General features: G+C 33.6%; 5 protein-coding genes, 1 long non-coding RNA gene and 1 pseudogene across 7 annotated transcripts in view; 5 read left to right on the top strand and 2 right to left on the bottom strand.

Annotated features, from left to right (window-relative positions):
- LOC132946817 (uncharacterized) overlaps nucleotides 1-8,381 on the top strand; it is a 9,044-nt gene extending 663 nt beyond the window's left edge. The window contains exons 1-11 of the long non-coding RNA XR_009664779.1: nucleotides 1-272; nucleotides 1,618-1,791; nucleotides 1,894-2,019; nucleotides 2,081-2,226; nucleotides 2,323-2,506; nucleotides 2,590-2,800; nucleotides 4,095-4,234; nucleotides 4,306-4,662; nucleotides 4,739-4,887; nucleotides 5,824-6,179; nucleotides 6,549-8,381. The exon at nucleotides 1-272 is cut by the window's left edge and continues 663 nt beyond it. This is a non-coding gene — a long non-coding RNA (uncharacterized LOC132946817). The remainder of the gene's footprint in view (nucleotides 273-1,617; nucleotides 1,792-1,893; nucleotides 2,020-2,080; nucleotides 2,227-2,322; nucleotides 2,507-2,589; nucleotides 2,801-4,094; nucleotides 4,235-4,305; nucleotides 4,663-4,738; nucleotides 4,888-5,823; nucleotides 6,180-6,548) is intronic.
- LOC132946587 (uncharacterized) lies at nucleotides 799-1,528 on the top strand (annotated as a pseudogene).
- A 7,071-nt stretch (nucleotides 8,382-15,452) lies between the features above and the next one.
- On the bottom strand, nucleotides 15,453-16,489 carry LOC132947721 (uncharacterized). The gene is made up of 3 exons (XM_061017977.1): nucleotides 16,385-16,489; nucleotides 15,749-16,253; nucleotides 15,453-15,667 (listed from the first exon to the last, which is right to left on the bottom strand). The coding sequence occupies exons 1-3, from the start codon at nucleotides 16,439-16,441 to the stop codon at nucleotides 15,453-15,455; spliced, it is 777 nt and encodes a 258-aa protein (XP_060873960.1). The 5' UTR covers nucleotides 16,442-16,489.
- A 10,349-nt stretch (nucleotides 16,490-26,838) lies between these two features.
- LOC132947719 (uncharacterized) lies at nucleotides 26,839-35,518 on the top strand. The gene is made up of 6 exons (XM_061017976.1): nucleotides 26,839-27,441; nucleotides 27,573-28,077; nucleotides 28,159-29,806; nucleotides 32,949-33,179; nucleotides 33,249-33,410; nucleotides 34,813-35,518. Exons 1-6 carry the CDS (start codon nucleotides 26,962-26,964, stop codon nucleotides 35,516-35,518), a joined length of 3,732 nt encoding a protein of 1,243 aa, XP_060873959.1. The 5' UTR covers nucleotides 26,839-26,961.
- Nucleotides 35,519-35,662: 144 nt separating this feature from the next.
- On the bottom strand, nucleotides 35,663-38,851 carry LOC132947127 (uncharacterized). Its single transcript, XM_061017324.1, has 5 exons — nucleotides 38,324-38,851; nucleotides 37,977-38,178; nucleotides 37,645-37,730; nucleotides 37,521-37,580; nucleotides 35,663-37,457 (listed from the first exon to the last, which is right to left on the bottom strand). The coding sequence occupies exons 1-5, from the start codon at nucleotides 38,519-38,521 to the stop codon at nucleotides 37,023-37,025; spliced, it is 981 nt and encodes a 326-aa protein (XP_060873307.1). The 5' UTR covers nucleotides 38,522-38,851; the 3' UTR covers nucleotides 35,663-37,022.
- Nucleotides 38,852-40,493: 1,642 nt separating this feature from the next.
- Nucleotides 40,494-61,747, top strand: LOC132946827 (zinc finger protein OZF-like). Of its 2 annotated transcripts, none has more exons than XM_061016909.1 (5): nucleotides 40,494-40,677; nucleotides 41,021-41,132; nucleotides 42,682-42,759; nucleotides 42,937-43,074; nucleotides 57,652-61,747. In XM_061016909.1, the coding sequence occupies exons 3-5, from the start codon at nucleotides 42,713-42,715 to the stop codon at nucleotides 58,829-58,831; spliced, it is 1,365 nt and encodes a 454-aa protein (XP_060872892.1). In that variant the 5' UTR covers nucleotides 40,494-40,677; nucleotides 41,021-41,132; nucleotides 42,682-42,712; the 3' UTR covers nucleotides 58,832-61,747. The 2 variants fall into 2 exon arrangements, with proteins under 2 accessions (XP_060872892.1, XP_060872893.1); XM_061016910.1 differs by having other exon boundaries at nucleotides 40,494-40,848.
- Nucleotides 61,748-66,922: 5,175 nt separating this feature from the next.
- Nucleotides 66,923-69,204, top strand: LOC132946788 (uncharacterized). The gene has a single exon (XM_061016865.1). The coding sequence runs from the start codon at nucleotides 66,935-66,937 to the stop codon at nucleotides 68,717-68,719; it is 1,785 nt and encodes a 594-aa protein (XP_060872848.1). The 5' UTR covers nucleotides 66,923-66,934; the 3' UTR covers nucleotides 68,720-69,204.
- Nucleotides 69,205-72,089: the final 2,885 nt, after the last annotated feature.

The raw sequence follows: 72,089 nt of genomic DNA, 5'->3' as shown, positions 1-72,089 counted from the left end.
AACGGGGTTGGTTCTGTTCGACGGCGGCATACGGTTCTACGACCGGCCGGCCAGACGGTATGCGTTGAACCCGGAAAAGAGGTATGACTTTGTCGCCATACTGCTGTGCGTCGACCACTACACTGGATCGGTTATACTCAAACGGCCGTTGGAATGCGATGGTTTCAAGTATTCAGACGTGTTTACATTCTATGTGGATTCTACTTCGAACCACACACTGAAATATATGTCCGTACCGTTGAGAATGGTTATCAAGGGATGCGAAAAAAACAGTAAGTCCTATTGTGTTCTAGATACTTGCATAACTATTTAGTATGTTGCATCTCATGAATATAGTAGTTTCTATTTGAGGGGCCAAGCAATGTGAAAACAGTACGGCTCCCATGTAGCCCTTACAGTTATATGTGGTGATCATTTTGTTGGAAATAAACTATTAAGACATCCCAATAGTCCAGCATATGTTCCTACTATATTTCCAACAACATATAAAAATAAAAAAAATAATGAACTTCAACAATTCTCAAGACACAAGCGTTTTTGCCACCGAAGTAGTAACGTAGGGCAATCTACTGTTATTGTTATTGAAGCTAATTCAAATCGCATTGATAGTGGATTTAAATAATTCAATATTAACAAGTCATTAACTAATTGTGATATAGGAACACAAGTCTTTTTCGATGTTAGAGACGTAAAACATTTTTCATTTGAATGTTGCTTTTTGAATAACAACTGCATTAGTACCTACTTCTATAACAACTCCAACCAATTTTATAATTAAACAACAACAATTAACTTCTTCTTTTTTTAATGAAAATACAACTTGGTGTTAGTTTTTCAGCTATTGGGGTTATGTTTAAGATTCATCTTACCACTGTCAGCAGGATCTTTTTTGATATACTTTCTATTTTATCCAAAAAAACTAAACAGTTTATTTTTTGGCCTAGTAAAGATACTATTTCAGCAACTCTTCCTTATGCTTTTAAAAAAATTATCCAAACTGTCGTTGTATTATAGACTGTACGGAAATTAAAGTCGAGCAGACTACTATAGAGCAAAGAGTATGTATGTACTCAAGATATAAGAGTTCATATACCATTAAATGTCTTGTTGCTATAACACCTAATGGTGCCATAAGTTTCCTTTCAAAATGCTATGGAGGTCAAGTGATACATTTATTACTAACGATAGTGAATTCCTTTCTAAGCTAGAGGTTGGTGATCATGTTTTAGCTGACAAAGGCTTCCCTGATATTAAAACAAATTGTGAAGAAGGCAATTCTATATTAATTATGCCCCCAATCTTACACAATGGTCTATTCAGCGAAGAAAAAGTTATTGAAACTTATTCTGTAGCAAGTGTACGTATACACATCGAAAGATTTTTTGCTGGATTAAAAACTTATCACATCTTAAATAAAATTCAAATAGAGTTACTTCCTCACACAGATAACATAATGCATATATGTTGTACTTTAACTAATTTACAATTACCAATATAAAGAGAATATTGGATTCAAAGAGTGTATTAAAGTAAATAAGAAAACATTTTTTTTTTTTAGTAATATTTTTATTTTTATTATATTTATTAGTAAAATAATTGTTGTATTGTAAAATTTAGGATGTTCGAATTGGTCACAGTGGAGGAATTATTGTAAATACCTGAACTTATGATATGCGTTAGTGAAAATTGTGAACAAGATAACCCCTGCAATGGAAATAAATGCTTCCTATGGTCCAAAGCATAGCAAGTGTATACCTTTGTGGCAAAACTATACATGCAAATGTCATACAGGTATTTATTGTGAAAATAGTTGATACTTAATAGTTAATACCTAACGATACAAAATTGGCTATATAAACATATCACTTCATTTCATTTCATATTTATTTTTAGGATTTGTGGGAATAGCTTATGAAAGTGTGTGTCATACTAACCCTTGCGAAAACAATGCTCTGTGCATTGAAGATCGGAAGAGCCTTTGTGTTTATCGTTTTTAATGTAATTAGACTTCGTTTACTGGTATGTGATCATTACATAAGTGTTTTCACTATTTTTAGAAATTTATTTATGACATTCTTAGGTGATTACTGTGAGCATGAACTCAAAGAGTCATGTCCTGTTAGCTGGTGGGATTATCATCATGGAGTTTGTGGTCTATATAACTGTATGGTGGAAAATGGTTATAACCCCCACTCTAATAAAACCACTGCACAATGTTATTGCAAAGTAAAGCGTATTTTCTTTTAATTTATACTTTTGTATTTAGTGTGATGTCTAATTAGATATGTTTTTTTAATTATATATTATGACATATTCTTTTAGGACAATCATTACATTCCTCATGGTTCTGATAAATGTCTTGAGTGTGGTTGCTACAATGTTGGTTTTTTTGATCGTTCTTGTGATCAAACTACTGGACAATATAAGTGTCGTTCTGGTGTTATAGGTTTCAGGTGTGACCAATTTCCAAATTCCTGTGAGGAAGTCACATTAAATGGATGTGAAGGTAATTAATATAAATTTAAAATTTGATTCTTAATACATAATATAATAATAAACTAAAACATTCTTATAATCTATTTTTTCTAGTTATCTATTAGTTTTCTATGACTGCTGTCCAAAGAGTATAGCAGGTAATATTTGGTGGCCTAGAGCGAAATGGGGTGAACATGTAACTGAAGAGTGCCCAATCAGTTCTCAAGGCAAAGACACACGCTTATGTCAAAATACTTTAGTTGGATGGCAATACCCTGACATATTCAATTGCACTTCCAACTCATTTGTTGATATTTAGAGACTCGTGAGTATTAAGTCAATGGAAATGTTTTAGATTCAATTTTATAAACTTGAGATTTTGTCAATGTGTTCACGATGTATTTAAAACTATGAAATAATAACCTAGATGCACACATCGTGATACGCATCCTCTTCACCCGCCGACCATCACTCTTGCAAAAAATGGCGCTGGTCTTTCGCCGTTTTTAAATTTCTCATTACTATAATATTATCTAAACCAATAAAAAGTGGCAAAAGACCGTCGCCATCTTTGCGCAACATAATACGAAAATTGATTCATTGCCATCATACCTAGTTTATTATATCATGTTTAAAAACAAATGTCTTTATTTACTTCTAGTTGAATGGATTAGAAACCATATCTATTAAGGTAACTACATTTGTTGCTGTAAATGGTAGCTGATAAGTGTATCTACCTTTATCAAAAAAAAAAATGTCTACAAGAAAGTCAAATTAAATATTTTTGAGCGTTTGAAATTCATATTTTTACAACATTTGATATTCACTCGATTTCTCGTGTAACGATTTTCTTATTTTGTTATAATTAAAAAACGTATGACTGTAGATACTTGAAAATTTCACTGAATGTCTGTATTAACATTTTCTATACATGATAAAATTTTGAAAATAATTTGACTCTTTTTGAGCTGTTTTTCAATTTTTTAGTTTTTTTTTTCTAAATATCAATTAAATTTTATTTGTTGGATAAAAAAGTGTGAAAATTTAATATAAGGCTCCTGATATATCGTTCTAATAGCAGTTGAAAAATATTAAAAAACATAGACACATTTCTTTTTTATAATCATTTAAAGTTCTAATTTTGACAACATTTATCAAATTTAAAATTAAATAATTATTTTGTAGTTAAAATGTATAAAATGCTCAACATTTAAAGCTAAGGATTAAATTTAAAAACAAGGTTCTATGTAAATAGGTAAATATATAAATTATTTTATTCACAGTAATATCATCAAATATACTTAGTAATATCATAGGCTGACTGACCGTTTTCTCTCAGAATCGTTTTTCTTATACAATGATATTATATCATTGAATTCAAATTTAACACCATCCATTAAAGTGACCCACTTGTAACTTACTGTACAGCAGAGCGACATCCAATTACCCCCCTTTTTTAAATTGTAAATCATTTTATAATAGTAGATAATAGATTGGCACACTAAATTAATACAAATCGTAGAGGTACATAACATATTTACCTAGTACTAGTAATAACAGTTTAATTATTATTAGTTAGAATTTTTTGTTTTATATTAATATTTATTTATTTTTTACAGCTATTGGTTTATATGTAGTTTCAGCTGAGAGTCTATTTGGGTTTGAACTGGAACATGAACGACCAGATTTGTCGATTTCTGCATTGACAGAAGAGAAAGTAAATTTACCCAACTCATCTATACTTCAACCAGCTATACAAGTATGTACTAACAACTATTTTATATTATTTATTTTTAATAATTTTTAATTTCAATTTTTGTTTTTATTTAGGTTTTGAGTCTAAAACCTGGTTCAGATATATTAGGTTCAATAAATATGGGTAGCCATGTTGTTGTTTTACCTAAATGTATCAACTATTTTTTGGATTTTTCAAAGTTTGATAAACATACCCAAATAACGGTGCCGATCGATTTACTGGGTATTGAGCTATTAAAACATGGAATGACCACTACGAAAGGACAACTATCTAAAAATGCAGCTATTGTTGGTTATGTACAGTATCATACTATTGAGTGTTGTTACCATTACGTTACGATGACACTGTTTTAAGGAGGTATTCTGTAGATCTCCAAGTGGGTTCTCCAGTTATATCATTTATTCCTACTCTGAATCACAATAATCCTAAAAGTTAGTTTTAATATTATATATATATATATATAAAAAAAATGTAATAATGTCATGGTTAAAATTTAAATTCAACTAGGAAAACAACAGCACTTAAATGGTAAAGAGATTTCAGTGTTATCTGACATGGTGCCTTTGGATTCACCGATTCGTATCAAGGTTTGGATTAACAAAAACCCAGTTACATGGAGATCCAATCCAATGTGTATGGTGGTCAACATCTAGAGTGTAAGATTTCCTAATACATTTATATGTAAATGATATTTAAAAACTACTAATGTTTCTCAGCTCTCATAAAATAGTTTTAATAATTGACGATAAAATATAAATAGTCTATAAGCTAACTACTGTAAATCACTATGCACAACAAATTAAAACGTACTGCGTTATAATTATGTATTTTATGATATAAATTATATCTTAATTGATGCTTATTAGATAACAAATATCAATAAAGTGTTAAATAATGTATACATTGTATGGATGAAGGATATACTAGGAACATAAACTAAAGGGTTTAAATTGCATTTATACCTGTAATTTTTTCAATTATTCTACTCATGGTCAATGAATTGAGTGATAAACTCAACAAAATAAATGTAATTTATTATTTTTTAAAAAGTACATTACTCATTCAACTATTAAAGTTGAGTATTCTTTTGGCGTTAAGTTTTTGTCAATGGGAAAAAATAACTAACACACTTGAAACATAACATTTATGAGATTATATGTATATCATTATTTTTAACATAGACAAAGGCTTACATACACACTGTGCGCTGCTGTTTGTAGTCAAGGTTGGCTTGTATAAACAGGTCTGTGTTATTCTAATGCATAGCTTTGATGTGGAATACACCACTGTGCACTATGGCAAAAATATACCAGAAAAAATTAACCAGATTCTGGTATTGGTGCTATATCACCTCCGACTATAAGATCATCTTTGTCGTATCATAACACCGGAATTACAACTACAGATGGAGTAAGAAGACAAATTGGTATACCTATGTCCAGTACTACTTCACGGTCAACTACAAAGACAATTAGTAGTCCCTATAGTTATTTTAACAGTGTTTTCCCGATGTTATCCAGTTTCTGTAATCCATCTTAGTAATCATCTAGTTTTAAACCATGAAGAATAACTTAATGATTTTTTTCTTTCAGAATCAATATTCAATTAAGGAACACATTGACAACAATAAGTAATTATGACCATTCAACATCAGACTTGCCATCAAGTTTTCACCGAACGCAACATAAATCAGATTCAGATTTTGAAGGTTCAGGTGAAGAAAGAAGTTTAGACTTAGCTTCTTCCCATAGTAGTGATGAGGATGATTCTTCTCGCCACAGAGGTCGTAGAAGTAATACTTCTTCGAATTGACCACCTCCATTTTTACCAAATATAAATGAAGATCCTGGATTGCCTCCTTCGCTCTATGTAATTACAATTTCACAATTGTTTCCAAATTTAAAACCTCTGTATGCTCCACGATGTACTAGTCAACAATATCCAACAGGTAAAAAATACAAAATATTATAATTTAACTGATATTTTTAATTTTAATTAAATTATAAAAAATAATTTATGAAAATAATGGCCATAAAAAATATACCTACTTTATAGTATAAAGTTATAGCAATAAATAGTTTAAAGATTTTTTTATTATTTATTGTTATAATTTGTCATCATTAGTTGTCTTGGTGTAGCTAATAGCTGAATATGTATATTATTTCAAATGTAGTTGGTTTAATTAATATATTATGTAATTATATATATTAAATTATTCATTAAATAACATAAAATTACTATTTTAAATGATATAAATTTCATGTATTTAAATTTAGGTACTTGTTATGAATAAATTTTATAGTATATTTATGTTTAGTTCAAGAAGAAGACCATGCAGTTGGAAAACATCGTTGGACAGGATTAACAATATATGATCAGGACAATTCAGTGACAAAGAATCAAATGTCTCTTGAACCACCATCGTTATACAGTGAATACTTTGGTTAGCATCACAAGAGCTCAACATTCAATTCTCTGAACAAAACAGAATCGTTTTTCTTATACAATGATTTATATCAATCAATTCAAATTTAACACCATTCATTTCAGTGACCTACTTGTAACATAATGTACAGCAGAGCAACACCCACTTGCCACCTTTTTTTTTTTATCTAATTTTTTGAAATTATTTAAATCCATAACCCTGGTTAAAACAAAATCTATATACTTTTCGTACTATACATCAAATATTAATTAATTGTACAATCATTCTAAATTAGTTTTTTATTTTTTTTGAAATTTAGGAAGAATTTGAGTGAAACTCCGGTGTAATGTGAATTAATATACAGTAGAAATTCAACTAATTGTGGTCTTTCTTTTCTCCCTATCAAACTGTAACATTTAATCCTGTTCAATAATAAGTGTACATTTTCAGAAATTTAGCATATTCATTTTTATTCCTTCCTTTTTTACTCCACACACTAAATAAGTATGAACATTTTATGGTCTCAATTATTATATTTTTTTTTTGTATTTAAGGTTATATTTCAATTTTATAAATAAGTCATATTATGTATACAGTAAAATACCTAGTTCCTACCATTTTTTTTTTTATAAAAGTTAAGGCTAGGGTTTGCGATTGTTGTTGTATTCTCAATTAGTAATTATATGCAAGTCAATCAATTATGTTTATGAATAGAATATTATGTAACTATATGACATAATATTATGCATTTTATAATAATCTTCTCGCAAGCTTTAGTCGGCGTAGCCCAGTAACCAATCAGTCACCCTCCCACTACCATGGACCTTGTACAGACAAACAATTATATATCAGTGGTCATCAAATGGCGGCCGTGGGCCATATCCGGCCTGCGGACAAATTTTATCCAGCCCGCAGATAATGAAACAAATTTACAAACCGACAATAATAAGCACATAATAATATGTATTTGTTTGATTGGCCACCCAATAGTTGTAGTTGTTTTTAAAGTTTTCAATATTAAACATTATTATGAGACTTCATATAAAATATTAAGTGCACAAATCATACACAAAGCATACAATTTCATGTAGTTAGTTGAGAGCAACACTCGCCATTTTTCTCAATAATTTTAACCCAATTTTCTATTTACATTATAATTATTATAAATTTGTAGGTATTTGTATTTTATTGTAATTAATTTAATCGGGTAATTATTATTTTATTTCCACTGGGCCACTATCACTATGTTACTGTTGCATTATAATAAGTAATATGTTAAGAATATTTGCTTTGCATTTTGATGGCCCCTGAAAATTTTCAATCTCACATATAATGAACACATATCTTTATGAACATTCCAATTGACGTAACGTTGAATGTGATTATTTTATTTTATTAATTTAGACATATAGTTATATTTATATATATTTCCCTTTTAGTGCCATACTGCCCGAGTTGGTATAATCATTTTTGATACGTAGGCCTAAGTTTTATTTTTAATTTCCACAAAAGTACATTCACAAAATGTTGATAATCAAATTTTTTTAACTAACAATCATCATATTTTTTATAAATTTTATAAAGATCATTGCGTTTGATCATTTAACATCATGCTCAATATTAACCTAGTTATGACCGTTATTGATGATATTTGTACAAATTGAGTATAATAATTGTGATTCATCCATTTTTTAAATTTAACATTCCAAAAGAGTTATTTTAGTTTTATTTAGACGTTTTGTGTATTAATATTTATATGTATGTAAATAAAATATATTATATAGATTTTTTTTTTCATTCACGCGTGTATAAATTTAAAATTTTATTTTTTCCATGGTAATTACTGCATTAAAAGTTCATTCTCGCTATAGAAATCATTTATGATTTTAAATAAATTGTTTATTTTACAGAATATGTTTAAGCAGTATACCTACTTGAAGTTATTTATTACTTACAACAGAATTTCCAGTTATGTTCACACGAGCATCTGATTGACTCAAATACGTAGTTGTTGTGGAAGAAATATTAGTTGTTTTCATTACAGTATTCTGAAAAATTTGAGTTATTATAATTTGGAGTACTGATAAATGATGATGATAAATCATAAGATCTGAAAAACTGAACTTTTAATGTCCTTTTTAGTAAATAACTTAACAGTTATAATCACAAAAGTTGCAGTAAAATATTTTAGCCTATTGGAGAGAATTAGGTTTTTTAATTATTTCATTTGAGATCCCAAATACCCTAAAATATTTATTATTTAACATCAAAATGTCACTTTTGTTAATATCACAAACTTATTTTTAACACGGTATTCTATAAAATGTTTAATATTTAAGTAGGTATTAGGTTTTGGTATGTAATAACATGCCAAGTGTGTTATAAAGTTGGTTGTCAATAATTTGTATGAATCACAATATGCATAATGACTAAAAAAGTCAAAAAATGATAGTATGTATGAATATTAAATACCTTATAAACAGATTTCCTTTTGGTGTCGAGGCTAGCATGTGGATTTGGCACATTAAAGAGTTTTGGAATGGCATTGGGTTTAAGTTTGACAATCCCATCTTGGCGATGTAACTCAAACTGACTTTTTTTCGAAGTGGACCTAAATTAAAAAAGATAGGAAGGTAACTATAATTATTTTAATAAATTGTTATTGGGTAGATACCTATCTAAATACAATTAACAATACTATACTATAAACTAATTATATCAGGAATAAATTACAAAATATAATTAACTACTAACTAATTCATAATATTAACTACTTTGATTATATTACATATTTTTAACATTTATGAAAATGTATTGGTAGGTACATTATTATAAACACACAATATTTATATTTTAGACATAATTACTTCACGTGGCTCAGAATGAATTGTTGGTATCCACTTATCTCGCCAACAATTCTGAACCCATATGTCCTGTCTGCTTTTTTCTCTTGGAAAACGGAAAAATTTAATTATGTTTTACCGGGAATTACTACAGTTTGGAGCAGTACATCCTCACATAATAAATATATTTGGAGCTCAAATGTAGAAGAACAGATAAAATAAAATGAAAGCGAATGATATATTTATATCTAAGCCGTACATAAAATACAATAAACCACACGTACATACCACATGGCACATAGAAAAAGCACAGAACAATGACCAAAGTAAAATAATTTGCAATGAATAATATTATAATAATTTGTGAAAATAAAATAATTGTCTGCGTTTATTTTATCATTGTTTATATTTATAAATGAGTCGCAAAATTGCGGCATACCATAGGTACCCATTATATACATATACGCTGCACCAAGCACGTTTGACGTCGCCTAGGACTGTAGAGATGGGAATTTTACCGTACATATTTTTCGCTAAATTTACGTTACATTTTTTAATACTGTATTTTTATTTAGTAAATCTAATACGAACCAACTCAATAACTTTTTTTATGACTCACATAACCATTTAACCAATACACCACTCGACCACTCTTTACTACAAGTATTATATTTATATATGTTATTTATTTATTTATTTATTTATTTATTATAATAGTAAACGGGATAGGCCCATGATATATATATAACACTAGCAGACCCGGCGAACTCCGTTTCGCCACCAGATTCGTTTTATGTAACATTTCGTTTGGTGATTTAAAGATAAAGAAAAAAAATTTTTTTTGTTATATATTTGAAAAGGAAAATATTTATTTCATTTCACAACAGTAATAAATTCATTTCAATTACCTACTAAAATGAAGTGTTATTTAATTGTTTCATTGTAGTGCTCTTTGGTAAACCACATTTTTTGTTTTTTGGTCTGACGTTAACACAAACAAAGCGGATGGTTTCCCAACTCGTGAACACGCAACGTATAACTGTCCATGTGAAAAACAATGATTTTCCAAATTTATCCCGCAAACACTAAGCGATTGGCCTTGCGACTTATTAATTGTCATTGCGAACGCAAGGCGAACTGGGAATTGCAATCGTTTGAAGTCAAACGGAAGATCAGTCGGAATCATTGGTATTCGAGGAATACATACATTTTCACCTGCGTACTTTCCGTTAATAATGGTTGCCTCAATTAAATTCGGCATAAGTCTCTTTACCGAAAGTCGAGTACCGTTGCAAAGTCGCGGTGGATTCAAATTACGCAGTATCAAAATAACTGTACCAACTTTCAGTTGCAAGTTATGTGGTGGAAATCCTGGTATCTCCAGAGAGTTCAAAAACTCCGTTGGATAATTTACTACATCATCGGGATTTGTTATTGAATCAACGGATTTGTATGTCACCAAATCGCCAGCAATTTTTGATTGAATGGTGAAATTCAGTGCGTGGACATCATTATTCTTTGCTGCAAGAATTGCTCGTTGACTTAACCAAGCATAATTCTTATAATTCTCACTAATGTTTGGGAAAACATTTTCAATAAGAACTAATTGAGTGTCTACAAATCGGCAAAAGTCGTTGGTAAGAGTAATTAATCCAGATGTCGCATCAACTGGGACTTTTCCATTTCCAAGATCTAACAATTGTTTGGAAAATTGTGCAGCTCTTTGGCCATTTTCCAAATGCACTGCTAAATGTACAACTGTGGGATATCTTTCATGAATTTGAAATGACAATAATCGCCACAGTGCTTCATTAGTACTGACGTATCTGCCCATTTGGAAGTTGCTGATTTCGTCATTCACATTTTCCGACGCAATACCAAACACAGCCATGTCGCTGCCTTTTGTGACGTACTTGCACAAATATTTGATTGATTTGGCCGAATGACAACTCTCAACGTTTGCATGTGTTTCGAAAATTCGGGATAGCAGCGGGCAATATGGTACAATGAATTCATTTCCGATCTCAATCTCTTGATTTTGAACTTTAACTTTGATAGTTCGACCGTTATCTTCTTTTGAACGCCGACGATAAACTGGATATCCATCGTTCCCTGTGACTGTTTCAGCAACTAACGGTCGCGGATATCGTTTTGTGCACTTTCCATCAGCCATGCAAGGCGATAATGGATTTAATGCACCGCACGGTCCATGCACCATCTGTGTCGTCACAATGTCGTGTAGACGGGGATCAGTGACTGGATCAGGAATTTCAGCTGATATGATGTCATCCACTTCATTTGAATGTAATTTGTTCAGCAACCAAATTAGGATATGAGCATGCGGTAGTCCACGCTTCTGCCATTCCACCGAGTACATATAACAACGTGTGTCACCAAAAACTCGATACTTAGTAAGCACATCCATCATAACCTTGAGTTTTTGCTGAAATACTCTGGCGATTATGTCATGGCGATCTTGCGGTTTTTGACCCGGTTCCAACTCGCGTTCAATTTCCGTCCACTTCGTATTGCATGTGACCGTAATAAATAAATCCGGAGTTCCATAATTTCGCACGTACGTCATAGCGTCTTGAGCGTATTCGTGCATGTGGCGTGGGCTTCCGATATAAGTTGATGGGAGAACCGTCAGTCGTCCAATATTCTGAACATCACCATCTGAATGAATAGCATCACGCAAGTGTATATAGTCCTCAGATCGTATCTAGCGAAACCACAGCCAAGGAGGTGGGGCATGTGTGTTTCGCTGGGCGCCGCGGGGTTGACGGACCGCGGCGCTTGCCGAAGGCCGGGGCGTCCACGTCGCCGGCGGATGGATACTGACTTATAAAGTTTGCTAACACCGAGCCAATCGTCCCATTTACGGTTGATTACGTGAATCAACCGGTGACACGAGATCCAATCGCGGCGTCTCCGACGAGAGACTCGCTGGAGAGCGTGAGATGAGAATCACAGAAGGCCAACGCTAGCTCCTATATGCTTAAGGCGTTGCGTCGGGTGATTACTTCTCCGAACATCCCTCATGAGTACCTTGACCGATAGATGGTTCGCATCAGCTATGAGCAAAGATGCGTTCCTGGCGGAAGAGATCAAACCGAGCGGATAGGAAAACGCACCGGCGACTCGCAGGAGTGCGGGAGATGAGAACCACAGAAGGCCGACACTAGCTCCTATATGCTTAAGGCGTCGCGTCGGGTGGTTACTTCTCCGAACATCCCTTATGAGTACCTTGACCGATAGATGGTTCGCATTAGCTATGAGCAAAGATGCGTTCCTGGCGGAAGAGATCAAACCGAGCGGATGGGAAAGCGCACTGGCGTCTCGCAGGAGAGCGGGAGATGAGAATCACAGAAGGCCGACGCTAGCTCCTATATGCTTAAGGCGTCGCGTCGGGTGATTACTTCTCCGAACATCCCTCATGAGTACCTTGACCGATAGATGGTTCGCATTAGCTATGAGCAAAGATGCGTCCCTGGCGGAAGAGATCAAACCGAGAAGATGGGAAAGCGCACCGGCGACTCGGTCGGCGGATTGGCGGTGATTTGGATTCAGTCAATCGCTTACAAATGACCCAGTCCGGGAGGGAGGACTCCGGAGGTGTGCGCCGGAACCAACCTCGACGACTGGGTGCCACCAGTGGCAAAACCTTGAACGCAACAGCCGTAGGGCCGGCAAACTCAGTTTGTCGTCAAAATAAGCACAATTTGTTACCGTAAGACTGAAATCACCGAAGAGTGGGCGGAGACAGGATCCACATACCTGACCTACGGGCAGGTAACATCTTAGTAACGTTAGGCGGAAGCGAGGAGGCGGGGGCTAAGGTCCACCGCTCCCGTAAGAACTGCTAAAGAAACTGCGGTGACGACGGCGACGGGGGGTTCAGATCCCCCGCCTCTGAGCGGAAACCGACCGCTACAGACAACACGAGGACACCAGAACTCTGAAGGCGGCAGAGCGAGGATGGATCCGGGGGGCCGCCGGCTACACCGGGCCGGTGATCCCGCGCCTGCAATGGTGAAGCGCCCGCTGGTTCAGGGGGGGAGCCGGCGGACCCCCGGAGTGGTCTGACCTAGGTTGCTGAAAGAGCATCGAGGTAACCCCGTGAAGACTTACAGGCGCCCGCCCGCCTGGCAAGGACGGCCCAACCGGGCCACGACGAGTCAGGCGGATGGAACGACCTGTACAAGTACACGCCTGCTACCGACCGCGCCAAGACGAGTCACGTTGAGAAACTGGCTGACTAATCTGGTCCGGGAAAGGGGCAGGCGGGGTACGGTCTTAACGAAGCTAGCCCTAGAGCTTCGGGTTAACTGAACTGTAATCACAAGGGCCCGGGGCAGGTCATCCTTGGTGCTAGCGAAATGACCAAGGACCTCCGGGTTCCTGGGCCACCTGTACCTTCCAAGGTGGCAGCCTGGTGGTTTAGAATGCGCTAAGCCATAAAAGGGTCCGAAATGGGTAGGAAGGCGGGGGGGCGCTCAAACAAGGCTACACCCTCGAGCGCCCTCACGAAAAGCTCACTCATGACTGTGTGGAATCATGAGGAGCAAAAAGAGCCGCGGAATTGAGGCCGCGGCTGACGATGTCCTGCTCGGGTACAGGACTGGGCGGTTGACGAACGGCCTGAAGGCGTCTTCGCACCCCCGGGCCACCGGAGGGCCCCGTCCCGATCTCAACGCCAGTGGAGGGCGCATCTCCAAACCGAGCTTCCCGGGGGAATAGGAAGCACCTTGAGGTGGTCTCAGAGACTTACCGGTGGCAACGGGATAGGGTCATCAATGAAGGAAAAGAGGACTGGCTAGGCAGCTTCCAGCAGACCAGCCATTCCAACAGTAACCCCAGAGATGGGCAGCTTGCCAAATGCAGGTCCCCAAGGATCGCAGAGCATCTGCTTACGCATACGACTGCCCGACCGTCGGCTACGAAAAAGATCCGCGCTCAAGGTGCAAGCGATCGGAGCGGACCGAAACGCTGAGCGCGGACTCACGGGAGAAACCAAAAACCGTGTTCCGGGCGTATCAACGCACTGACGATAGGGAGACCTGTTAGGCACGTCAAAAGACCCCGACGTGGGTCCTCGTATAACGATGACCGAGTTGATGAAGGGCACCTTCCTTTTCCGCACGGGAACCATCTACCCAAGTGGGAAAACTATACCACCTGCGACAAACCAGTGAGCTTGGGCGAGAGGCGCCAGAGCATGACGAGGGAAGCAGACGCGGACCTCCGTCGACGCGCTGGCGCTTCTAGCACGAACCCGACTGAGAGCACACGGGCCCGACCAACTCGTGTGCGGACACGTGCAAGGTGGAAGTCCGGCCGGGGGACACCCTCCGTCAAGCACTCAAAACCCGAACACTCGGTACGGACACGGCACCCGGCAAAGAAAACCGTACCACTCATAAAAGGTCGCGTCGCGACAGTGTAAACAGCTGCCCCGACGCCGATGCTAGTGGGAAAAGAGTCGTTGTGAGTACTCTGGATAACGGATCCTTCAAGCTCATCTCGCGGGCGACGAGGATAGCCCCACTGGAAACCCGACTTAGCTAACGCCCGAACGGTAACAGTGCCCGTCGAGCTGTGTGGCGTGCGTCCGACTGACGTGCGCGGGTACCTCGAGTGCTCGCGCCCGCCGGCCGCGCGTTCGCGACATATGTGGATGGCCTCGCGGGGGCTGCTGGGAGTAGCGCCTTAGTAGAAGGGGGGTTATTTGCCTGGAGTCGAATCCAGCGCTCGCCGACGCGGTTATACGAAACCCACCGATCTATCTCGTACGAGAGTAGCCGGCGGGGGACCGTCAGCCTGGCGCCAGGGCGCCCTGACGTAACCCGTCGGAGGGATGTTTCCGCGTCACCCAAAGGCGTGAAGGAGTCGCCCTCGAGACATATGGCTAATGGTGTAAAAACCCCCGAGGTGTCGGCCTTATAACTCCCCGTCACACAGTGGTTAGTAAGTCCTCAGATCGTAGCTTTGGCTGATTGAATCTGATGAACGCTAAACGTTCGGTCTCGACTTTGACATACATGTCGACAGCGAATTGCTGGAATAGCCGACCGCACTTCAGAATGACATTCTCCTCATGTGTACGAATCATCATACGATACGCATAGTAATTCATTGCGCTTAGATTTTTATTATTCGTTGATACTCCTGAAAATGCAAAATTAAATGAATTGTTAATGGAAACCAATAAAAGTAATAATGGAAATAATTAGTGTGTGAATATTGTACCTGTAATTGGATCGACCATCTTCAACGTGATGTCGTATCCGTCTTGCCCTTGCCAATAAATGATTGGATATTGTAACGCATCGTACAAACGATGTGTCTCGTTTACACGATGCATGATATTGCTTCTTCGCTGAACGACAATGTCTCGTGATTTAGTTGGATCGCCAACAATAATTGCAGCAACATCATTAACGGTGGGTGCATTGAATCTTCGCACATGTTCACCTGTTGGAGTACAATCCGCTCTTATGACAAATTTGTGCGTATCCGATGGCATTCGTTCCAATGCTGTTTTGAACATATTAACCACAGCATTATTAGCGTGAAAAAATGCTTGCAACTGTTCAATAATTCGTCTCTTTAACTGTTGTGCTCCCTGTATATTGCACCGCACGTTCAGCTGATCCACCATCGACGAAATGAAATATATTTGCAGAAATTGATGCGGTTCATCTGGTGTGGTTGGCACCATTGAACCATGCAAATGATATATTTGACCTTGTATCTGTAATTGCAAATAATCATTAAAATTTGTTCATGAATACATTGTAAATCGTGTGATGGTGTAGTGTGTGGTGTATATGAAGTTGTTATGTGTTGCAATTATGTGTTGGTTATGTGTGTTGTATCTTTTACCTTGCAAGTCGGCATGAAGCCGCCTTCTCGAATGATATTAGCTCCAAAGGAAGTCATGCGAAAGCAGTTATTGTATTCAAGGATGTGTTGAAGAAAATGGCTGGAATCGGGAATCACTTCCATCAAACAATGTTTTCAGTGGCTGTGGTGGTGTAAGTAATGGATCCAGTTTGACTTTTCCACTTGCGCAGCACAATCCAACCGTTTCTCTTTTGAACTTTAACGCATTGCAATATCGGCATATAGTCGTCATTCGTCCAATATCCAAATTTTCATCATCACTGTAGTTCGCAGTGGGATCATATTGGAATGCCAAGCGATTGTATGATGCCAATGATCTTCGTGTGCTCACGCGATGTCTCAATCGGTCATTTTCTCTTATTATATTTTGTCTTTCTTCTCTTAAGTTCCTTGAATAGACTTGTTGCTGGCTTGCATGTCTTGTGCGGCGGCCGATGTTCGCACGTCGTTCTCTAGGCATTTTGGACTATGGACAGAGTGTTGAATTTAACTTCAAATGCACGATCCACATAATTTACACTGAGCTTAAATGAAATTAACTGAGCAGAGAATAATGACTATCTGTCAAACACTTTATCACGCACCGTTGCTATTGGTTTGAAGTACATGCTTTGTATAATAGATGGCGCTGTATGTGAAAAACGATTTCCCCACTTTTCTGTTGAATTTTTCCTGAATTTTCCAGAATTTTCTTTGCTATAAACCTCACGGAGCCCAAGACCTTTCCAACGAATGCAAAACCGTGGAAATCGGTTCGTGCGTTCTGGAGTTATAGCGTCAGGGAGGAAAACCGGACTTATTTTTATATAATAGATTAATAATTAATAATGATAATACACTATTACATACATAATATTTAACAGATAATAATATAATACAAAATAATTAGACACAAGAAGTTGTTTAGATGTAATTGGATCCATCAGCTAATATCATCATACGCAAAATGGGTTCATTATATAAATAATTTTTCGCACAAAACGGGACCCGGAAAGGAGAAAAGTTGCGCAAATTAGCTCCGGGAACATTAAAATTAATCCTCCCTAACAAATCCGGAGCGTCAACTTCCCCACTCAAGAGTTTTGATAAGAAAGCCAAGTTGGCCTTTATCCTTATAGCACTCAACGTCTCCAAATTTAATTTCACTAGAACTGATGTATAACCGTGTTGAAGGCAGTCAATATGTAGTACAAAAGAAGCATATTTTAACGCTGAACACGCTCGATTTGGCAAGAGTCACGTAAGTTCTGAGGGGCCCAGATCCCTACACCGAATTCAAGGTGGGATCGTACAAATGCACAATAAAGCGCTTTTAAAGAACTACGCATGTCACATATTGAACTCAGATTAAATTCTTTTTATGAAACCAAGCATTTTCTGCACGTGATTTTTTCAATATAGAGATTAAAACTTAAAGTCCGGTCAAATGTGACTACCAGATGAACTTAAACTGGTCCCATCAACTAGATAATCATGCCGAATAGGGCTATGAGAACGCGTGAAAGACATATGATGAGACTGGGGAATACACAGTTCCAAACCAAGCTGCCTGGACCAAAATACCAGGGCATTAAGATCACTCTGGAGCAGATCGCAATCACGAGAGAAATCAATGCGAAGGAATAATTTTATATCATCTGCGAATACGAAAAATCGGCAATTCTTTAATACGGAGCTGTTACCATTAATGAATAGAGCGAACAATACCGGGGATAAGTGACTGCCTTGCGGCACACCAGACGTAATATTAACCATACTCGAACATACCCCATTGAATTTTACGAATTGCTTTCTACCCGTTACATAAGACTCAAGCCATGATAGAAGCGGTTCACCAAACCCGGTTGCACGGAGTACTTTTAATAAGGCTTTATGATTTACACGATCAAAGGCCTTGGCGAAGTCAGTATAAATTACGTCAACTTGAGAGCGGTTACTGAAGGCATCAAGTACATAGCTGGCGAATATAGCGTTACATGTTGTAGTAGAACGGCCAGAACTAAAACCATGCTGTTCATCAATAAGAACGTGATTCACAGACTTTTGAATCGATTGTAGAACAAGGGATTCTAATAGCTTAGCAATATGGCAAATTTTGGAGATGGGTCGATAGTTGGAGACATTGGACTTGTCACCAGATTCGAAAATAGGCGAGACTGAACTTACCTTCCAAATATCCGGGAATAACCTTCACTAAGAGATTTATTGAAAATGAGAAGCAGCGGGTAATATAAGACCGACCTTAGGTGATACAAAAAAGTTCCTGGCAAACCATCAGGACCAATTGACTTAACCAAGCGTAGCTTAGCCAAACCAGATTCAACATCTTCAATATCAACATAGTAACACGAAGGTAGGTCATAGGGTAGACCATTAGGTAAAGCATTCACAGTACATATGTTGATTGGCGAAAAGACAGAACTAAAATGCTTAGAAAAGAGCTCAGATGCATCTACATGGTCGGTGCAAGAGACACCGTTAAGGTTTACTGTAGATGGAAAATTATTTCCATTTTTGTTTTTGCGTACTAAGTCCCAGAAAGATTTAGGGTTTGAGATGATGAATTATTCGGCTTTTTTAACAAATTGTTGGTAACATCTACCAGACTCATACTTGAATTTGGCACGTAGAGAAGAAAAACAAGTATAAGGGGTTTAAGGTGAATCTAAAAACAGCATGGGCTTTTTTTTTTACGGATAACTAGGCGTTTTAGATCACTTGTAAACCACGGCGGATAGGTAGACTTTTTGTATTTTACTAATGGAACAAAGTTAGAAACACAGTAATGAAGAGAATGAGATAGAGCGAGAGCTGCCTCATTAGTATTTAACGCAGAAATAATGTCACGCCAATTATAACTTACCAAAAAAGTTTTAACCTTTACAATATAATCTGTCTTATTGAAATCTGGAAAATAGTGCGAAGCATCGAAGGTAGGAACAATTTGAGAACTGACAACATTGAAGTGTGATCCACCGTCGAATGACGTTAAACCGTAGGTATTGGTGTTAAATAAGTAACACGTAGATTACGTATACTAAGATTACCAATTTATTAAATTAGACACTTGTTGTAACAATGTATATAATGCTTTTATAAGTTGATATTAATACTAAATATTTCAATTGAACACAAAATAATTAATGTATATATAATTTATGTAATGAATCTATATAAATACTGACACTGAGAGAGATTCTGATTAAAACTATATGAGGCTCTGTAATAAACTATAAAAGATGCTCTGACCAGTAACACGGGTGTTACTCACTCTTTCGACCTTACACGACTGCCATCCGCCGGGCGGGGCCCGCCGCAACGGTCTGTCCAGGCCTCTAAGAATGTGCTGACCCAGCCCTTTCGGTCACGTAGACCATCGTGAGAACCGAATCGGTTACACACTCGTCTTACCCCGAGTCAACACATTTATCCCTATATATGTATTACATACATACATATATATATATATATAGTACATACATACATACATACATACATACGCGTGCATGCATATACAACAACATCAAAAACAATGGATGGGTGATAGCTGTCCTTGAGAACAACAAGGATATCCGATCTTTTAATAACGATATTACGCTCATTGCTTAAGACTAAATCTAATAAGGTATCATAAGTATTTCTTATTTCATTCAATTGGAAGGAATTGAGAATGGCAAAGCATTCAGGGATACAAGAAATACGCACATCTGATATGGAAGAATAGATAGGCCCCATTTCATCATTTGACCACAGTACATTAGGAAAATCACCACAGACAATAAAGACACAACCATTATTATTCGAAACGATACTCTCAAGTTCCGAAGTAAATGACTCATAAGTACTAACAGGCGAGATAGGAGGAAAGTAGACACCGCAGATAATATACGTGGTTGAGTTGAAATACATTTTTAAGAAAACCCACTCATCCCCCATAAATTTAGAGACAGGTATTTCCAACGCACTAACATCATTTTTCACTGCTATGAGGACACCGCCACCCCTATTATGAACACTAGTAGCACTGGACCTATCACATCTAAACACATTATAATTGATTAATTCTAGTTCACTAGAAAAATGCTATCAATGAGCCATGTTTCAGTAAGAATGACAAATATAAATCAAATATAGCTAGATTAATATTCACGGTAGGAATCTTAATTCGGAGACCACGGCAATTTTGGTAAAAACCAAAAGACAGTGAGTCTAAAGGACAATTGGTATTCGAGCCAAGAGAATTACTAGATACATTTACATTACAAAAAACATTATTTACAATAGGTGAACATTTACTGGTAGAGTCGACACAAACCGGAACTAGTTTTTTGGCGAAGAAGGCACCATAATCTTCTCCGGTAGCAGTCTTCCCCAGAAACGCTTGATAATGATTCCTTTAGGCCAAAAAGTTGGTTGAAGCACATCATTAAAAAAAAGCACATCATCAAGCATAAGATGGGTGTTTGGTAACCATCCAAGTGACAGTCACATACAATATTTCAGTGAAAAGTTCACTCATTAATTGAGCAGAAGTGACCTGCGGACAGAGCCTGGATACGAAGACATCACAATCAGTTCCTATGCCAGCTCCCTCTGCATAGACAGCAGGTCATCACTCAATTTGACAGAAGAAGGTATGGTCCTTTTGAGGATATACTCAATGAGAATTGGCTTTGTCCATTTATTGAGCTCAGAAGATAAATGATCTTGGTTGCCATTCATTGTAGACGGAAGATGGATATAATGGTTCTTAAGATTGAATAATGGCAAACGTATATGCGAAACAAAAACTACGCCTTGAATTTCAAGAATACCACTAAATAAACACAACTGCAACGCAAGGTAGGATGCAGCAAGCAGAACAAAATACCCAGTGTTAAAGTTGCCAGAGAAAGAAAACGCTAGGGCGCTGGGACTGATAGAACTGAGTAACGGCGACAAATTAAATGATAAGAATAAACGACTGATTATACTCACTTAAGCAATTTTTGACACGACGACAAAACCTTGGATCAAATCTTGAATACGGCAAATTGCTGGCCGCAACGACGCACAATAAAAAAAACCTACGAGCCCAAGACCTTTCCAACGAATGCAAAACCGTGGAAATCGGTTCGTGCGTTCTGGAGTTATAGTTATATTCTCTTAACACATTTAATTTGAGTGACTTCCTTAATAATTTAAAATATAATGCGTATAAGGTATGTCTAACAGAAATGTTTGATATTTGCGTTTAATGCTACTTTATAATAAATTATGTTATACTTTTATAATAATTTTAAAGTAATAAACTTCAAATGATAACACTCATATTCTGTGCGATTAATGAATATTGTAAAAATTCTGATTCACAGCAGTATATTATCAGGTAGGCAATCTACCTGCGGTAGATCGCGGACCCCGTGCTGTTTGTAAGCGTATGATTTAACTCTAAAATATCAAAATTGTACCATGTTTGTCATTTTTACTTAATTCCACCTACGGAGTATTAATATAATCAAATAATACAAAAGCCTCACGCAACCGTACTAAAATCCGATGAATAAAAAAAAAACAAATCTTCTTCCCAGAGGTCTAATCTACACACAAACATTCATTTTCATCTATCTATACTAATATATAAAATGATAGCGTTTATTTGTATGTTCGGGATAAACTCTGAAACTACTGAACCGATTTCGAAAATTCTTTCACCAATACAAAGTCACATTCTTTGTGAGTGTCATAGGCTAATTTAAAAAGGGAAGTGATCACTCCCGGTAGGTGCTCAAACAGGAATTTTGAGATTTACGATCGACATTTTTGTTTTTTAATGGTTGCTATGGGACATGGGTTATATAATCTATTATATAAAAATAAGTCCGGTTTTCCTCCCTGACGCTATAACTCCAGAACGCACGAACCGATTTCCACGGTTTTGCATTCGTTGGAAAGGTCTTGGGCTCGTAGGTTTTTTTTATTGTGCGTCGTTGCGGCCAGCAATTTGCCGTATTCAAGATTTGATCCAAGGTTTTGTCGTCGTGTCAAAAATTGCTTAAGTGAGTATAATCAGTCGTTTATTCTTATCATTTAATTTGTCGCCGTTACTCAGTTCTATCAGTCCCAGCGCCCTAGCGTTTTCTTTCTCTGGCAACTTTAACACTGGGTATTTTGTTCTGCTTGCTGCATCCTACCTTGCGTTGCAGTTGTGTTTATTTAGTGGTATTCTTGAAATTCAAGGCGTAGTTTTTGTTTCGCATATACGTTTGCCATTATTCAATCTTAAGAACCATTATATCCATCTTCCGTCTACAATGAATGGCAACCAAGATCATTTATCTTCTGAGCTCAATAAATGGACAAAGCCAATTCTCATTGAGTATATCCTCAAAAGGACCATACCTTCTTCTGTCAAATTGAGTGATGACCTGCTGTCTATGCAGAGGGAGCTGGCATAGGAACTGATTGTGATGTCTTCGTATCCAGGCTCTGTCCGCAGGTCACTTCTGCTCAATTAATGAGTGAACTTTTCACTGAAATATTGTATGTGACTGTCACTTGGATGGTTACCAAACACCCATCTTATGCTTGATGATGTGCTTTTTTTTAATGATGTGCTTCAACCAACTTTTTGGCCTAAAGGAATCATTATCAAGCGTTTCTGGGGAAGACTGCTACCGGAGAAGATTATGGTGCCTTCTTCGCCAAAAAACTAGTTCCGGTTTGTGTCGACTCTACCAGTAAATGTTCACCTATTGTAAATAATGTTTTTTGTAATGTAAATGTATCTAGTAATTCTCTTGGCTCGAATACCAATTGTCCTTTAGACTCACTGTCTTTTGGTTTTTACCAAAATTGCCGTGGTCTCCGAATTAAGATTCCTACCGTGAATATTAATCTAGCTATATTTGATTTATATTTGTCATTCTTACTGAAACATGGCTCATTGATAGCATTTTTCTAGTGAACTAGAATTAATCAATTATAATGTGTTTAGATGTGATAGGTCCAGTGCTACTAGTGTTCATAATAGGGGTGGCGGTGTCCTCATAGCAGTGAAAAATGATGTTAGTGCGTTGGAAATACCTGTCTCTAAATTTATGGGGGATGAGTGGGTTTTCTTAAAAATGTATTTCAACTCAACCACGTATATTATCTGCGGTGTCTACTTTCCTCCTATCTCGCCTGTTAGTACTTATGAGTCATTTACTTCGGAACTTGAGAGTATCGTTTCGAATAATAATGGTTGTGTCTTTATTGTCTGTGGTGATTTTCCTAATGTACTGTGGTCAAATGATGAAATGGGGCCTATCTATTCTTCCATATCAGATGTGCGTATTTCTTGTATCCCTGAATGCTTTGCCATTCTCAATTCCTTCCAATTGAATGAAATAAGAAATACTTATGATACCTTATTAGATTTAGTCTTAAGCAATGAGCGTAATATCGTTATTAAAAGATCGGATATCCTTGTTGTTCTCAAGGACAGCTATCACCCATCCATTGTTTTTGATGTTGTTGTATATGCATGCACGCGTATGTATGTATGTATGTATGTATGTACTATATATATATATATATGTATGTATGTAATACATATATAGGGATAAATGTGTTGACTCGGGGTAAGACGAGTGTGTAACCGATTCGGTTCTCACGATGGTCTACGTGACCGAAAGGGCTGGGTCAGCACATTCTTAGAGGCCTGGACAGACCGTTGCGGCGGGCCCCGCCCGGCGGATGGCAGTCGTGTAAGGTCGAAAGAGTGAGTAACACCCGTGTTACTGGTCAGAGCATCTTTTATAGTTTATTACAGAGCCTCATATAGTTTTAATCAGAATCTCTCTCAGTGTCAGTATTTATATAGATTCATTACATAAATTATATATACATTAATTATTTTGTGTTCAATTGAAATATTTAGTATTAATATCAACTTATAAAAGCATTATATACATTGTTACAACAAGTGTCTAATTTAATAAATTGGTAATCTTAGTATACGTAATCTACGTGTTACTTATTTAACACCAATACCTACGGTTTAACGTCATTCGACGGTGGATCACACTTCAATGTTGTCAGTTCTCAAATTGTTCCTACCTTCGATGCTTCGCACTATTTTCCAGATTTCAATAAGACAGATTATATTGTAAAGGTTAAAACTTTTTTGGTAAGTTATAATTGGCGTGACATTATTTCTGCGTTAAATACTAATGAGGCAGCTCTCGCTCTATCTCATTCTCTTCATTACTGTGTTTCTAACTTTGTTCCATTAGTAAAATACAAAAAGTCTACCTATCCGCCGTGGTTTACAAGTGATCTAAAACGCCTAGTTATCCGTAAAAAAAAAAAGCCCATGCTGTTTTTAGATTCACCTTAAACCCCTTATACTTGTTTTTCTTCTCTACGTGCCAAATTCAAGTATGAGTCTGGTAGATGTTACCAACAATTTGTTAAAAAAGCCGAATAATTCATCATCTCAAACCCTAAATCTTTCTGGGACTTAGTACGCAAAAACAAAAATGGAAATAATTTTCCATCTACAGTAAACCTTAACGGTGTCTCTTGCACCGACCATGTAGATGCATCTGAGCTCTTTTCTAAGCATTTTAGTTCTGTCTTTTCGCCAATCAACATATGTACTGTGAATGCTTTACCTAATGGTCTACCCTATGACCTACCTTCGTGTTACTATGTTGATATTGAAGATGTTGAATCTGGTTTGGCTAAGCTACGCTTGGTTAAGTCAATTGGTCCTGATGGTTTGCCAGGAACTTTTTTGTATCACCTAAGGTCGGTCTTATATTACCCGCTGCTTCTCATTTTCAATAAATCTCTTAGTGAAGGTTATTCCCGGATATTTGGAAGGTAAGTTCAGTCTCGCCTATTTTCGAATCTGGTGACAAGTCCAATGTCTCCAACTATCGACCCATCTCCAAAATTTGCCATATTGCTAAGCTATTAGAATCCCTTGTTCTACAATCGATTCAAAAGTCTGTGAATCACGTTCTTATTGATGAACAGCATGGTTTTAGTTCTGGCCGTTCTACTACAACATGTAACGCTATATTCGCCAGCTATGTACTTGATGCCTTCAGTAACCGCTCTCAAGTTGACGTAATTTATACTGACTTCGCCAAGGCCTTTGATCGTGTAAATCATAAAGCCTTATTAAAAGTACTCCGTGCAACCGGGTTTGGTGAACCGCTTCTATCATGGCTTGAGTCTTATGTAACGGGTAGAAAGCAATTCGTAAAATTCAATGGGGTATGTTCGAGTATGGTTAATATTACGTCTGGTGTGCCGCAAGGCAGTCACTTATCCCCGGTATTGTTCGCTCTATTCATTAATGGTAACAGCTCCGTATTAAAGAATTGCCGATTTTTCGTATTCGCAGATGATATAAAATTATTCCTTCGCATTGATTTCTCTCGTGATTGCGATCTGCTCCAGAGTGATCTTAATGCCCTGGTATTTTGGTCCAGGCAGCTTGGTTTGGAACTGTGTATTCCCCAGTCTCATCATATGTCTTTCACGCGTTCTCATAGCCCTATTCGGCATGATTATCTAGTTGATGGGACCAGTTTAAGTTCATCTGGTAGTCACATTTGACCGGACTTTAAGTTTTAATCTCTATATTGAAAAAATCACGTGCAGAAAATGCTTGGTTTCATAAAAAGAATTTAATCTGAGTTCAATATGTGACATGCGTAGTTCTTTAAAAGCGCTTTATTGTGCATTTGTACGATCCCACCTTGAATTCGGTGTAGGGATCTGGGCCCCTCAGAACTTACGTGACTCTTGCCAAATCGAGCGTGTTCAGCGTTAAAATATGCTTCTTTTGTACTACATATTGACTGCCTTCAACACGGTTATACATCAGTTCTAGTGAAATTAAATTTGGAGACGTTGAGTGCTATAAGGATAAAGGCCAACTTGGCTTTCTTATCAAAACTCTTGAGTGGGGAAGTTGACGCTCCGGATTTGTTAGGGAGGATTAATTTTAATGTTCCCGGAGCTAATTTGCGCAACTTTTCTCCTTTCCGGGTCCCGTTTTGTGCGAAAAATTATTTATATAATGAACCCATTTTGCGTATGATGATATTAGCTGATGGATCCAATTACATCTAAACAACTTCTTGTGTCTAATTATTTTGTATTATATTATTATCTGTTAAATATTATGTATGTAATAGTGTATTATCATTATTAATTATTAATCTATTATATAAAAATAAGTCCGGTTTTCCTCCCTGACGCTATAACTCCAGAACGCACGAACCGATTTCCACGGTTTTGCATTCGTTGGAAAGGTCTTGGGCTCCGTGAGGTTTATAGCAAAGAAAATTCTGGAAAATTCAGGAAAAATTCAACAGAAAAGTGGGGAAATCGTTTTTCACATACAGCGCCATCTATTATACAAAGCATGTACTTCAAACCAATAGCAACGGTGCGTGATAAAGTGTTTGACAGATAGTCATTATTCTCTGCTCAGTTAATTTCATTTAAGCTCAGTGTAAATTATGTGGATCGTGCATTTGAAGTTAAATTCAACACTCTGTCCATAGTCCAAAATGCCTAGAGAACGACGTGCGAACATCGGCCGCCGCACAAGACATGCAAGCCAGCAACAAGTCTATTCAAGGAACTTAAGAGAAGAAAGACAAAATATAATAAGAGAAAATGACCGATTGAGACATCGCGTGAGCACACGAAGATCATTGGCATCATACAATCGCTTGGCATTCCAATATGATCCCACTGCGAACTACAGTGATGATGAAAATTTGGATATTGGACGAATGACGACTATATGCCGATATTGCAATGCGTTAAAGTTCAAAAGAGAAACGGTTGGATTGTGCTGCGCAAGTGGAAAAGTCAAACTGGATCCATTACTTACACCACCACAGCCACTGAAAACATTGTTTGATGGAAGTGATCCCGATTCCAGCCATTTTCTTCAACACATCCTTGAATACAATAACTGCTTTCGCATGACTTCCTTTGGAGCTAATATCATTCGAGAAGGCGGCTTCATGCCGACTTGCAAGGTAAAAGATACAACACACATAACCAACACATAATTGCAACACATAACAACTTCATATACACCACACACTACACCATCACACGATTTACAATGTATTCATGAACAAATTTTAATGATTATTTGCAATTACAGATACAAGGTCAAATATATCATTTGCATGGTTCAATGGTGCCAACCACACCAGATGAACCGCATCAATTTCTGCAAATATATTTCATTTCGTCGATGGTGGATCAGCTGAACGTGCGGTGCAATATACAGGGAGCACAACAGTTAAAGAGACGAATTATTGAACAGTTGCAAGCATTTTTTCACGCTAATAATGCTGTGGTTAATATGTTCAAAACAGCATTGGAACGAATGCCATCGGATACGCACAAATTTGTCATAAGAGCGGATTGTACTCCAACAGGTGAACATGTGCGAAGATTCAATGCACCCACCGTTAATGATGTTGCTGCAATTATTGTTGGCGATCCAACTAAATCACGAGACATTGTCGTTCAGCGAAGAAGCAATATCATGCATCGTGTAAACGAGACACATCGTTTGTACGATGCGTTACAATATCCAATCATTTATTGGCAAGGGCAAGACGGATACGACATCACGTTGAAGATGGTCGATCCAATTACAGGTACAATATTCACACACTAATTATTTCCATTATTACTTTTATTGGTTTCCATTAACAATTCATTTAATTTTGCATTTTCAGGAGTATCAACGAATAATAAAAATCTAAGCGCAATGAATTACTATGCGTATCGTATGATGATTCGTACACATGAGGAGAATGTCATTCTGAAGTGCGGTCGGCTATTCCAGCAATTCGCTGTCGACATGTATGTCAAAGTCGAGACCGAACGTTTAGCGTTCATCAGATTCAATCAGCCAAAGCTACGATCTGAGGACTATATACACTTGCGTGATGCTATTCATTCAGATGGTGATGTTCAGAATATTGGACGACTGACGGTTCTCCCATCAACTTATATCGGAAGCCCACGCCACATGCACGAATACGCTCAAGACGCTATGACGTACGTGCGAAATTATGGAACTCCGGATTTATTTATTACGGTCACATGCAATACGAAGTGGACGGAAATTGAACGCGAGTTGGAACCGGGTCAAAAACCGCAAGATCGCCATGACATAATCGCCAGAGTATTTCAGCAAAAACTCAAGGTTATGATGGATGTGCTTACTAAGTATCGAGTTTTTGGTGACACACGTTGTTATATGTACTCGGTGGAATGGCAGAAGCGTGGACTACCGCATGCTCATATCCTAATTTGGTTGCTGAACAAATTACATTCAAATGAAGTGGATGACATCATATCAGCTGAAATTCCTGATCCAGTCACTGATCCCCGTCTACACGACATTGTGACGACACAGATGGTGCATGGACCGTGCGGTGCATTAAATCCATTATCGCCTTGCATGGCTGATGGAAAGTGCACAAAACGATATCCGCGACCGTTAGTTGCTGAAACAGTCACAGGGAACGATGGATATCCAGTTTATATCAAAGTTAAAGTTCAAAATCAAGAGATTGAGATCGGAAATGAATTCATTGTACCATATTGCCCGCTGCTATCACGAATTTTCGAAACACATGCAAACGTTGAGAGTTGTCATTCGGCCAAATCAATCAAATATTTGTGCAAGTACGTCACAAAAGGCAGCGACATGGCTGTGTTTGGTATTGCGTCGGAAAATGTGAATGACGAAATCAGCAACTTCCAAATGGGCAGATACGTCAGTACTAATGAAGCACTGTGGCGATTATTGTCATTTCAAATTCATGAAAGATATCCCACAGTTGTACATTTAGCAGTGCATTTGGAAAATGGCCAAAGAGCTGCACAATTTTCCAAACAATTGTTAGATCTTGGAAATGGAAAAGTCCCAGTTGATGCGACATCTGGATTAATTACTCTTACCAACGACTTTTGCCGATTTGTAGACACTCAATTAGTTCTTATTGAAAATGTTTTCCCAAACATTAGTGAGAATTATAAGAATTATGCTTGGTTAAGTCAACGAGCAATTCTTGCAGCAAAGAATAATGATGTCCACGCACTGAATTTCACCATTCAATCAAAAATTGCTGGCGATTTGGTGACATACAAATCCGTTGATTCAATAACAAATCCCGATGATGTAGTAAATTATCCAACGGAGTTTTTGAACTCTCTGGAGATACCAGGATTTCCACCACATAACTTGCAACTGAAAGTTGGTACAGTTATTTTGATACTGCGTAATTTGAATCCACCGCGACTTTGCAACGGTACTCGACTTTCGGTAAAGAGACTTATGCCGAATTTAATTGAGGCAACCATTATTAACGGAAAGTACGCAGGTGAAAATGTATGTATTCCTCGAATACCAATGATTCCGACTGATCTTCCGTTTGACTTCAAACGATTGCAATTCCCAGTTCGCCTTGCGTTCGCAATGACAATTAATAAGTCGCAAGGCCAATCGCTTAGTGTTTGCGGGATAAATTTGGAAAATCATTGTTTTTCACATGGACAGTTATACGTTGCGTGTTCACGAGTTGGGAAACCATCCGCTTTGTTTGTGTTAACGTCAGACCAAAAAACAAAAAATGTGGTTTACCAAAGAGCACTACAATGAAACAATTAAATAACACTTCATTTTAGTAGGTAATTGAAATGAATTTATTACTGTTGTGAAATGAAATAAATATTTTCCTTTTCAAATATATAACAAAAAAAATTTTTTTTCTTTATCTTTAAATCACCAAACGAAATGTTACATAAAACGAATCTGGTGGCGAAACGGAGTTCGCCGGGTCTGCTAGTATATAGATAAAAATAATGTATAGACGTTGTTGTTGATTTTGGCCATGTCACCAGGTGTGCACTTATGAGGCCATAACTCCGAAACCACTTATGCTACAGCGTACAAACTTCACAGAAACCATCTACATATCAATCTTAATATGTCCTGAAATTTTTATCGAAATCAGTTCGGTGGATCTTGAGTTATAAAATGTATTCAAAATGTACACTTATTTTTATATATATTTTATTTTATTAATTTTTCATTATACATGTACATACATTCATTGTACATATATATGTATCTTTTTAATAATACACATGTAATAATAATTTTCAATTTCAATTTCCAATTTAGTTTTTATTATAAAATTTAATTTTGCGGATTATCCGCGGAATTCGTTTATCCGTGGATGTCCTGCCACCCTATTCCACGGATAATCGGGAGTAAACTGTATATATATAGATATCAATTATTCAACTTACAGGCTTTAATAAATAATAACAATATAAAATATCCAGGCTGACAAACTATAACTGCTCAGAATCATTTTTCTTATACATTGATATTACCTATACCATTGAATTCAAGTTTAATACTATCAATATTATACATAGGCCCACTTGTTACTTACTGTACAGCAGAGCGAGTTTAATTCAAAATTGAATATTTATATATTTGTTTAAGGTGTGGTTTACTCTAAATACGAACAGATTTATATTGGGTACAATAAAATTAATTTAAATAAAGGCATAAAGCCAATTGCAATGTAAAAATAAGTCAAGTCATGTGAGAACAAGAAGTACTTAATTATTATACTATCCATATTTGGTCTAGTATCGTGTCAAAAACTGAAAATCCTATTGAGAGACATTGTCATACATAACTTTAATTTAAATTATCCAAATACCTATCGATTTCTCACTCGGCATTTTAATAACTTAACAGCGTATAGTTATGTGACTTTATTCCCCGTAGGAGTAATGATAGCGCATGTTTTAATCTTAGGTAAGCAACAATAACTCAACGAGTAGGTACGAATGCACGTAGTTGGTGATAAAGGTTGCGCAAACAATATATTATTCTTCCGACTATGGCGTCTGGTGCACTACTGAGCAGTGTTGTATAAAGATTATGTTTTAAATATCTAGATAAAAATAAAAAATCAACATTTATTATACAAATAAAAAAGAGATTAAATTTTTTTTTAGTATGTACCTACCACCTATTTTTTACAAACCTAAGGTGAATAAAGTATATAAGATAATTAATAATATTATGTAACACATCTTAATTTTATAACAGTTGTGAATTATGTAACTTTATAAGTCAATTAAACGTTATTTCAAAAAATATGTTTTTTAAATTAAGTAAAGGCCAATTTTCAAAACACTATAAAATTTGATGTCAAAAAACAAAAATTTAAAATTATTTCGACTTTAAATTTTCTTTATACCTACTTATATTATGTTTTTTAATAATTAATTATTGTTTTACCTAATGAACACAATTAAAATAAATTAAATTAAATCAAAAATACAAATCAAATGTATTTGTTTCTTTTTTAATAGAAATAAATTATAATAATGATATTTACTTAAATATTTAAATAATTTATATAAATATTAAGTATTTAAAATTCCGGTAACAATATTAAATAACTAATAAGTGATAGGAAATTATTAAATAAACACATAGGAGGCTAGAGCCACCTGAATGAAATATAGATGTACACTAATCATGTAGATGTTATTGCAATGCTAAAATTAGTATTGTACGTATTTTATTTTTATTATTATACCTTATTATTATTAATAACTAATAAGTTATCAATAACAATTTATTTTGTGATCGTTTCAAATTGTAATTGCAGAATGCGGGTATCCTGTTGAATGTCAGCGAATACGACGCTGATACGTAGACACATAATTAACCCAAAACGTTTATTAGTTTATTACTAAGAACTTGATATATCTAATAATTTAAGAATGAAAAATATATAAAGGTAGGTATATTTATAAATTATAAATTATAATACTAATACATATTATAAGTAATACTTAAAATAATAATTTTTACCTATTATGTTTAAATATAAATTTACTATTTTGTAATCAGAAAATATAAAATACTTAAATACCTAATTAACATTAATATTATAATTTATAATGGAAATATTTAAAAATTAAATTTTATCTAGATGTTTTAATTATTTATCTTAGATAATAGCTTAGATAGCATATTTCCCATTTATCTTTATAAGATAAAAGATAAAAATATACCTATTTATTTAGATACAACACAACATTGCGTAGGAGAAATGATGGCGCATGTTTTAATGTTAGGTAAGCAACAATAACTCTAAGGCCCGTTCTTACAATGTCCGGTTAAGTGTCGGTTAGCGCTAACCGGAGGTTATACTGATATTTAACGGACAGTTGGTTCTTACATACTTCGGTTATGCAAAAAGTCTCCGGTTACCGGATGTTTTACGGTCAGATTTTTAACCGGCCGAATTCGACCGGTTATCTTCCAGTTATCTACAATCTGTCGGTTTGTGTTATCAATAATACTCTTTATCATCATTTTATTATTGATTTTTGTTTTAAATTCGACTTTGGAGTTTTCACGTAGTATAGTGTATACATTTTTGTTATTTTTTTTGTTACAATTAACAATTATGAATAGAGTCTTTCATAACTACGGTTTAATCGACCAAGAAAGTGATACTTCCGACTTTGAAAATGAAATGGCAGAATTTAACGTTGCAATTCGGAAAGAGAAAATTTTTAGAGAACGCAAAAATTACTTCGAGTTATTAGACGAAGTAGAGTTTCAGAAACGATTTCGTTTGAAGAAACAAACAGTTAAAATAATCCTGGAAGAATTACAAGATCAGATAAAATATCCCACCAACAGGTAATTTGACATACTATTAAAATAAATTAAAGTAACATTTTGTAATCGTGTTTAAAACCAATGTTTCAGAAATAATGCCATCTCTCCAATGACGCAATTGTTACTAACATTGAGGTTTTTTGCTACGGGGAATTTTCTCATTACAGCCGGTGACTTTAGTGGTGTTAGCGTTGCAGCTGCTGGACAAATTGTAAAGCGAGTCAGTTATGCATTAGCTACAAAAAGTGATAAGTAAATAACTGTACCTATAATAATTAAATAACCCATTTCGTAGATTTACTGCACCTTACACAATGAGTGTACAATATCGTTAATCAATATGTAAAACAGTGAGATAATATCCAGTAGCCCAGTACCTCAGTATATATTATATACTGAGGTACTGGGCTACAGACATCGGAGATAAAAAAATTCAAACTATACGATGGATGTAACTTATTATGATTACTTTTTATTATGATAAAAATTAAGCTACATCATAATGTTTATACGTTATTATCATAATGTGTTACGTCCATCGTATATTTTGAATTGAAAAAAAAAAACGAAATTCAATTTTTTTGAAACAAATTTTTTGGTTTGACTATTTTTGAAAACCAAAAATCTTCAATTTTTATAAAATATAAAAATTAAAAACTGTGTCTATAACAAAATACTGAGGAGATCAAGTGACCAGTAAAAAATATTTGTTTGACTAATGGGTTCTCGAGAAAACGTAATTTAAAATCAAAACATTTTGAAAAACTTTTACGAGTTGTTTTACTCAAAAACAGTGAAGTATAGGGTTACAAACCTCGGAGATTAACTTGTTTATCATAATAAGTTACATCCATTGTATATTTTGAATTTTTTAAAAAAACGAAATTCAATGTTTTTGAAATAGTTTTTAGGTTTAACTATTGTTGAACGAAGACAAAAAGTTTGAACGAAGACGGTCTGCCAACCTATGATACTACTAGGGTAGTATATTTGATGATAATATTGTGAATAAAGGAATTTATATAATATAACCTATTTACGTGGAATCTTGTTTTAAATTTTCAATCCTTAGCTATAAAAGTTAAACATTTTATAAAGTTTCAACTGCAAAATAATTATTAAATTTTAAATTTTGTCAAAAATCGAACTTTGAATGCTTATAAAAAAAAATTGTGACCATTTATTTTTAATATTTTTCAACTGCTATTGTAACAATATATCAGCAGCCTATATAAAATGCTAATTTAAACATTCAGTCAAAATTTCATATGTCTACGGTAATTTGTTGTAAAGTTACACCAAAAACCAAAATCAATTTAGTCAAAAATCTATTTTGAGTAAATATTTACGTTTTTCCTTAATTTTTCTTTTGTTGTTTTTTCACGGCGCTTTTGACCCCCTAAACTAGTTTCACTTTCCTATTAATAAAAATATCATTGAAGAAAATTTAAGCACTTTTTTTTACTGTCCTAAAAGGTGATGAAACAAAAAAAAAACACACATTGTAATATCAATACATTCAATATAAGATAATAGAACCTACCTGTATTTTGGAAAATTGGAGAGGAGAAAAGAATTCAATGGGGTTTTCTTGATCTTTGATGATTTTTAAGAATTATTTGATATGTATATTAATTATAAATTGTTTTTGTAGATATATAAAAATGCCTAAAACAACAGCAGAGATAATGGAGCTGAAAGTTAAGTTTTATGGATTAGCCCGTTTCCCAAAAGTAATAGGTGCAATAGATTGTACCCACATCAAATTACAATCTCCGTCGAGAGAATATGGGGAACAATATAGAAATAGAAAGGGGTATTTTTCCCTAAATTTACAAGCTTTGGTTAATGCAAATTTGGAGTTCTTGGATGTAGTGGCACGTTGGCCCGGCTCAGCACATGACAGCAATATTTTTGCAAATAGCAGGCTCAGGGCAAGAATGGAACTCCACGAGTTTAAAGATTGTGTGATTTTGGGAGACGCAGGCTATGCATTATCCCATTACTTACTAACGCCTATACCAAATCCAACAACCAAGGCTGAAAGATTGTACAATGAATCTCAGATTAGGACTCGTAATGTGGTGGAACGGACATTTGGAGTCTGGAAACGAAGATTCCCTGTCTTATTTTTTGGACTCCGTTTGAAAATGGAAACATCAATGGCAGTTATTCAGTCCTGTGCCATACTTCACAACATTGCTCGCTTGGCAAATGACCCACAACCACCAGATGAGGTTGAAAATATCACAGATTTATTAACCAATGAATTAGTGGATATAGAAGATGCTATACAGCCAGAACATAATAATTGTGGTCTGAGAAATGCTCTTATAGCAGAACATTTTGGTCTCATGTGATGCATTATACAAATTTATTTAAATGTTCATACAATTTATATTTATTGAAATTTAAAATTTAAAATTTACATTTTACAAATATGGTATAAAACTAATAATATATACAATTATTAATATTAAATACATATTATTAAGGTTTTCACTAAATGTATAATAAAAATGTTCTATATATTCCCACTCACATATTTGCATTACTTTTTTGTTGTTTATCATACTTATTCATCTTTATTCATCCTTATTGTAAATAAGAATTAATTATTAACTGCCTACTAATCAAAGCTGGGCAAGTCACTTTTTCAACTAGTTAAAGTTAAATTACTTAAATAGTACCAACATTTTTAACTTAGTTAGAAGTTAGTTTGGTGAAAATAGTAACTTAAGTTAGAGTAGAGTAACTTAAGTTAGTTTTAAAGTAGATGTTTGAAGTTAGGTTTTTTTTTAGTTTAAAATATAAATGTAAAAAACATTTTTTTCAAATGCAATGTATTACATAAATTAATTATTAATGTAGGTAGGCAGGTAACTAACTTGAATTATTGATTATAAATTTAAAATTTAATTGAACAATTGTTAACTGATAATTTAATCAAATGTTTCAAATAGGTAGGTAATATACTAATATCTTAATTTCTTGGAATATCAGTCATTAGAATATAGAAAGTTCAACAAAATGAAGAATTTAAAAATTCAATAAATTAAAAAAAAAAACTATAATAATAACTAGTTATTTATTATTTTTAACGAGTTAGATTAGATTATTCTACACTTTCAATTCAACTAGTTAAGTTGCAAAGTTAATTTGAATTAAAACTAACTAGTTAAGTTAGTACCCAGCTTTGCTATTAATATTGGGTGCATGTGATGATTATAATTATCCTGTATATAAGATAATTTATAATAAATTAAAAAACAATATTAAATTAAATTATATTGTTAGTACCATGACAAATTAGATAGGTATCATCACAGTTGTACTAGTTTTGCGCAGTAGATACGCATCTTCTTCACATCTGGCCTATATCGTAGTCTCCATTTCTCATTGGTTGATTTTGTTCTATGTTATATATACGCTTAACAGTGGAGAACTACGATAAAGGCGAAATAAAGAGTGGAGAATGCGTATCAAAATACTGTGATGATACCTATCTAATTTGTCATGGTTAGTACTTAGCAAATAATTTTTTATTAAGAATAGATAAAGTATTAAACTAAAATTAGCCGTTCAATATTATCGTTTTACATGAAGAATTTGTTATATTTTTAATTTAATAATTTATTTAGCAAAAACAATAACATTTTACCATGTAAATAAAAAATATACAAGGTATATGTTTGCAACTCCCCTTTAAGCATAAACCTTGTTTTGGGAGGTATATATGTTTGAGTTCAGTACAATATTAAGCAAGATATTATAGTAAACAATATTATTTAGTAAATTGTTGTAGAATACTGTGCCGTTTACCTTCCAGTCCACCCCTGACTGCTAAATTATACCTATATTATACTACATATCTACACATGCACCCAACATTGTATTAACAAAATTATCAATAATTACTTGTTTTAAATCAATTACTTCATACCTCAACTTATCACACATTAATTTGTAATGTGCTCGTTCCCACTCATGTTTTTCTTGAGCTCGCAATTCTTCGGCATTGTGTTTCTCCTGAGCCCTTTTCTCTTCATTCTCAAAATATTGTGATTGTTTTTTTATTAAATTCACCTTTTCTAACGAATACTTTTTTACGCTGTCCCCTAAAGTGGTCTTAATATTTTTTTTTAAAGCAAGAGGGGTCATTAACTCCGCACTTTTATTATTTTTCAAGACTTCTGGATTCCACTTGGCCCACATATGTTGTTGTTGCACTGTATCAGGTGTGACAACAGCTATAGGATTATCTACAAATACGGTTTCAGGATGATCCACATGCTCTACCTGTTAAAAATTAAAAAAAATTAAAGCATTTTAAGAAAAATCGTAATTTATTAAATAACTTACAGTATCAGCTGAGAGAACTACCACAGGATTACCTACAATAACAGTTTCAGGTTGATCTACCTATTCAAAATTTTAAAAAATTAAGGCCTATTAAGAAAAATGGCAATTTAAATAAATAACTCACTGAATCATCATATGCATATATGAACTCCTCATCCAAATTACGTACTTGACCAATCTCTATGTCCTCTGTATTCACTAATGGTTTTCCTAAAATAAACAACAATAATTCAATATTAATAGACTAAAAACTAGATAATTCTAATGTATTTGGCAATGTGATTAGAAAAGAAATGTATTATCATGGCCTGCTGGCCTACTAATATTGACAAAAATGGGATCATGCCTAATGCCTATCCGCCCCTGTGTATTATAATAATAGTGGTTTCATTAATATTTAATACAAACATTTCAGTAACAAATCGAAGAAAATTATATTAAACCGGTAAAGTTTACCTGTTTTGTCTCCGTCAAAAATGTTTTGTAGCCCTACTGCTGATGACCCCATGATTTCAATTAAGACATTATGTGTTGCTGAGGGTGCTATAGTGGAACGTGCAATTCCACCTCCTGTTTTGAAAACCTCCTTTTTCCTGTCCGCTTCCGTCTTCTTGGCTTTCCTTTTCAAGTTCTCATACTTATCCTTTAAATTTTGGACCTGGAAATAGAAATCAATATTGTTTTACTCCAAACTACACTTAAATATTCCTATTTCAAATTAATCACCTGTGAACCGTGCACAATTTTATATTTAAATACCTACACCTTTAAACCACAGTAAAACTTATTTAATTGCTACTTACTTCTCTTAAACTGCCTGTTGTGGCAGTGAATTGTTCTTGGATTTTCATCCATACAGCAATTTTCGACTGCCAAACATCGTGGTCTGATTTTTTACACTCCAACACGTTAGAATATTTTGCGGCCAACTCGACCAACGTATTCTCTTCTGTTGCAGAGAAATTAGTGCAACGAGGTCTCTTCATATTATTTTTCGACATGTTTTTCAAAATTAAAAAACGAAACAGACACAAATGAAGAACATATAACACTATAGGACTATGCAATATTATATCGAATTATCTGACTGATAAATGATAACAACAATAATAAATGATAACTCGAGAACGACGCATGCGTAGAACATTAAAATTTGGTCATGCGCGGTTGTTTTGGGAATCACTTGTATTATAACTGACGGTTAGTTATACGATCGTTAATCGAAGGTTGTAAGAACGGATTGTTTTAAGCTACGGTAACCGGTATTTAACCGACGACATTACGGTTAGGTAACCAACACTTTACGGACACTTTAACCGGACATTGTAAGAACGGGCCTAAGAGTAGGTACGAATGCACGTAGTTGGTGATAAAGGTTGCGCAAACAATATATTATTCTTCCGACTATGGCGTCTGGTGTACATTCTGACTCCCTATAACTAATGTTTAAGTTCTTCTTGATAAACCCTAATCTTATCAATTATGTACAAAAATAAAAAAACTAATTTTACGTCATTTTATAATATGAATAAAAATAATAAATAAATACTTGATTATCCATATTGTTGAAATTCTAGCTGCGACAATGATAAACCAATATTTAACCACATAAATAATTTGAAGTATATGAAGTTCTTGATCAAACTGATAAAAATATATAAAAGTGCATGTCATTAAAATAATCATTCTCGCAATTTCTAGAAGTCCGTGAATCGTTGAGTTTACACTATTTCGATCCAATAAACCAGTTGGTTCCACGATATACGAAATACCAAATATCAATTAAACCTATACACTTGGATAAAATTAAAATAGGTCTTAAGGTTATGTGAAAAACAGTCGTCATTTCGATAAAGTTTTTTTTACCAAAACTAACATTTATGTAAAAATAATTAGTCCTCGTATGATAAAAACTATTAGTAATATTATTACGGCACTCAAATTAAACGGCCGTCAAAACAATAACAAACATCATTAGGTATTTATTAATTTATTATCCCCTCATTGGAAATTATTTTACATTTACCTAATTTAAAGTTATTACGAATGTTTAAAACGTTTAAATGATAATGACCATGTATGGTTATCGACCTGTCGTCCTGTAGGTCATATGCCCCATTGCTGCCGCGCGCCGTCCGCCAAAATGTGAAACGTTGAATTTCCATCTTCCATGACCCACGGGTCTGGTGACGATGACATTCACGGTATTAGCAGTGGCAGCATCTTCGTAAACGGCAGTCTTGTTAATGTAACGTGCCCCAGTCAATGAATAGAAGGATGAAGGTAGAAATGTAGAACTTGTGTTAAAGTATAATATAGTTACGTTTATTCAATTTATTTAAACTGTTAAAATTATTCTAAGTCCAATTATACGACTAAAATCTAGCGAGATGTGACTATATAGTTCCTGATGACTGTTCCTAAGCTCGTCGGTTGCTCGTCTGATGAACGCTTGTTCATCAGCTCTCCTCGATTCTGGATAACCGTATATGGTCATCTCGCGGCCTCGTCACGCGCTTGCACCCGGCAGGAAGTTGAACACATATATATGTTGTTATTGTACACGTGCGGTGCTTTATTCCATATCACTCACGATTTATATGGACATTTTATGCGAGTTATTTATATAAGTAGTCATAAATTGATTGACGCACGCCGTTCATGGTCGCGCGCTCGATATTCGTTTGTACTACTACACACGCAGCGCATCTGCGTGTAATTATTATTACTATTAATGTAATTATTACGCGGCGCGTACTATATACGATTACTTTGATCTACACTTTGATCTACTGCCTAATAGGTGTTATTTTTAGATAAATGGTTAAACAGTCACAGCTCGCTACACTATTAATTAGTTGTTATTATATTATATATCTGTGGATGTAATCAAACGATTATGTGTTATACAACTGCCCTGATAGTGTGATACTGATAATAATAGTGCTGATAAGAGGCGCTCGACGCTCTTTCTCTAGACGCTCGTTTTGGCGTACGTGTTTCGAGACTTCTAGTGATTTTTTTGTGCGTAAGTACTTACTAGTTGAATAGCGTTGCATTTATTAATAAAGCATTGTAATAATAATTGTGCCTTTTCGTCGTACCTGGTGTTAATCGCGACCAGACCGCAGTCCGAAATCCAATAGTTATATATTATGTGAGTTACAAAAGTGTTGTACGTTATATCGTTATACACGATAGGTAGACAGTAGTAATAATTTATTATTGGTTAAATTGTATTAAAGATTAGTATTATAAGATGTAATATTAGTATTATCCTTATGGACCTGTTTCACTGCAGTGCGTACGGTACGCTCACATATCAGATGTAAGTGTTTATTGATTTCCATTATTTAAGTTTGACGCGACAACAGCCATAAAATATGCCTTAATATGTATGCGATTAATTAGATTCTACATTATTTAAAGCCTCCACTGTTTTGTTGCAATATGTTTATAATATTACTATATTTATCTATTTTATATTATCATTATTTCAGCTGACGCTGAAAAATACGGTCATAAGAATCCAAGAGGAATATTATAATAAAATAGATAGGTACCGAAATTCTCCAGCTACTGAAGTACGTGGTGCAGAGTATCAGAATCAAGGTTTGTTAATGTTAAAAAAGTTTATTTTAGTTAGGCAGACTTAGAATTTTAATGTGTTGAATCAGTAGTATTACCTAAACGTTATCACTTTGTCACAAGCTGTAGTGGTGCACTATGATTTTCCTTTAAAGCATTTACTATGTATTCCTCATGGCCAGAGAGAGAAAACAGTATGTTGACAGGACCCTAAGTACCATATCAATTCTTGCTTGTAGCTTATCAGGACTACGTTGACATTATGTCACTTGGCGACTGTTTGATATCGACTCATGCAATTTATCTCTGGTCAAATACTGATACATCTTACATAATGCTTCATTATGTAAAATAATTTATAAACAATTTACGAGACTATACAATTGTGAATTTATGTTTTTAGTCATCATGTTGATTAGCTAATTGTTATCTTAACCTTTTCACTACTCCAGATGTACTATTATGTTCTTTTATTTAATAATATTATCATTTTCTGGTAACCGTTCAGTTTTAACAAACTCTGGCTCGCATCACTTAAATAATTAGATCATATGGATTTCAAAATTGTATAAAAAAAAAATGAATAATATTTCATTATATTTAGCATAGACACTAGACAGGTTGCATAACAAATGCAGCAGTGAAAAGGTTAAATAATTATAAATCGATTTGTGGTGGCCAATGTTTTGAAATATAATTAAGGAACAGTTATTAAACTGGTCTTATTCTTAAGTTTCCCACCACACCAATTCCACTTAATAGGAATTCAACGTCAACAAAAATTATTTAATTTAAATACAGATAAAGTAAAATTTAGACAGTGACATTAGTATAATTAGTATTGTTGCGTGTACCAGTCTTACTGGAGATGGTGACAGGATAGGATGGTAGAAGCGTCAAATGATCAAAAATTTGTAGTTCGATGTATTATTTATTAAAATTGTAAAAAGACAAGTTAAATTTACACTGGTTAGCTATTCAAATTAACTACAAATACTAGTGTCTTAGAAAATAAGCAATTGCTCGAATATTCTCCAAGTTCGAAATACGCCGTTAACGAAAATAATCTAAGTCCAAAGAGAAATAGTGATTACCAAAATCGAAGAGGTACAGGAGTGCGTACGTACGGTGGCAATATCACGTCTTTCACGTCTGAATAATGGGCTGCTTCCAGGGCTCCTATATAGTCCTATCTAGATTTAATAAAGAGAGGGGTCTTTACTAGATCCCTGTTGGACTGCGTCGTTGATTCTCACAGTCCACAGGGCCTGTCAGTCAAAAGTGGACAATTAGTGACTATTTCGTAGTGCGAACACTGACCTATGACTCAGGGTTGCAGATGTGCCTTTGGTCGATTCAGGGTACCGTTATAATAAGTCAGTATACCCACAAAGCTGTAAAATATTAAATACTGAGTCATTATCAGATTTTAAATACATCTCAGTGTATTAATTTCTTTTATGGCTGTCTAAAGAAAAATTGTACAAAACAATAGGTGATAGTGCACATCCTATCACAATTAAATGACAGGTTTGACATAAAAAGTACCAATTGTAATGGTTTATGTTCACAGTAACCGAAAAACAATAAAGAGGACAATCAGTATGGAACCGTTAAGAACAGATATTAGTGACTGCTCAATAAATTCAAAGTGAGTAAATACATATACATAAATACATAATTAGTGTAGCAATACAAAATATAATTTTAACCTACATTTTAAATAATAAAACCAGGTGTTTTAATAATGTATGTATTATTCAATTTGTACATAGTATCTAATTTATACATTTTTTATCTACCTAATAATAAAAATTCATTTTTTTAGGCATGATCAAGCATTTAATAGAATAATTAAGCAAGAAAATATTATTGTCACTGATGATCAAGCATTTGATGGAGTTATTAAACAGGAATATTTTGATCAAACAGAACACAGCAATGATAGTCACTTATTAAAAATTGGGTAAGAATTTACTTTACCTCTTAGTTTCTATGATAAGCTATGATAACAAACATTTTTTGTTTTATTATAAATAAAGAACTATAGTTCTTTACTATAATTATAGCCAGTTTTTGTGTCAAGGACTATAGTATAGTATAATTATACCTTCATGTATAGTCTCAGTGTTTATTTGTCGTAATAATGTAATACAATTAAAAATATTTGTGTGTACCACCATAAATTTATTCATCTAACAAAAACATGGTGTACATTAGCTATAGACATTAATTATAAGTGCATCTGTGACACATCGTCTTTACTCAATATTAGGATAAGCTGACCCACACCAGCTCGTGGATGCACAGCTTCACAGAAAAACCCATATATTTATAATAAGTCACTTTTAAATACTGTGAACTACCCCTTCAACAATCTAATCAGTATGTTAACTGTTTAGGTACTATTTAGTGTTTACTGTGTCTAGTAATATTTAAAATTATTAATTTAAAAATAGAATAATATAAATTGTGTAAAAAAAATAATTGGGACAATGTCCAAGTTAACCTTATTGGGCACTAATTGATCCATACTCAACTAGAAATTTAAGTCTGAGCATGCCTATTATTAAATACCTATGTTTAACAAAATAATATTCAGTGATCATTTTTTTAAATAAAAATATTTTTCAACCGTACATTTTATTAGATATAACTTTTATTATATTTGACAATAGAATAAGATAGAAAATTATAACGGCGATTGTAAACTGCGTCCAAGGTACAGGTAAACACAAAATCACACATGTAAACTGCACTTGAGTTTTTAACAAGTGTAAAAAGGTAACATGTAAACTTCGCCCGGGTAAAAATTTAAAAATTAAAGAGCTATATTTTTGCAAAAGTTAATAAAATTACAATTTCTTATTTATACTTGGTTCATTACAGCCATATTATAATATGAATAGTTAATGAAGTTAAATAAAAAATAAAAAAAAATATATAATTTTAAAAAGTACAATATTAGGACAAATAATAACATCTCTTATTTGTACTTGGTTCATTACAGCCATATTATAATATGAATAGTTAATGAAATTAAATTAAAAATGAAAAAAAATATATAATTTTAAAAAGTACAATATTAGGACTAATAATAACATATTGTTGATACATACTCATCAATTGGAGTTTGGCCACTATTATATTTATTTATTATATTTCGTAATTTTTCGCGTTTTTTTTGGTTTTAGAATTTTGGTATTTAAAGGGTTGATTAATACTATTTAATTTAATACACGTTTCTATTTGAATTTCTTTTAATTTTTCTATAAACATGAAAATATTTAAATGAGTTGTATAAAAGCTAGAATTAAAGTGAGAATGAAATGACTCGCATGCATTGGTGGTTAAAGTTGGCTCTGCTGATTATCGAGTCCATATTTCAGGTGTATACTGAACTTCTTCACTTATATATACAATATACATCTACCAAATAATCAGCAAATCGTGTCACTCTCTTGTCGTCAGGCTTTGATTCCATTAAGTAATTAACAAAATATTCAGATGGTGCATAATCTTTGGTTGCCTTGAGTTTCGCAATACCAGTCAAGAATTGTTCTGAAAGTTTTGGTCACTTAATGATTCATGGCTATGGTTTATATTTTGTTCAGTGATTCTATTGTCATCACTTACTGTTTTTAAAAATGCTGTGCAAGTTTTGAGTGTACATCGCCACTTAAACTCACCTGAACTTAGAGGCCGATTTATTTTACAAAATTTAAATTTTGAAATTATTTTCAAGCTCTTTTTGCGCTGTGATACGAATTGTTCGGCCATCATGACTTCACTGATTAAAGTGAATACGATAGGTACTAGCAGACCTATGCCGGATGTAGTGATAATTATCTATTATCGTATACCTCAATAGTTATTCGATAACGTATTGGTATTTTTATACATTTTGATCGAAAAAAAAAAAACAATCATAGATTTACTTTAATAAGTTAAGAGTTTTGTATAATTTACAAACGAGGCGCAACTTACATTATACCTTTTTAACAAAAATAACGATTTGGGCACAGTTTACAAAAAAAAAGGTCATTTGGGCACAGTTTACGTATGCCCAATTATAATAATACAATTTGGGGGTTTGATATTTAACTACTTCCTCAACTACATCAAGCGACACCTCTGTACTGTCATCAGTAGAGGGGGGAATTATTTTCTAATTCATATATTTTTGAGACTATGCAGTCAGGCAAAGGTTTGAAATCATTACAAATCGTGAAATGTTTAAATCGATAACTGTCATTATTTTTGAATCGGTATTTGAAAATATTTCACAATAAAATAATATTAGATTATAATATATGGATTAATATTATGGTTTTTGATTTTTTTATGTTTATTCGTGCTGTTTGTCTACTGTTTGGATCCATGATATTTACAATTTATTGCTTCGTCCATTAACCATATTAAAATTAATATTTAGTTATAAATACAATTTATTTAAAATTAAATTTGATATTTGCTACTTTTGTCATTTTTATAATTTAAACAACAATTTTAAAATGATGTATTGTAGGTTTATTGTTAAAAATGTTACATGATGACACTTGATTTTAGAATTCTTGTCCGAAGCTTGTTACCAATATGAGCTGCATCTTGTAAATAAATTATTTTTGGTTAAGCATCTACTACAATGGATTCAATTTGCATTGCATGAGATTTTATGTCGTGTTAGAACAGACTCATTAAAACAGAAAATAAAAAAAATTAATATTTATTAAGCTAAACTATAAAAAATCAATTTTAATTTTATTTTGTGGTAGCAGCACATGGTAGCAGCTGAACTATTTACACATTGTTTGGCCCTAATGCACCAAACATGTAGGTAATTTACGCTTGTATTAAGTACACTCATGTAACACTAGATTTAAAGATACATTCAATGCAGAAAACAATAATAAAACAATTCTCCCGGTAATATTTTAATGTCCTTGGGGAATAGTTTAAATATTGATATTTTTAATTTTAAAAAGCGGGTAAATAAATATGGTCTGCTGTCCATTAGGTGTCTAGAGCAGCGTTTCTTAAAATGTCTTAAACTGGGTTTCCGCGGACATTAGATTTTTAACTACCAATAATGGAAACAATGTTTTTGGAAGTGGAAAGACTTATGCTTCTAAATTAATACAATCACCAACATGGCTCGAACATAGCTAATGAATTAATAATTACAACAGCTACTCTTCGTCCGTCACATATATATTCTTGAAATTGGTGTTGTTAAAGATTTAGGAAATTTAAAATATGTAGACTTGCCATGCATTATTCTGATATGATGGAGCATTTACAATACAATTTTCTAGATAATATTAAGGTAGTTGTTGAAATATTTTTTATAATTTTTTTAATAGAACAAATTCCATTAAAAATCATATTATTTTATTTTTAAATACATTTGTTATAGTTTTTAATTAATTCTAAACACAAAATATGTCCACATAATAATTATAGGTGGATCATTATAATCTTTAAATTTGATATTGTTATAATAAAGATTATCATCACCTAAATAATGTACAAGTTATTTAGGAGGAGAACTCGTATCAAATGAATTCAAATATATTTTTTTATTTTATTTTTTCCTTGCAACTAAATTTGAACCGTTTTGAGTAAAAATATTTAAATTTAATATTCAAAATTCATTAAACCAAGTTTCTATAGGTAATTTATCTTTCATGAAACAACCTCTGAAGTTTTTTATATTATTCCCTAATTGTATTACTTCAAAATTTCTTACGACTCAATATTTGTATTTTTTTTTACTCTAGAAAGTTTTATAACAATCGGGACAATTTTTAATGTTTTTTTTTAAAATGTTGTTATTCCAAAATTATTCATTTCTTTGACTTTCAGTTTTTTTTTTTATTATGATTTTTCTTTAATCCATAACCTTGTAATGTTTGAATAATTTTTTTCCATTTATCCTTTATTATGTTTTTCTGTTTCTTCTTCTACTGCTTTTTTGTGTTTATAATTATTAACAGTGTAGACAGTTGCACTTACACCTCCAACTAACTCAACAGGTGCACCTGTCCCTGCCAAAATGAATGGTAAAAATTCACTTTTTTATCTTTAATTTGTGTATTTCGAATCTCTAACCTTACTCCAGATTATTTTAGCGTTTTTTTTTTAATTCATCTATTTGAATTTGATCTAAACAATAAATATTTTCTGCTTTATATATTTTATTATTTTCAAGTTAAAATGTCACATTAGTTTTTAGATTCTGAGTGAAGCGATAAATTGTCGCGGTCCTGTGAGGAGTCGCGAGGATGAGGTGGTACGGGGTCTTTTGACCACGTGAACAAAAAAAAAACACAAAAAAAATATAAATACGAAACGACGGGTGTTGTTTATTTTGTAGCGTTTTTATGAGAGAAAACTTAAAAAAAACAAGCAACAGGCAACGGAGAAACAAAATTCTACGCAAGAACTGTAAAGGAAAAAAAAAACAAAAAAAAGAGAACAACGGTGATGGGTGGTGCAACGGTCTCGGCCGCGGGTTGAACCTCTTTTCTCGGTCGTCGAAAAACTAGTGACATTACAATCCGGTTCACCCAACGGCCGGCCGACGGTTCACAGCGCGGGTGTCGCGCGCCGGCGTCGTCCGTCGTCGATTGGCGGTTTGTTTAAGAAGCGTAGCGCGGCTTTCCGCGTAAAAGGCTATTTGAATTCAAACAGCTATTACGCGGGACCGCGTCAAAATGTATTAATTTTACAATGAAGTGTGTTTTTTTTTTATTTTTTTTTTGTGTCTCATCACCTTTTAGGACAGTAAAAGTGCTTGGATTTTCTTGAACAGTAACTTTTCTGATAGGAAAGTAAATCTAGTTGGTACTTTGTGGGGTCAAAAGTAAAAATTTCCCAGTAGTTTTCAAAAGCGACATGCAAAACAAAAGAAAAATAAAGGAAAAACGGGAATTTTTACGCAAAATCTGTTTTTGGTGCAACTCTAAAACGAATGACCATGGGTACATGCAATTTTGACTGAATGTTTATATTAGCATTTTCTATACACCATAACATTTTCCAAATATGTTGACTTATTTTGAGCTGTTTACGGACATTTTCAGTTTTTTTTTTCTACAAATATCAATACAATTTTATTTGTTGGGTAAAAAAGCTTGAAAATGTAATACAAGGCTCCTACTATATTGTTACAATGACAATTGAAAAATATTCAAAATCCTTAGTCACAGTTTTTATTTATAAGCATTTAAAGTTCAAATATTGACAAAATACGAAAAAATCACGAAAATTATTAAATTATTTTGAGTTGAGAATTCATAAAAATTTTTCTTTTTCAATCTAAGATTTGAAAATGTAATACAAGATTATCCATAAGTTTATCTACCTTTATCAAAAAAAAAAAAATGTCTACAAGAAAGTCAAATTACATTTTTTTGAGCCTTTGAAATTCATATTTTTACAACATTTGATACCTATTCACTCGATTTCTCGTGTAACGATTTTCTTATTTTGTTGTAATTAAAAAACGTATGACTGTAGATACTTGAAAATTTTACTGAATGTCTGTATTAGCATTTTCTATACACGATAAAATTTTGAAAATAATTTGACTCATTGAGCTGTTCAAGGACATAGTCAGTTCTCAATTTTTTAGTTTTTTTTTCTATAAATATCAATAAAATTTTATTTGTTGGATAAAAAGTGTGAAAATTTAATATAAGGCTCCTGACATATCGTTCTAATAGCAGTTGAAAAATATTAAAAATACATAGGCACAATTATTTTTTATAAGCATTTAAAGTTCAGATTTTGACAAAATTTATCAAATTTAGGTTAATAGGTTATATATAAATTACTTTATTCACAATAATATCATCAAATATACTTAGTACTTAATATCATAGGCTGACTAACCGTTTTCGCTCAGAATTGTTTTTCTTATACAATGATATTTTATCGTTGAATTCAAATTTACACCAACCATTACAGTTACCAACTTGTAACCTACTGTACAGCAGAGCGACATCCACTTACCCACCTTTTTTTTTATGAACTTCTTGTAATTTTTAATTTGGTTTTATTTAATTTAAAATAATACATTTTATTATATAATATATTTAATTTAACTCATTCCAAAATATAGTTTTCCTTTCATTGCATATGTAGTTAAAATAGCTAGACATTTCTCATTCATAGAACTATGTGGATCATTCCATATTTCCATTGCTTTTTGTTCTGAAATTTTATCAGCAGTATGTCTTGTTTTAAAGTTTTTATAAACAAATCATGTTCTTTTGCAAGCTTTGTCTAATTTGTTGATTTGTTTTTTTATTTTTATCTAATTTGTAAATGGTCCTACAAAATTATATCCAGTCCAATGCATTCTCATAAAAATTAACTATTCAAAAGATCATTAACAAACTCTGATCCTTTTACAATTTTCTTTGGTAAATATGAAACATATTATAATAAATATACAGCCCCCTTTTCAGGAATGTCAATTAAGTTTCCCATGTTTGTGTTACCAAGTTTTTCATTGTGAAAACTATTATTTCCCACTCTTTCTTCTGTGGCCGAAAAATATAATCTTTCTATTAATAGTTTTATATTATAAATACAATAGAATTCACTACGATCATTTATATATTTCATTAACCATCTTTTTTATTTTTTTTGAAATTGTTGAAATCTAGTTACTGTGCCGGAAGCAGGACCATGATATGAGGTAGAATTTCAGGTTGTTTAATAAATGTAGACTCGATTGAAAGTTAAAGTTTGTGTTTTAAGTAAACATTCTTGTTTTTCCTAAAATATTTTTTTCCCTTACACATGATAACTACCGGGAGCTTTAAATGTGATTTTCAAATGCACCAGCTAGAACACTTTCCCATCCGAAAAGATACTGAAGGTAAAATTCAAAATTGATTTCGACTTCTATAAGTATCGTATACGCATAAGACACAAAAAAAAAAAAAAACACATCATCGTAAAATCAATATTTTATTCATCGATCCGCTCAGAATCTAAAATTAAAGTTAAATAAATTACACTTTTAACTTTTCAATTAATTTTGTGCTAGAAAGAATCACCGAATCTAACATTTTGTATTTCTATCCAATTCGCCTAATTATCCCTGAACTTGATAATAGTAACTTTACTATGGTCCGCATTTAATTCCATTTACCATTTTCATTGAGATGATAGAAGGATAACTGAAATTAAATATTTTCATTTTAAGAACATTTTACGTGCCTAATTGAATTATTGCTTAGTTTTCCTACTTAGTGCGGTACTTATTTTCGGCTTTTATAAGTTTTTATTTGATTAATATTCAATATTGATTATTGAAAATTACCAACTAGCATATTGTATTTGTTTAAAATCCTTAATAGTAAAAAAAACGGGTAAGTGGATGTCGCTCTGCTGTACAGCAGGTTACAAGTGTGTCAATGTAATGGATGGTGTTAAATTTGAATTCAATGATATAATATCATTGTATAAGATAAACAACTCTGAGCGAAGACGATCAGTCAGCCTATGATATTACTAAGTATATTTGATGATATTATTGTGAATGAAGTAACCTATAAACGTTTATTATTAACCTAATATATATAACCTATTTATGTGGAACCTTGTTTTACATTTTCAATCCTTAGATATAAAAGTTGAACATTTTCTAAATTTTTAAATACAAAATAATTATTAATTTTTGTTAAAATTCGAATTTTAAATGCTTTATACACTTTTACTCACTGGCGATTATAATCTACCATATTTTATTTCATAGTAAAATGCTATCATTTACATGGCCTATGCTTCCGCTCAAAATCTATCTCTGAATACACATCAATTCCTGAACGAATTGCTCTCCATGGGTTCTCCAACATTATTATATATTTAACTGCCACAACTCACTTCTTGACTTCGTCTTCTCAAATTTTGGCTGCATAACTGTAAGCCAAGCTCTTGCCACAGCCGTCACGGCTGACATTACCACCTTCCGCTCTCTCTCATATTCAATCATCCCACTAATGCATATCACTCCACTCCTCTAAAATAATTTTATAATTTTAACAAAGCAGATTACCAACATATCACTAATTTCCTTAGTTCTTTCAATTGGAAACTTACCTTTCTATCATACTCCTTGACGATACCATGTCAGTCTTCCTTGACGCTCTTCACTCTTCAATTTTATCCTTCGTTCCTAAAATGTCTTTTCGCCCATCCACCTTTCCTCAATGGTTTACTTCTGGGCTCAAAGAGTATTTGCTAAGTCTTGCGCTAATACCAAATTCGTATCATGAATGAAAGGGTCCAACTAAAATGTGTCCGTCACACTGCTTATAAATTACATGTACCCTGACCGCCTCACGTGATTACACCCCTATCCAATCTCCTTTTTTTTAGAAATTTTAGCAGATCGTCGTCACTAGGCAAATTTATCCTTCTTTTCTAATCTCCTTTCCTCTATAATTGACTGCCCAGAACTACTATCTCGTATTTCTTTCAATGTCCCCTCCCGTCGTACACACTCTTTTGTTCCATTTCATATTCCAATCTCATCATCAAACTACTATCTCTACTCTCCAATTATTCGCCCTATGCGGATTTCCAATAACGACCCCTCTTTTTCCCTTTAATATTTGAGCCAAGTTTCCTTAATGCATTTTATTTTTATTTTTATTTGCTTTTGCTTTATCGTATTTACTATCATTACTTAAATTGTATTGCATTCAGTTATTAATATATTTGAACTTATTATTAAGTCATTCAAAATATCTTTATATACTTCATATAAGTAGTCCCGAGCCCGGCATAAGTTCCTTTCAAAGAAATGTTATGATAACTACATCAAACAAGTTGAAACGTCTTTTTGTAACAATCCCAAATCTTTTTGGGATTTTGTGCGAAAAAATAAAAAAACGTTCCAACTTGCCTACTGCTGTCAATTTGAATGGTATTTCCAGTACCGATAGAAATACTATTTGCGAGCTTTTTTCTAAACATTTTAGTTCCATTTTTTCCCCATTAAGCTTAAATGTTGATTCCTGTGGTCCAGCTGGATTACCATACGATATTCCTTCTTCGTGTAATATTAGTCTAACTGATGTCGAGTCAAGCCTAGTCAACCTACTTCTTACTAAATCGGTCGGTTCGGATGGGCTCTCAGGTTTTTTTTATTTTTAACCTTAGGTCTGTTTTGTGTTTTACACTATTTCTTATTTATAGTAAATCATTGTCTGAAGGTGTCTTTCCTGATATTTGGAAGATCAGTTCGGTTACTCCGATATTTAAGTTAGTATGTCATAAATTACAGGCCAATCAGTATTATCACTCACCTTGCCAAACTTCTTGAATCATTAGTTTTGAAGTCCATACATAAAATTAAAGCCCATTAATAAAATTATTTTCCATGAACAACACGGTTTTCGCCCTGGGCGTTCTGTTACAACTTGTAATTTAAGTTTTACAGAGTACATTTTTGAGGCCTTCAGTAAGCATTCACAGGTTGATTCCGTTTATTTGGACTTCGCAAAGGCCTTCGAACCATCGTACATTGTTGAGCGTTCTGTTAAATCTTGGCTTTGATGAGCCTCTATTATCGTGGTTCAGTTCCTATTTGTCTGAGAGGAGACAGGTTGTCAAGATCAATAACCTCTGGTGTACCTCGAGGTGGGCATCACCCGTTCTTTTTGCACTCTTTGTTAATGGCATCAAATATGTGATACAGCACAGCGAACTTCTGTTGTTCGCTGATGAAATTAAACTTTTTCTCCGTATTGGAACCGCTGATGATTGTACACTCTTACAACATGATCTTGATTGTGTCGCTCATTGGGCCCGGGGACTAGGGGACTTGGAGCTTAGTATCCCTAAATGTCATATCATAACCTACACTCGTTCCAATGAGCACGTCATGTTTACATACACTAAAGCAGCCAGGTGACTAGGTTATGGACCTTGGTATTACTTTTGATCGATCGCTTACTTTTCGTACACATATTGAGAAAGTTAATTATAAGGCTTTGAAGCTTCTCGATTTTGTGAAAAGAATTTTAGCTGAATTTAAACTGTCCAGCTCTCTTAAGATGTTATATTCCTCTTTTGTTCAGTCTGTGTTGGAGAATGGGGTAATTATTTGGGATCCGTGAATATTCGATGGTAGTAGTCAACTGGAAAGAGTTCAGCGTAAATTTTTGAAATTTGCCGCTTTCGAATTACGCATTGAGTGCGCACCTCACGAGTACTAAACTTATAAATGGTGAAGTCGATTCCCTTGCCCTCATATATAAGCTTGATTTCAGGGTTCCAATTTTTTATTCCAGATATGCTTTCCTTTCCCAATTCCTTTTATTCGCTGTAACTATCTAACAAATCGTCGTATTGTCCGTTTGATGGAACTGGCCAATGAGGACCCACTATTCCTTAGTACTTAGCATTAAATTATTGTCTGTTTGTTTTTTATATTTTTATATTTGTAATTTTTGTAAATTTGTGGAACTTTCTCTTAGTTATTATGTATACTATACAATGTAAATGAGCACGTCCCCTATTCAATAAATATTGTTTTGGGCCCCGGCCTGTATAGTGAAATAAATAATTAAAAATAAATTATACTAATCTAAACTATTTAAAACGTTATATTAATACGTATATAGGAGATCAAACAATCCTACGAAAAGTAGGTACTCCAGTCACTTAAGTTAACGTAAATAACGCGATACATAAACTAAAAAATCTATTTAATCTTAATGAGAATATTATTTTTTATTTATTTTAAAAAATGATTGGGTTGGAAATATAAATCGAATAATTTGTGCGCATTATTTATTGGTTGATATTTATAAGCAAACAGGAACTTTAATTAATAAAAAGGTCGTGACTAGTGCACTAGTGCACATAACATAGTGTTCTAAACGACCATCCGCAAAATAATTATGTACCGATCCTTGGCGCACAACGCCATCTCTTGTATATTTTTCACTTTTACCAGAATGGCCTCTTAATAAATTTATTTATAAATTATTTATAATCCACGCTACTATGTCTTGGGAAATTATAAACTCAAATTTTTTTTATGCTGGCAATAAAATGTTAAATTCTTTCTTTTTCTAAAGTTTTGACCACTTATAGAGTACACAGTGTACATTTTTGATCCAGTTTTTCAGACAGTGGTATCTTTCCAAACTTTTCCATTCGAATCCGTCTATTTCTGTTGGAATTATAAACAAAACACCCTATATAATGTAGTGTATAAGTAATATATTCACACTGTAGTTCATCAGACGCTGACTATACATTTTTATATACTACAGCATATTATATGTCCTGCGTAGTGTAGCCGGGTATACATAGTTAGTCGTTGATTTATATTACGCCTCGTAACACTATTGTACATCGTATCATTATACTTATTATTATATTGTATATATCCGATTATATTATTATTTACCTTTTAACTTCTGTATATCTGTGTACTTCAACAGGTTATGGGCCCAGAGTAAGGTCTTTATAATAAAGTCGTGAATAATTAGTAAAATAATAATTGATTAACGAATTGCGTGTTTTTTGTGTACAGACAGTGTACAGCAATAATAATTCGCGAAGTAAGTGCAGTGTAGTGTGCGTGCGTTTCTTAGTGTGCAGATAGTGTACATCTACGTTTTGTTTAAATATGGAGAACGAACAATATAAAATCAACAAACTCAAAGATGCATCAAATTGGGACATGTGGAAATTTCAAATTAAGGTTATCATGAATGCAGCAGAAATATTTGATGTAGTAACAGGAAAATCAAAGAAACCAATTTTAGCAAAAATCGGTAATGAAACTGAAGATGAAGCGAGAAAAAGGCATAGTGTTGATTTTTCAATATGGAAAAGGGCAGATAATAAGGCTCAAAAATGTATCGTCACTTCGCTAGATGAACAACCTCTACAATACATTATGAACTGTGACACAGCAAATGGTATGTGGAACAAATTACTTAGTGTGTACGAACAAATGTCGGACACAAGCATAACAATAGTACAACAAAAATTCTATCGTTATACAATGGATCCTAAGGACAATATAGCCGGTCATATTTCGAAACTAGAAAATCTAAGTAGACAACTAAAACAATTGGGAGAACCTATCTCAGAATCAATGTTGATTACAAAAATTTTGATGACATTACCTGATAGCTATAGGCACTTCTACAGTGCATGGGACTCAATGAATAGTACAAATAGAACGCTAGAACAGTTAACCACCCGATTGATGGTGGAAGAAATTTACATGAGACAACCAGAAGGGTTCAACGATGGTACCGAAATGGTGTGCAGACTTCAACGCAGTTTATATGGCCTAAAGCAGTCACCACGATGTTGGAACATAAAGTTCAAAACATTTCTTCTTAACTTTAATCTATTAGAAACAAAAGCAGATCCCTGTGTTTTTGTTAATAGAGAAAATAACAAAGTATTAATCGTCGCTATATTTGTTGATGATGGTCTAGTTGCAGCTACATCGAGTCAGGATGTACATGCATTAATTGAATATTTGAGACAACATTTCAATATTACCGAAGGAGAATTGAATCAATTTTTAGGTACAGAAATTGAGCGAAAATCTGATGGATCAATTGTAATGCACCAAGGGTTGTATTGTAAAAGAGTATTGGAGAAGTTCAATATGACTGAAGCAAAATCAGTTCAAATACCAGCAGACCCTCAACATTCATTAGATGACAAGCAACAAAATACTAATTTAACTAGTAAAGTCCCATATCGTGAAGCAGTCGGAAGCTTATTATATCTCAGTCAGATTACAAGACCGGACATAACTTTTTCAGTAAATCTAGTTAGTAGATACATCGAGGATCCAAAGGAACAACACTGGACAGCAGTGAAACGAATTTTAAAATATTTAAAGGGAACTATTAATTTTGGATTGGTATTTAGTTCTAGACAAAAACTCATGTTAAAAGGATACAGTGATGCTGACTATGCAGGTGACTTGGATACAAGAAGATCAACATCAGGGTCAGTATTTACATTAGGATCTGGAAGTATAGCATGGAGTTCACGTCGTCAACAGTGTGTTAGCCTTAGCACAACTGAATCAGAGTACATAGCTTTAAGTCAAGCAGTACAAGAATTAACTTGGTTAAAATTGTTTTTAGGTGAATTGCTGGACCAGCCAAAAACGGTGCCAACAATGTATGGAGACAATCAAAGTGCGATTAAACTCGTAAAAAATCCAGAGTTTCATAGAAGAACGAAGCACATAGATGTTCGCTACCACTATATAAGAGAAAAGTTCAATGAGGGATTGTTTTCATTGGAGTACATATCCAGCAAGGAGCAGATTGCGGACATTATGACAAAACCAACTCCACGAACGCGGTTCAATGAGCTAAGGGAGATGTTAGGAGTTATAAATATTGATGTATAAGGGTATATTGTTTAAGGGAAAGTGTTGGAATTATAAACAAAACACCCTATATAATGTAGTGTATAAGTAATATATTCACACTGTAGTTCATCAGACGCTGACTATACATTTTTATATACTACAGCATATTATATGTCCTGCGTAGTGTAGCCGGGTATACATAGTTAGTCGTTGATTTATATTACGCCTCGTAACACTATTGTACATCGTATCATTATACTTATTATTATATTATATATATCCGATTATATTATTATTTACTTTTTAACTTCTGTATATCTGTGTACTTCAACAATTTCTCTTACAACCTAAATGAAATCCTTTTAAATTACACAGTTATAAAAAATATCCTTCCATGACAAATAAATTACTTTAATGTAATTTATTTTTCAGTTAATGGTAGACAAACTGTTGACGACTCAGTATTATATTTTTGAATATATTTTATATAATAAAATATTTATGAATTCTTCTTCAAAATAATTTTTTTTTAAGTTTCATTCATAATCACTTGTAAGCAGCTTTATAATAAATTCTCAAGTTTTTATTAAAACTGAGCAAATTATTTTTTAATGATAAAAAACTAATAAAAAAAGTGATATGCCTAAAATAAATAGCTCTAAAACATTTATAACATTTTGTATTCTAAGACATTACTAATTATTTCATATTTACGAAATCCATTTAGTCAAAAACTGGTTTTTTCGTAAAAATTCCCGGTTTTCCTTAATTTTTTTCTTGGTCTTATCGAAATACAAGAAATTTTAATTTGTTACACCTCAAAAGTAACAAATAACCATTAGATTCACATTGACACCAAAAAATATAATGAAGTTCATAGATTAACATTATTTTGACTACTTATCGTGTAAAAATATACAAACAATTATTCTATAAATATTATAAAATGATGTATACATATTATCAAAATATAAAAGTTTCTGTCCACGAGTAAATTTGGTATAATGTTTTGAAAAACATACTATAAAAACTGGGGGTCATGAGGTATACCTTAAATTTATTATTAAAATCTACATAATATTATGTTGTTATATTTATTTTCCTTTATTTGATAAAGGTTAACATATTTTTAAAATTATTATTTTATTTTTTTAGAACTCAAACTGAAGATAATGTTATAACTGATATAAAAGAGGAAATAATTGTGATTGACATTGCTGAATTTAAAGGTTCAGTAATTGTCAACCAAAGCAAATCCTTAGAACACATAAATCATATGCAATCGGATTTGACATCAAACAACGATAAAAGGACACATACTGGTGTGAAGAAGCATACATGTGATAGCTGTGATAAAGCTTTTTATCGCAAAGAAAATTTGATAAGACATTTAAGGACACATAATGGTAAAAAGCCATATAATTGTGAAATCTGTGATAAAGCATTTACTCAAAAATCAAATTTGACGTTTCATTCAAGAATACATACCGGTGAAATGCCATATAACTGTGAAATCTGCGATAAAGCATTTTCTCGAAAATCCTATTTAACGAAACATTCAAGGATACATACCGGTGTAAAGCCATGCAAATGTAAAATCTGTTATAAAGCTTTTGCTCGCAATGATAATTTAATAACACATTTAAGGACACATACGGGTGAAAAGCCATTTCAATGTGAAATCTGTGATAAAGAATTTTCTCAAAAATCCTATTTAACGAAACATTCAAGGACACATACCGGTGTAAAGCCATGCAAATGTAAAATCTGTGATAAAGCTTTTGCTCGCAATGATAATTTAATAACACATTTAAGGACACATACGGGTGAAAAGCCATTTCAATGTGAAATCTGTGATAAAGAATTTTCTCAAAAATCCTATTTAACGAAACATTCAAGGACACATACCGGTGTAAAGCCATGCAAATGTAAAATCTGTGATAAAGCTTTTGCTCGCAATGATAATTTGATGAATCATTTAAGGTCACATACCGGTGAAACGCCATATAAATGTGAAATCTGTGATAAAGCATTTTCTCGAAAACCATATTTAACGATTCATTTAAGGACACATGCCGGTGAAAAGCCATGCAAATGTGAAATCTGTGATAAAGCTTTTTCTCCCATAGAAAATTTGATAAGACATTTAAGGACACATAATGGTGAAAAGCCATATAAATGTGAAATCTGTGATAAAGCATTTTCTCGCAAAGAAAATTTGATAAGACATTTAAGGACACATACCGGTGAGATGCCACATAAATGTAAAATCTGTGATAAAGCTTTTTCTCACAAACCAACTTTGATAAAGCATATAAGGTCGCATAACGGATAAAGCGGTATCAATGTGAAATATGTGATAAGACTTTTAAAAGGATAACTAATTTAAAAAGCCATATTATGACACTTCATTTCTAATATACGAAAATGCTGATCAACTAGTTTAATTTTTAAATTTTTTAAATGGTTTGTTTTATCTAATTTATTATTGCTTAAAAAGTTATTCACTCTTGAATTATTGGTAAAATTTTTTTCAAACATGTAATAAATATTAGTTAACACCAAGGAATTGACTTAATAATAAACGTATTTACTATTTATTATTGCCTGTAAATCAACATGCATGGGTTGACTATATATAATTATTTCTAAACTTTTAACTACTAATTTACTTGGATTTTAATTATCTCACAGTGTCTTACATTTAGCTTTTTAATAGGAAGGTACCTGCCTTAAAATTTGGTTCTTAGGTAAAATATGAAGTATTTCATCAATTTAAATAAATATTTGATAAATATTCAGCAATGAATATTTACGAGTATGAGTATAACAGGCATTAATTACAACAGAATACCAGAATAGCAAAAATAATATATTAACAATTACATGTATAATTACAAAAAAATATTAAACACATGCATTACTATACTATTGTTAAGAACCCCTGGCTATATTAGTTAGTATATATATATAATAGTGTATAATACAGTGAAACTTCCATATAACGAACTTCCATTTAACGAAATTTTCTGTTTAACGAAATATTTTTAAGAACTATGACCTTCATTGTTAATTACACGTAAATTTATCTCCAAATAACGAATCTGATGTTTCTATATAACGAAATAATTATTCGATAAAAACCAGTTTTTGTAAATGTTGTCACTATCAAATTGATAGTTTATGTCATAGTTCTTGAACAGAGAACAACAATCACTCTGCGAGATTGTATTTCTAAGGTATCGGAAACTTGGAGAAGTATTTTTTTAAGACTTGACGATATAGAAACTTTTTACGAAAGAAGGACAATTTTCAAAAATAATAAGCAAACAAAACTATTACTGATTATTTCTTTTAAATTATATTTAAGGTTAAAAATTAATTAAGCTGTAATATGATGTTTGATGTTGTTTTTACATACATACAATATACATAATAAAAAAATAATAAAAAAAAAGTTGAAAAAAATACGTAATTATATTTAACGAATTCCTCTATATAACGAATTTTTTTTGCTGCTTATTCGACTTCGTTATATGGAAGTTTCACTGTATAATATTGTACGGCGGCGACTGTCTGGAATTGCTGCGACAGCAATTCCAGGCAAGCGCTGGGTACAGTTACGGTTCATATAGCAAGCCGTGCCAGTGGCATTTCAGAGCAGTAGACGGAACATTGTGATTCGCACCAGAACATTATATTTGTCAGACCATTTTTATAAAACATTAAATAATTCATTAAGTGCATTGTAAGTTTTTCTTTTCAAGTTAAATATAGAGAGTAGTAATTAGTTCGAAAGTGTTCGTTGTTTTTTTTTTGTGCACGGACCTCCAGGGAGATCCGTAACATTTTTGGTGGCAGCGGTGGGATCACGACAAATATCAGTATCCCATTACCACGAGCAATAGCCGAACTAGACTTTCAACAGTATATTAGAAGAAAAGGAAACGAACAAAAGCGTATCCATCCGAAACAGAACATTGTACACAAAGTTGCGTAAGGTAACACTAATTGTATAAGATATTATAATTTTATAATATTTTATATATTTTATATACATCTATATGGTGTGTATATATACATGCAAACGGTTGCGTGTGAACGTGTCTCTATAAACGCGCGATCAGCAAATTCCCGGCGTGGTGTAATACATACATACGCCGCCGTGTGTGTGTGGGCCTGGCGTACGTGTTGCCGCCGCCGTCGTGGTTGTGACGACATCCGTGTCGCCGCCGCCGACGTTTGAAAACTGACGACAACACAGCTGTTACGATAATACGATATCAGAGCCGCCGCGCGCCGCCCTCGTTGTTTATAAACACGATAGCGCCGCCGTAACGAATTTATATCAAAATATAACGATATAATTACGTTATTTAATCATCAAAGCGAAACCAAATAATTAATTATTGGTCCCCGCGCCAGCAGTTTCGGGGCGTAGAAAATCGTTCCGAAGTGGTTAAGGTGTCGAAGAGGAAATTCGACGTGTTATTGTTCCGAGATCAATTCGACGTCATATACCAGAGCATTCAGCATCAATCACAACGACCAGACGCAGACGAACACTGAACATTTCAATCCATTGTTATGATTTGGTATTATTAAACATAGGAAGTAAGTAAGGATGTAGCAGTTAGTAAACAAATTAGAAATGTAGTATTTATAAAACATTTAGAATTATGAAATGAAATGATTATTGTAAATTAGTGTAAACAGGTACAATCCCGAAACTGCGAGTAAGCACTTTTTATACAGGAGGGATTGTCCTACAGAAGTTTAGATATAAGGAACGTTAAGATTGTAAGACAGGCAGTGGAGAATGGAGATAGTGCCATTGACTGTACATGTTCAGAACGCAATAAACTTTATTAATTGAATATTTGAACGTGTGTTTGTTACTTTATTTACTAAATCTATATACAAACTCCACAAGTACGAGGCTACGGTCAACCGACTTGTAACATTGGTGGCAGCGGATCAAAAGAACCATTAATTCAAACGAGGCGCGTTCATTCAATCAGGGTGAGTTAAATTGTTATTGAACCAGTCAAGGTGCATAATTCCAGTCAACTACGGATCATTCCACTCAAGTACAGAGCATTTCATTCAACTACAGAGCATTTTCATTCGACTACAAGGCATTCCAGTCAACTACAGAGCATTCCAGTCAACTACAAAGCATTCCAGTCAATTACAGAGCATTCCAAACAAATTCAGCATTCAACTTTTTCAAGGCAACAGAGAAACAACTTCGATAATGTTAAATTTATTGGTATTGTAAGTTTGTTATTTTTATATATTTTATTGTAAGCATATCTATATTTTTCTATTTATATTTAATTAATGAGCGACGATAGTGGTAGTACTAGTAGCGTAACACAGAGCGATAGTAAAGACAAAACATTTGTCCCAGATAGGTCATTTGATTCAGATGATAGTAGGGCAAGTCAAACGACATTAGGTAGGGATAGCGTTAGTAACCAAGTAGAAAATACAGTGCAGAATCAGAGTACTTTATTAGGACTTCAAAATCCTGACACCGGTAGAAACACATTACATTTGCCAATACAGCGTAGACGGTTAGGAGTACCAGCAGAATTAAGTTCAAACATTGTTAAGGAAGATATTTCTTTTGATAGTAGTACTGAATCATACAGTTTTGTACCAAATTTGAGTCAATCGAGTACTGAATTAGTAAATATGAGTGTAATTACTTCTTTAGAGGCAGCATTTCGAATATTACCAAAGTTTGACAAACAAGACTCTGAAGGCTTACATAATTTCATAAAGTCATCAGAATTTGCTTTTTCATGCATTAGTGAGGAGTTAAAACCCATAATATTAGGGGCAATAGTTGCAAATTTAACAGCAAAAGCAGCTCAGGTTGTCCGATTTAAAAAAATAAATTCATGGGAAGAATTGAAAACACAGTTAAAAAATTGTTTTGAACCACAACATACTTCCACACATTTGATGTTAGAATTGACCACAACTCGTCAGAAATATGATGAAGAAATTAGTACATTTTATAGTCGGTTAGAAAAGCTATTTCATTTGACATTGAATGTTCAAACCAAAGATAAAACTGCAGCAGTGGCAGAAGTCATAGAGGGATTTTTAAAAACTCAAACATTAAGTATTTTCATTGAAGGACTAAGACAACCTATAAAAATGTTAGTAAAGGCAAGTCGTCCGAGTACAATAGAGGAAGCATTTGCGGTGGCTCAACAGGAGGAAACGTCATACAAATCAGATAAGGAAACACAATCAAAAATGCCGAAGCAAAATACAGCGAAAATTTCATGTTTCAACTGTGGCAAAGTAGGTCACATGGCCAAGGTATGTAGGTCAAGATCAAATCATCAATTTATAAAACAGCCACAAGAGAATCAAAAGAACAGGGTTACGAATACTGGGCAAAATTCAAAACCAAACAATTGGTCAGCAAATATTCATCGGCAAACTGCAGAAAGTAATAGTGCGATTAATAACAAGGCAATTGTTTGTAAATATTGTAAGAAACTAGGTCATGAAATTGGAGTATGCAGGAAATTAAAATACAACAATGAGAAAAGAGCTAGTCAGGCAAATTCAAGTTCAATGTCAGAACCATCAATTTCGGGAAACGAGACAGGGTCGATTCAGAGCGGCGAACGATCGGTCCAGGAAATCAAAGCAACAGCCGTAACATTTCAAGAGCATTTAAATTAAAGGCTCAACTTTTTAAAGATCACATTATATGTCAGGCTACGGAATTCGTTAATCAGGAATCAAGATTTTTACTTGACACAGGGAGCGAAGTAAATATAGTAAAATTATTGTCATTAAAAGATGACGTAAAAGTTAACGAAAGAATTTTATATCGATTAAAAGGGATTAATGAATATTTTGTGAACACAATTGGGTCAGTAAATATAATGATAAATTTTGGAGAAGAAAAAAGACAAGTAAGGTTTCAAGTTGTTAATAATAATTTTCCAATACCTCATGATGGGATTTTAGGTAAGGAGTTTTTAGAGGATAACAAGATAGCAATTGATTATTCAAAAAATGAGATAACGTCAACACTTACTGAAGACAATTTTACAGTGGTAAATCAAGACATTCCGCATGTAGATAATTTAGACATTGCAGTAGTACCACCGAGATCGGAAATGATCATTCCAGTAAAAATTACAGATAATCAAATAAAGGAAAATGATACAGTGATTATATATTCACAAGTATTGCAAAATCGAGTTCAATTTGGTAATGTAATTACTAAAGTGAAAAATCGGCAGGTGTTAACAAAAATTGTCAATCAAAATGAAAACTCTATTAAGTTACAGCCAGTAGATTTGAATAATTTATTATATGAAAAATTTGAAGAAGCGAACATACAAGTGTGTACTAAAACTATAGGAAGTCGGAGTAATGAAAATCGGTTACAGTTACTGGAGCAGTCGTTAAGATTGCAGCATCTCAATAAGGAGGAGTACCAATCATTAAAAGATATATTTAATCAGTATTAAGATGTTTTTTTATTAGAAGGTGACAGGTTGGACTGGACATCAGCAATACAACATAGAATTAGAACAACACCTGATATTCAACCAATTTATATTAAACCATATAGGTTACCACAGAATCACAAAAAAGAGATATCAACGCAGGTATATCTAATGGAAAAAGATGGAATAATAACAAAGAGTACTTCACCTTGGAACGCCCCGTTAATAGTGATACCAAAGAAGGTCGACTGTTCAGGGAAGCAAAAATTTCGTATTTGTGTAGATTTCAGGAAATTAAATAATGTTACGATCGGAGATGTGTTTCCGATTCCTAATATAAATGATATTTTGGATCAACTAGGCAATTCTAGATACTATACGACCTTGGATTTAGCGAGCGGATACCATCAGGTGTCGGTACATGCAGATGATAGAGCTAAGACATCATTTTCGACAGATAAAGGACATTATGAGTTTCTTAAAATGCCTTTTGGATTAAAAGGAGCACCAAGTACTTTCCAAAGATTAATGAACACAGTGTTATTAGGAATAAATGGAATAAAAGCATTTGTATATATAGACGATGTTATTGTATATGCTCATGATTTAAGAGATCATAGTGAAAAGTTAAAAGAAATTTTTCAAAGGTTCAGAGATTATAATTTAAAAGTATAACCTATGAAATGTGAATTTTTGCGTCACGAAGTTATATATTTAGGTCATATTATCACAGAACAGGGATTGAAACCAGATCCATCAAAAATTCTGAGTGTAAAGAATTTTCCAGAACCAAAAAACCAAAAATAATTGAAAAGTTTTTTAGGTCTGTCAGGGTATTACCGTAGATTTATAAAAAATTATGGTAAGATCGCAAAACCGTTAACCACATTGTTGAAAGGAGATACACTATATGATTGGACAGATCTTTGTCAACAGGCATTTATAACATTAAAAGATGCATTGGTGAGTGAACCTATTCTTAGTTATCCAGATTTCGATAAACCATTTAATGTAACATGCGATGCAAGTAACTTTGCAATTGGATCAGTTCTTTCACAAGGTAAAATAGGGGAAGATTTACCAATCGTATACTCATCAAGGGTACTGAATAAAGCAGAGCAAAATTATGGTACGACAGAAAAGGAGTTGTTAGCTATCGTATGGAGCTTAAAACAATTAAGACCATATTTACTGGGAAGAAAATTCTATATATTGACAGATCATCAGCCTCTCAGATGGTTGGTTAATCACAAGAATCCAGGATCAAGGTTAATGCATTGGAGATTAGCAATGGAGGAATACGAGTACGAAATTATTTATAAACCAGGTTTATTAAATACTAATGCTGACGCTCTCAGTAGAATACCACAAATTATGCAAATAGAAGGGGAACAAGTAGTAAGCAGTACAACATATAATGAATATATGGAGTATATTAAGACAAATATAGTCCAAAACTTAAATATTATAGAAATAGCAGGTGATATTTTTGAAGACGAACATTCGCATCTCGTACATTATGTATCACGGGAATTGACGTTAAAGGAAGGATTGGCACTGGAATTCCGGAGACGATTCGGGAATCTGGAAAGTAATCAAAATAAAAAAGTTACAGATTTAGTATATTTAAAAAAAAGTAACCGTTATATAATATATATGATTTTATCGGAGAAAGGAAAAAGTCCAATTACTTACGAAAATATGTATAATTGTCTACAGAATTTAAAAACATTTTGTTTAAACAATCAAATTGCAGATTTAGCAGTATCAAAAACAGGTGATCAAATTTTTCAGCTCGATTGGGCAACAGTAAGAATAATGATAAGATATTTGTTTAAAGGCACTAGTATAAAAATCAAAATATTTACACCGAATGAACTTACGGATCAGGAAAAAAGAACTATTATAAAGGAAATGCACGAGAGTCCTTTGGCAGGACACAGAGGGATTTCAAATACAATAAAAAAGATTAAAAAACAGTATAATTGGCCAAGAATGGCAAGAGAAGTAACAGATTATGTACAAAAATGTCAATCATGTCAAAAGAATAAAACTTCGAATAAGCATACAAAGCAACCGATGGTTATCACTTCCACGGCAGACAAACCATTCCAAAAAGTATTTATGGACATAGTAGGACCACTTCCTGTTACACACAAAGGAAACAAATATGTACTTACAATGCAAGATGATTTAACAAAATTTAGTATTGCGACACCTATGGTATGCCATGAAGCTAATACTGTAGCGCATAGTTTTGTGAACTCATTTGTTTGTATACATGGAATTCCAGAATCAATAGTATCTGATCAGGGAACAGAGTTTTTAAGTAAAATTTTTTCAGAAATATGTAAGCTATTAAAAATTTCTAAATTCAACACAACACCGTATAGACCACAAAGTAATGGAGCATTAGAGAGAAGTCATTCAACATTAGGGAATTATTTGCGAAATTATGTCGACAAAGATTTAGCGAATTGGGATGAATTTATTCCATATGCAATGTATGTATATAATACAACAGAGCATGAAACAACAAAATTCCAACCGTATGAACTACTGTATGGATTTCCAGGGAAAATACCTACATCGTTAAAGAAAACACCTGAACCAAGATATAATTATGAAGATTATAATTATGAGATTAAGCAAAAATTTCAACAGTCTTATGAAATTGCAAAACAACGTATAGTGAATACAAAAGAAAATACAAAAGGTCGATATGATAATAAGGTTAATCCACTTAGGTTAAAAATAAATGACAAAGTATGGCTTATGGAAAAACAACAAAAAAATAAATTAGCACAAAAATGGTTAGGTCCGTATGTAATAGCAGAAATAAATAATAATGAAAATGTAACAATCATTAGAGGAAAAAAAATTAGTTAAAGTACATAGAAATCTATTAAAACTATGTAATCAATAAAATAAAAATAAGTAGTAAACCAATGATATCTTATTATTACAGGATATTAATCATACAACCTATCATGGCAACAAATTTAACAGAAAATTATCGAATAAAGGAAATTGAATCACCATCAGGAATTTTTTTTAATCATTTGACAAAAATAAAAACAACAAATTCAAAGTGGAAATTATCAGTCTATGTGAATTTAACCACGTATGATGGTAATTTTGAACGAATTAAGAAATTTCAAAAGGAAACAATAAAACATTGTTTAAAAATTGCAAAAAACACAGAAATAGTTCCAATAGAACACTTTGTAATTTGGTCGTATTTATGCGAGCAATTTAATACAACAACAACATCATATATCCATGATATAGAGAAAACGCGACAACAGATAAACTATGCCGTTAGTAGAAACGAACGCTATAGAAGAGGATTGATAAACGGAATTGGTAGATTATCAAAAACATTATTTGGAATATGTTCGGACGAAGATTATGAATTTTTTGATAAGAAAATAAGTGAAATAAGCGAAAAACAAATTAGGGTTATTCACGATATGCGACAGCAAATGCGAATAGTACAGTCAACAGTACATGATGTAGACCGAGCAATGGTGAAGATACAACAAACTGAAACAGCGATAATAAGTAATATAAACAAGTTGGAAAGTAAAGCAAACCAAGTAGGTAAATTGATTAATGAAATGGAAGTTAGACAAATAATGAATGAACAAACTGAGGAATTAAATGTTTTGTTAACACAACATTCATTCCAAACTCACAATCTAGTAGCAATAGTAAATACAGCACAAGTAGGTCATATGCATTCTAGCATTATTTCGGCGACAGATTTTTTAGCAGAGTTACAACAAGTGAGAATACAATTAGATTCGAGAGAGAACTTCGCTGAACAAGTCACAATACAGAATGTACATAAGTTAATGAAAATGAGTAACTTACAAGTAATAAGAGTAGCAGATACATTGATATTCATAATAGCCATTCCGATAGTCGATACAAGGGAATACCGCCTATACAAATCAATACCATTGCCTATAAAACAGAAAAAGTCAGTATATGCGTTAATTCAACCAACGAATAAATACTTGGCCATGTCAGAGGATAATGTTTATTCAATATACATAGATGACATAGAGTTAAGCAAATGCATACATATGCAAGAATATTATATTTGTTCGAACACTCAGACGCACTATATTCAAGAAACGGACAATTGTGAAGCGAAATTATTTAGTAGTCAGGATAAAGATGTAATTCCAAAAGCATGTGAAATAAAAATTACACGTATTCAAAAATTAGTGATACACAAGTTAGATAACGAAAATGTTTGGTTGTACACGGCAGAACAACCAACGACAATCAACATTGATTGTGCGAGTGGAGAGCCAGTGTTGCAAACCTTGCAAAACACAGGTACAATCTCTCTCACGTATCCGTGTCGTGCGATAACAAAAGAGTATGAGCTAACCCCCACCAGATCAATAGTAACGAAAACATCGTATGATTTCATTCCGAGAGTGAACATAACGGCTAATATGAAACAATATCAAACTAATAAGATACAGGATGATTTTCCAAAAATAAATAATTCATATTATCCCGATTTTCATTCATTAGCAAATAACGCAAAACAATTAGATTTATTATTACATTCACAAATAGATGATAGTATAGAATATGTAACTGTATCTAATATAACATACGTAACAGTAGGAATAGGTATAGGTATATTAGTGTTAATAATTGTAATAAGTAAGATAAGTTTTAACTGTACAAACAAAATAAAGTGTCAATGAGTTATATAAAAGCATTGGTCAATACAAAATCAGTAGATGACATACAATGCGTAGAAATTAAGTAGATTTAAGATGTAATTATATAATGATTTATGAATGTATAAAATATTTATTTTTATGAGGAAAAAAAATGTAATAAGAAAATTGACTCATGAGGACAAGAGCTTTCATTCAACAAGGGGAGTGTTATGATTTGGTATTATTAAACATAGGAAGTAAGTAAGGATGTAGCAGTTAGTAAACAAATTAGAAATGTAGTATTTATAAAACATTTAGAATTATGAAATGAAATGATTATTGTAAATTAGTGTAAACAGGTACAATCCCGAAACTGCGAGTAAGCACTTTTTATATAGGAGGGATTGTCCTACAGAAGTTTAGATATAAGGAACGTTAAGATTGTAAGACAGGCAGTGGAGAATGGAGATAGTGCCATTGACTGTACATGTTCAGAACGCAATAAACTTTATTAATTGAATATTTGAACGTGTGTTAGTTATTTTATTTACTAAATCTATATACAAACTCCACAAGTACGAGGCTACGGTCAACCGACTTGTAACACCATTATAGTCGAACAATTGTGGTGGTCGTGAGTATTTAGCATTAAGTTTTCAGCTCTGTTTATAGTTAAATATTTTTTTTTACAAACATAGGATAATAAATTATTATACATCGTATATTAACATAAACCTATGGTAGAAAAAAGGTATTTCTTTGTAAACACATGTTCTCAGTGTTTCTTATTCCGAATTCTTTTTTTTTATATCTCTTTACGATTAGAGAATAAACCTTTTAGGAAACTCTTAGGCAAACTTTAATGAGCGCAAATTCGGGGGAGGATTCAACCACCAAGGGGGCTAACACGTCCGTTATTGTTACCCCTACCCCTACACCAAGAGTAAGTTTACCTGTAAGGTGCTCCAATCCCGACAATCCAAATTCCGAGCGTCAAATACACGAACTTTCCGTCGACCATTTACTTATTAAGGAGGCGGATTTGTCTGTAGCAACAAATAGTCTTTTAACCGAAGTTAACGAAGAACTTAGGGAAATAGACAAAAGTTTAATTCACGTCGCCTTCGAAACCACTTCAACAGAAAATTCAGAAAATTCCCAAAACACAAAAATTCTACAGACCAATCAAGAAAAACTATTAGACTGGTCTTCAAACGACACAGTTGAATCGACAAACCAAGGAATTAAGCTTTTTGTAAATCAAAAACCATTGGAAATAATGGGAGATAAAAATCAACCAACAGAGAGTGGTGCACTAGGACCACAGTTGAACACAGACATTTCAAATAAGCCAGATTTAAGCCAATTAATTGATCTAAAGATTCAGGAAATCATGAAGACAAGAGATAGCACCAGTTCGAGACATGGAGAATCGATATCAAATAATCAAATAGGACTTCAAGATGCGATAAGGCTACTACCAAAGTCATTTGATGGAAAAGACACCGAAAATTTAGAGATTTTCCTTGAAAAATGCGAATTTGTTGTGTCATGTGTAGTGGAACCGGCAATTCCACGACTGCTTCAGGCAATCCAAACCAGGTTAACCGGGAAAGCGAGGCAAGTAACAAAGTTTAAAACATTCGACACATGGGAAGAATTACGAAAAACACTTAAAACAAGTCTAGAACCCCAGCGAACCACACAACATCTATTTTTAGAATTGTACGCCATCAAACAAAAAAATGGTGAAGATATTCTGACCTACTCCATGAGAGTAGAAGCTTTACAAAATCTTATCATTGAACAGGAAACTGCAGACTTTTCACCAGAAATTGCTCAAGCGATGGAAATTTCTATTAAGAGACAGGTAATTCAAGTCTTTATGGAAGGCTTGGGGAACCTAAAGGACTACATTAAGGCAAGAAACCCGCTTACTTTAGATAAGGCAATACAATCCGCCCGAGAGGAAGAACGGATTAGGATGTCATCCGAAGAATCCAAGAAACTGTACAAAGGAAACTCGGTGGCAACGAAAAAGCCAAATGGTTCTTGCAACATTTGCAATAAACCAGGACATTGGGCCCGCGATTGTAGATCCAACCGAGGTAACAACACAAATCAATCAAAAAATTCCAGCACGCCACACGGAACCTCCAAAGCTACAGTGAACACTATCACGTGCCAGTACTGTAAAAAACCGGGGCACACAAAAGATGTATGCCGGAAATTAAAATATGTTACCGGGAAAAGGAATGAAGCAGCTCAAGCAGAGACTTCGGAAAACCAAAATCAACCGGGCGCTTCCGGCGGACGTCCGGTAGGGAGCATAAAAAGCGCCGCCATATCATTTCCAGAATCTTCACATTAAAGTCAAATTTAACAGATAATACTTTTACATGCAGAACCTCTCAGACAATTAACCCCAATGCTAAATTTTTACTGGATTCAGGAAGTGATCTCAATCTAATTAAAATTTGTTCACTTTTGGATCAGGTAATGGTATACGAAGATACCATTTACTTTTTAAAGGGCATCAACGAACAGTTAGTCCCAACATTAGGACGGACAACTATAAGTATTCAAATTGGCGAGCGTATGATGCAAGTAGAATTTCAATTAGTACATTTCAACTTTCCCATTACACAAGATGGAATTTTAGGGAAACCCTTTATCATAGGGAACCATACGATTATTAATAATCAAACTAACGAATTAATAGTACCAGATACCGATAACATGAAAATCCAAGCTCGAACAGAAACTTTAATCGCAATACCTATCACAGAATATCAAGAGGGTGAAACACTTTTAATCCCAGCTCAAAAGGTTTCAGAGAATATCCTATGTAGCAATACGGTTAACCAAGTGCACCAGAATCAGATACTCATAGCGGTGATTAATCCCACGGAATCTTCAGTGGAACTTACCCAAGCACAAACGAAATCAATTACTATGTATCTATAAGTTTGAAGAAGTTAATGTTTATGCAACTCAGAACATACCAGAAAAGATCAGCGGACAAGGCCGTTTAGAAACCCTAAGGGAAAAATTAAATTTGGATCATCTAAACCAAGAAGAAAGAGAATCTCTTATGCCAATATGTGAGGAATACTCAAATATCTTCCATCTAGACGGAGATAAACTATCTTGCACTGACCAGATTTATCATGAGATAAAAACAAGTGAGGCCGCACAACCGATTAATGTACGTCCATATCGGTTGCCTTTTAAGCATAGACAAGAAATTGACAGACAAATTCAGAAGCTTGAAGAAGACAACATTATTGCCCCGAGCAAAAGCCCTTGGAATGCGCCATTACTCGTAGTTCCCAAGAAGCCTGATGAAAACGGAGTCGTGAAGTATCGCGTGTGCGTGGACTTCAGAAAGTTAAACCAGATATCAACAGGA

This window comes from Metopolophium dirhodum, chromosome 6 (assembly GCF_019925205.1).
Source record: "Metopolophium dirhodum isolate CAU chromosome 6, ASM1992520v1, whole genome shotgun sequence".
Taxonomy (NCBI): domain Eukaryota; kingdom Metazoa; phylum Arthropoda; class Insecta; order Hemiptera; family Aphididae; genus Metopolophium; species Metopolophium dirhodum.
Note: the sequence above shows the minus strand (reverse complement) of the source record. Positions and strands in the feature narration are given on the sequence as shown.

Coding starts and splice junctions, on each gene's coding strand:
- LOC132946788 (XM_061016865.1), top strand. CDS start 66,935: ATGATATCTTATTATTACAGGATATTAATCATACAACCTATCATGGCA.
- LOC132947719 (XM_061017976.1), top strand. CDS start 26,962: ATGCCTAGAGAACGACGTGCGAACATCGGCCGCCGCACAAGACATGCA. Junction 29,807..32,948: donor GCAACCATTATTAACGGAAA/GTACGCAGGTGA, acceptor AATTATGAATAG/AGTCTTTCATAACTACGGTT. Junction 33,180..33,248: donor ATAAAATATCCCACCAACAG/GTAATTTGACAT, acceptor CCAATGTTTCAG/AAATAATGCCATCTCTCCAA.
- LOC132946827 (XM_061016909.1), top strand. CDS start 42,713: ATGGAACCGTTAAGAACAGATATTAGTGACTGCTCAATAAATTCAAA. Junction 42,760..42,936: donor GACTGCTCAATAAATTCAAA/GTGAGTAAATAC, acceptor TCATTTTTTTAG/GCATGATCAAGCATTTAATA. Junction 43,075..57,651: donor AGTCACTTATTAAAAATTGG/GTAAGAATTTAC, acceptor TTATTTTTTTAG/AACTCAAACTGAAGATAATG.
- LOC132947127 (XM_061017324.1), bottom strand. CDS start 38,521: ATGTCGAAAAATAATATGAAGAGACCTCGTTGCACTAATTTCTCTGCA. Junction 37,731..37,976: donor TTTTGACGGAGACAAAACAG/GTAAACTTTACC, acceptor TGTTTATTTTAG/GAAAACCATTAGTGAATACA. Junction 37,458..37,520: donor TAGTTCTCTCAGCTGATACT/GTAAGTTATTTA, acceptor AATTTTTAACAG/GTAGAGCATGTGGATCATCC.
- LOC132947721 (XM_061017977.1), bottom strand. CDS start 16,441: ATGACTTCCTTTGGAGCTAATATCATTCGAGAAGGCGGCTTCATGCCG. Junction 16,254..16,384: donor GCTTCATGCCGACTTGCAAG/GTAAAAGATACA, acceptor TTGCAATTACAG/ATACAAGGTCAAATATATCA. Junction 15,668..15,748: donor GATGGTCGATCCAATTACAG/GTACAATATTCA, acceptor TTGCATTTTCAG/GAGTATCAACGAATAATAAA.